A 72,089-nucleotide genomic window follows, 5' to 3' on the forward strand; every position below is an offset into this window, starting at 1 on the left:
GTGTGCGTGAGTGTGTATGTGCTTTTGTGTACAGTCCTATGTGTTTTGGAGTATAAAGTGTATGTTTGTATGTAATATGGAGAGCAATTTTACTGGATATCGCCAAATAAGAAACTGACGCATTCATCTTTATCATGTCGACGTAACCATCGTGACATGAATGCGGTTTCTCTTCAAACTGCAGTAGGCGCTTTTGATAGTTTTCATTCTTGTTATGTTATGTTATGTTATGTTTGTTTTGTTTTGTTTTTATTTGGTAGCAGCAGCTGTTAGATAGGTTCGTCATAAAGAGAAGTAAGTTAAAAATTTATGATTGTATACCTTTGTATTGGTCCTTACAAATTCCTTCCACTGTCCATCAGGTATGTCGGTGAGTTCGATGACTGTATACGTCGCTCTGTCCGTCATGTTGGTCTGCAGCATCAGTGTCATCTTCTATCAACGCCGTCAGAACACCAGACAATAAAGGCTCTAGCGATGAGATGTTTTTAGATATGAATATTGCTTCATTTACAAAAGTAGTACATGATTAGAAAGGGGAATAGAAAGGGATCAGATATCTAGAAACGAAAAGGGGAATATGTTGATTTGAACACAGAAGTTGGTCTGTTTTGAAAAAGAAAAAAATGAACGTGTTATTTTTCCCCATACAGGTAAGAGGTATCGCATGTAGGCACAAGTCTCCTTGATTTCTATAACCATTATCAACGAAGCAGGACTACGCAGTACTGTCACTGTCACTGAGGGAATTTATGTGAAACATATCCCAAGAAAGCACACAAGAACACAACTTGATAATACTGGAATGTATAGCTAATGACGTGTCTAGTGTTATATAAAGACTTTTTGCTTTCTTATTCATATTATAATATTCAGAAGGCTAATAAATGAAAATGTTATATCGATTGACATGAATATGCTTTAAAGGACGAGTTCACCTTCATAGACATGTGGGTTGAGTGAATGCAGCAATATTAGTAGAACACATCAGTGAGAGTTTGAGCAAAATCGGACAATCCGTTAAAAAGTTATGAATTTTTGAAGTTTCTGCTCAGTCACGGCTGGATGAAAAGACTACTATAGCTTGTGATGTCACATGAGTACAACGATATAAAGAAAGAATAAAGAAGATTCAGCATATATCCATTTTTCTAGCATAACAAAAGAACACTCGACTTCTCTCTTTCAGAAGGCAGGGGGAATAATATTACCCTTAACAAACGTCAGTAGCAAGTCGAAGAAATGTGCACTTTATTCAGAAAGTAAAGTTTTGTTAAATTCTCTTTTTAATTTCCTTATATAGCTGTAAGCATGTGACATCATTCACTGTAGTAGTCTTCTCATCCAGCAGTGACTGCGCAGATAATTAAAAGATTCATAACTTTTGAATGGATTGTCTAATTTTCCTCAAACTTTCACTGATGTGCTCTACTATTATTGCTGTATTCTCTCAACCCTTATGTATATAAAGGTCGACTTGCCCTTTAAAAACAAAACTACCCCCACCCCCACCCCCCCCCCCCCCCAAAAAAAAAAAAAGATGCAGCAGAATGACGGTGATTGTACCCATGGATGAGATAAAGTTATATAGTTGGATATGGAGCATGGAAACAGTGGATACAATTTTCTTGGTAAGGATCGTTTTCGATTGTAGCAAGATGTTATTCACTAAATATAATTTTTGTTTTTGATATTTTCCATGGTGAATGAAGTTACTTTTACCAATTTAATGGCGCATATTTTTGTTTGAATAGATACTGTGTCTTTAAACCTTTTAACTGTCGATACTGTAATGCATTTGTTTGCGAAATATATGTATTTAACTTTATGGAAAAATCACACAAAACTAAATAATTAAGTACACCCGATAAAGCAAGTCCGAATGCAAGCGTGTAGATGAGCAAGTCAGGTTAAAACTTACTCTCTAAAAAATCGAGTGAAACTATTCACTCTTAAAGGAGTGAATACAAAAGAAGAGAGTAGGATCGGTAAATATAGATCTTTGTTTACGATGTACCACGGGCTTCCTACAAGTACCAAATAAATTAGTATGAAATATATGAAGAAAAAGAAAGAAAAGAGTGTATTGGTGCTTTCATTGTGTACATCTTGTGTTCATTTAAAGCGTAAAGTAAAAACATCAACACATCTTCGCTTTTGATTTCACAGTGTTACATTTCTATGCATTTCAACGTAACTAACCACCCAGCGAACTCTTTAGAATTCGTATGTAATTCTATCACAAAAATTAGAAAATCCAATACTTAATTGAACTTTATAGCCTGTCTGTTTATATTTTGTCTTACTCTGTTTGTTAGAATTCTCTGTTATATTATTTCCTATACGAAACCATAACGGTGGCATAGAAGTGCAGGTGTAATTATAGTTTTACGATGTGTTTGACTACCTGCATGTCCAGGGTGCTAAACGATGGAAATATCTCCATTTTTCGATATATCTATTCAGCTCTATCTATCTATCTATCTATCTATCTATCTATCAACCCATTGTTCTGTTATATGACCGCGTGTATGTATGTTTGGTAAAGCAATAACTGGTACAATTGTTACTGATAACCCATACTATGCTTTTAATGCTGACATGGCTAGAGTATCAATTTATATCAGACTTCAACTCAAGCACGTAGGCTCTTCATCCTCAACGTAATCATGAAATTGGGTTCCAGAAGATAAACGTGATAATAATGATAATAGTAATAACGACGATAACAATAGTAATGATAATAAAAAACACACAGTGAAAAGAGGCACGTTAAGAGTATCAGGGCACTATCCAAAATTGTGAAAAGATAAAAGAAAAAGAGAAAATGATATTGAATAGCTCAAGCAGTGTTTGCAAGGCTGCAAAGGTGAAATATATGTTATCAGCAACGTGTAGCAGAACTCAGAAAGAACAAGCTCTTCAAGAGGAACCATATAAAGGTAGATATCAGATATCAGGCAGTAGGGATGTTAGAACATCAAGACGAGATCAAGAGTCGGTCAGAAAGTCTGGTGTAAGATTTGGGAGAATCCACTTAAGCGCGACAAAGATGCAAAATGTCTAACAGACGTGGGGAGACAATTCAAGTTGAGGAAGTATGTGGGGAATCAACAATACATCCCCATTGACAGAAGAAACGACTGAGTAAAATGCCGAATTAGATATCACCAAGGCCAAATCCCACAATGATTGGAAAAATCCTCCCCCAGCATTCCCACTGATTTCCACTGATCAGTTACTAGCCATCGCCTTTAAAGGGGGCGAACGCCCCACCCCATTTATTTCTTTTTATTTCTTTTGTTTTAACAAAAGAGGGGGCGCGCCCCCGATGAAACCTTTCTGTGGATCCGCCACTGGATGCAGTGCATGGCTTCTGGCTCAAACATTTCATGACAGTCTAAAATCACAGATTGCCCCGGAGAGAGGAGAGGTTCCCCACTGGCACTCTAACTGGATGACCACATTCGTCATGAAGGACAAATCCAAAGGTAAAGTTACCGCCAACTATCATGACTATCGACCCACAACTTGGTTGAACATGATGGAACTTTAATGACTGATATCTTTGAGATATATAGGAGATCTATGGCTTCATTGAAAGGAAGGATTTGTTCCTTGTTGAACAAGAAGGTGGGAAGTGGGGGCGCAGATGAATTAAATATGAACTACGTATTGACAAAATGGTGTAATTTTTGTATAGCTTTGATTGACTACAAGAAGTCATTTGATATGGTGTATCACTCGTGGATCGTATGACTGATTGCTTACGTACAGGTTATCTGAGTTGCAGATAACATCCGCACTTTACTGGCAAATTCTATGAAGACATGATGTGCAGCCTTCACATCGGAAGGCAAAGATCTTAGTCAAGTGAGAACACAACGAGGAGTATTACAAGGGGACTTCATGACATATCTACCCTTCGTTATATCGATCACTCATCCCACTTGTAATTTTTTAAACATGTTTCGGCCGGTTATGACCACGAGGGAATTCATAGCTCTCTGCATCACCCTCTGTTCATGGACGACGTGACGATAGTTTGTAAAGATGAAAAACTATTTCAAACGGTTCATCTGGTCAGCAAAGGCATCAAACAAGTGTACTACCCTGATTATGATGAGAGGAAGCCATACCATTAAGAGTGAGAAAGTAAAGTTCCTAAATGTCAAGGGGTTCCATACAATGATAATGGGACATTTCCAATTAAAATGAATTAAGTGATCAATGCGCTATACATCAAATTCGTCCCAATGACTGAGTAAAGAAGAACATGAGATCTTTTTCAAATTCTTTTTGAAAATGTATGTATGTGTAAAAATTGTTTTGTTTTGACACTTACCACGAGCAAACTGATTCCTTAGGTTTTCTAAAATTACAAACAACTTATCGCATCGAGATGTGTATATTTTTTATGTTGTCAATTTCATGATAAATTTGATTCCTAGCGAAGAAAAATGTCCAAACAATTGAAAATCGACATGCAGTAAATAATATCAACCCAAAGACGATTAACTACATCGTCATAGCAATGACGACCTATTGAAATATGTCATAGCCCTGTGATGTGTGAAGCAGTTCTTCGAGACAGTTATGATTACGCTTATGCTCCTATACCATGTGTACAGCACAATTATAAGACTTAAGTCTCCCAAAAGATGATGAGAGATTATGAGGGAGAGGGAGAGGGAGAGACAAAAAGGGGGGGGGGTGGAGAAATGGGGATTTTTTTTTCCTTCTTACATCACCAGATTTCCTCACACGTAAAACGACGTCCTGTGACATGCATAAATTATATACATACCTGTCACTGAAATCCCCTTCTCTATTAAAGCAAGTACATGAGGTAGAAGTACAATCAAAAAGTGACGAAATGTGACCCACTTTTTAAAAATATATACATTTATGTAACTTCCATGTAAAACTGAGCTAGATTAGGGTCTGACGAAAACTGAACTTTTATCAGATCACTTTTCAACCTTTCTTAATGCCGCATTTTGTAACTGATTCGCCGAATCATAATCATTTCGTACTTCATATTGTGAACATAAAGTCAGTGACAGCAAGGAACAAGGTGGAATCAATATGAATTTTGCCATGACACTTAAAAGCTCTAATACTATACCTCAAGAACTGAAATAAATTAGTTCATGCCCAAGTCAGCTGGAAGTCTTATATACGACCAACTCCGAAACTTCAGCTGCCAGTAGGTAGGAATTAATGACATTCTACTTCACACATCATATTGATCATTTCTGAACAATTTGCTATAAAACTCTTTTCAAAAAAGTGCTATATTATCAATACTTTAATAGTTTTTGAAGAAAAAGGTTTGCAAAATATGCAAGTAATATGTATCCGAAATAGAGGTGGTGCAGATTACGTTTCACCACCACCATTTCCACCATCACCATCACCACCACAGCAACAATAACGAAAAATGCCGGTATATTAAGCTGCAGTAATCGCTAACATCATTATCAAACATACCCTGTGAAAGCTAGATTTGATTTAAACAGATTTGTTTAAATTTTTCCTCTCATTCACCAAGCTGTCTTGAGCACTCTGCTTCACAAGCAGGAGATAATGGGGTCGTTGGTGAAGTAGCACTACAGTGACTTACCCCCTCAGCCAAATGAAAGAAAAAAGAAAGCTCCCGTTTAGTTTATAAGATGTCTTCTGTTTTGATAAAGATAATCATTAAGATGAATTAAAGAGAAAGTCAGAATGACAATGGGAACTCTTTATTCGGAAAGAAGGGGTGCCCAAACTATTGTTACCAACTGTTGATAAGAGTCTAATGAAACTTTTGTGGCGTATCAAATGCAGAAAATTAAAACTTGTCAGGAATGTTTCTATTGATAGTGACAAATTGTAGACAAATTCATGTTGTGCAACTGTAGCAAACACGTAGGGGTACGAGTAAATGATATATATCATTTGCAGCATTGTCTATTATAGATTGACTTTACACCTTTAATCAATGAGGAAAACGGTGAAATCAATCACGTTGTTTGTTTATCAGTCAAGGGAAGAACATAGAAACTCCATGATACCTTTCCCCGGATTGAATTTTCCTGTAATATAAGGTTTCTTTTCGTTTTCAAACTCTCTCTATCAATGATGTTCGACAAACATCCTTCTTATATAGCCCAAAGTCGAAAGGATAATCCTAGATTCTGTGTCTCCACCACGTGCCACATCCTGCCTCCCTATTTCTACATCCGTCTTAAAACGAAAGGAAATCGTCTCCCACCTCCTGATAGATCCATCCCAGGTACTGCCAGGTGCGCGTACCCACCCTGATACCAAAGCATGGAACGCCGTATGTTTCAAAAGTCACAGACAAACCCTTGATCAGAGGTTTTAAACAAGGCAAACGCCAATCGATGTCTCTCCCGCAAATGGCAATTTTTAATTATAGTGTTTTTCAATAAAATCCAGTGTTCTTTTGACATTTGACCTTCTCCGAATTATAGAATATTTGAACTCTCTTTAGGTGATGCACATGTGGTGTGAGTTTTGTGGTTAAATCTCAAAGATGTGGAAAGTTATTGAGAGCACGCAATATTTTGTGCTTAAATAAAGGAAAGGTCAATGACATTTTCACCTTTGACCCTGTCGGAAATCACCATTATTCGCATTGACTGGCATCATTAGGTGATGTAGGCCTACCTGTGGTGTGAATTTGGTGGTCATAGCTAAAGCTGTGGAAAGTTTCTGAGAGTACACCACAGCACTGGATGTACAGTGCCTAGAACTGTTCTTGACATTTTGACCTTTGACCTTGTCGCACTTCACCGGGATTTGCCTTGCCCAGCGTGAGTTTGGTGGGTTATAGCTCAAATCTGTGGAAAGTTATTGAGAGTGCACCACAATACTACTAGGCCTAGGTGTTACAAAAAACATTTCAACTTTTGATCATTAATAGTTCAAAAAACTATACGCCCTTTATTTTTTGTTGAAACAAAAGAAATAAAAAGAAAAAATTGGGGGGGGGGAGGGGTGCGTGCGCCCCCCCTTTAATTTTGTAAACGCGCCCCCTCTTTACGGAATTCCTGGATCCGCCCCTGGTCATTGATATGAGTAATAGCTGAATAGTGTACAATTTAGTTGGAAGTGATTTGAATATGAGAGCGTAAATCAGTTCCGTTAAATCCATTATTGATTTTAAAGACAAGTTCCAGATTTTGGTCAAATTTGAACCCTCTGTACAAAATTGAACTTTACCCAAGAAGCAATGATGTGTTTGTGAGTGTGTGCTTACAATGACCCTGAACAATAGACATGAATGCCACGAATACCACCTTTTCAGAGCTATGCTGACTAGTCTTCTGGATTCTTGCTCCAAGGAACATGAATGTTTTATTAATATTTCATGATGGATTGCCCGAGTGCACGTCATGAGACCGACACCCACGAGTCATGCAGCCCACAAGTTATACAGCTCACAAGTCCTCCAGCCCACGAGTCATAGAGCCCACAAGTCATACAGCCCACCAGTTATACAGCCCACGAGTTCGACACTGAGTAAATAAAGCCCACGAGTTCGACATCAAGTATAATAAGCCCAGGAATTATACGGCTCACGAGACCGACACTACGCACAGAAGGCTCATGAGACCGACACTAGGCAAACAAAGCCCACGAGACCGACACTACACTTAAAAGGCCCACGAGACCGACATTACGCAAAAGAGGTCCACGAGACCGACACTAAAGGTGCGATCACACATCGCCGGTTTAGATGGCGGTTCATGGCGGTTTTCAAACCGCCGTGAACCGTGTCCCAATGATGGCGGAAAGCACTTTGACTACGTTCTCAACACGATCTGAACATGGAGCAAACGCGGATTGACGCGGTAGTAACACGGATCTCCCCGGAAGGTGGAGGAGTCCATACCAAGCCCGTGTATTTGGATGCAATCAGAGCCCTTTCACTTGTCCTCAATGGGTTTCAACAAGGAGCGTTTTGCTTTGTTAGGTAAACGCAATTTTAAAGAAATTATGAATCGTTGTAGCCCCCTATGTTTTACAGATTGATATTAGTGATGCAACAAGCAATTATCTTCACGTTTCAACGTGCTTTCTCTCTTTCTCTTTTGATTTTTAAAATATCTGTATTAACTGTCATTAAAAGACATACATATCAAAGCAGAATCCAACATAGTTTCCGAAGTTTCCTGTTCATTTGCAGGTTTATTCATCAAGTGACGTACGAGTACTTGCTTGTTTCAACATCTCTCTTTTTCATTTAGTGTGCACATAGTTATTTCGCGTATTGAATTTAAGATCTTGTTGCTTGTTTATCCATGTTTTCACAAAATTGCTCCTTCTTACCTTTCAGTGCTCCTTGTGAAATATGAGCCTATGAGAGTTCCTAAATCGTAAGGGGAATCTGTATGTGATACCCTCGATCCATTACAACAAACTACTATGGCAAACGTAGTTTACGCCGCTCCAGGACCTTGGAACAGCAGTCCAAGAGATAAAACATGCAAGTTCCATCAATAAGTCCAAAATGTTTTTAAAAACCTATCTGTTAAAATAGTAACATAGTGTTTGTAGATGATGATTAGAGGAGCATGTTGCTGTTTCTGGAATTACCTTTTCCTGTTTATCTTTTGTTCCCCCTCTAAAGCGCATAGAGACCTTGCCAAAGGTATATGCGCTTTATTAGAGCGGCAATGATGATAATATAATAATAATAATAATACCTTTAACAACAGTCAATAAAAAGACATTTATGTATATTATACATTATCAAACAAGCATATACAGTATGTGTGCATAGTTTCCTCTTTACTTACAGGTTCACGTAACATAATAATGGTGTCTTTTTTTTTTCAATTTTCAACATTGCATTTCCCTCTACTCTCTTAAGTTTCAACATAATATTTTTATCTGTATCAACATAACATATTTACATAAGTCTTCTGTGTATAACTCATCAGGTTCACGTGGCTGGCCATCTTAAAAGCTGTTAAGCTTAAGTAAAATTATGAAGTTACCAGTTAATGAAAATGATGGTTTTGATGTAAATAAGGTAATTCAACATACCTAACAACTTTTTGAACATTAAACTTTATTTGTTACTGTATATGTGTTAAAGAAGTATAAGGAAACTATAACATTCAATATATTTACCCGATCTTGAATTATGAATTCATCTTTGCTTTTTTCTCCATTCTTATTGCTCTGCCGCAAAGTGTCGCCGGAGCCATTATTCTCTTTTAAGTTCATTGTTTCTTTTCGCTTGAAAATTATGGCGGTGTTAACACGGTATTATCACGGATCTTGAGGTGCAAACACGGAGGATGCCGTTCTTTACACGATGAACGGCGATGTGAACACGGTCCATTTCAAACCGCCAAGACCGCCACGAAAAATTAAACATGTTTAATTTTTCTGGCGGTTCTCGCGGTTCATGGCGGATGAGTGACGGATGACCACGGTTTGTGTACGGTGTAAACACGGTCTTTGGCGGAGCACGGCGATTTGCTGAACCGCCATGAACCGCCGTCTAAACCGGCGATGTGAGATTGCATCTTAAAGGGCAAGTTCACCTTCATAAACATAAGGATTGAGAGAATGTAGCAATATCAGTAGACCACATCATTGAAAGTTTGAGGAAAATCGGACAATCCGTTCAAAAGTTATGAATTTTTGAAGTTTTTGTGCAGTAACCGCTGGATGAGAAGACTACTGCAGTGTACGATGTCACATGCGTACAACAATATAAGGAAAATATAAAGAGAATTTTACAAAATTTCATGTTTTGAAAAAAGGTACACATTCCCCCGACTCGTTACCGACAAATGTTATGGGTAATATTATTCCCCCTGCATTTAGGAAGAGGCAAGTCAAGTGCTCTTTTATTGTGCGAAAAAAGTGAAAAAATGTTGAATTTTCTTTACATTTTCTTTATACTGTTGTACGCATATGACTCACAAGCTGTAGTAGTCTCCTCATCCAGCGGTTCCAACACAAAAATTTTAAAAATTCATAACTTTTGCATCGATTGCCCAATTTTCCTCAAACTTTCACTGATGTGTTATACTAATATTGCTGCATTCTCTCAATCCTTATGTTTATGAAGGCGAACTTGTCCTTTAAGCAAGAAGGCCCACGAGACCGACAGGAGGAACATCGCCACCTATAGACCAATAAATTGTATAGGGTGTCCTGATAATGGCATAAGGAAGATATGAGAGATGGAAAAGAAGAGTTGCCAGGGTGTTACCCCTTCAGTTGCCCCCCCCCCCCCCCCCCCGGAAATGATCAGGATCTTTAATTGTGTTTGCGTGGGTGTGTGTTTGTGAAAAAAGTTAACAAAATTCAGTAAAAGCGTGCAACAGATCTTTCCACATTAACTAAAGATGCCAAGACACCCTCGTTTGCATGTTAACCCTTTGACCTCTTTTATATATTCCTACTCCCAGCCCCCCCCCCCCAAATAAAAGAGAGAAAGAGAGAGAGAAAGAGATCTGCCTTTGGTGATTGTTATTATATTCTAGTGGGAGGCATTTTATAGAGTAAAAATCGGCATGATTCGAGTATCCTTATGATTTGAATAGAGAAAAAACGGCTTGTAAGAAAAATTGTTAGTGCAATTCAATCTAATCTGTATAAACAAAGTGGCTACCAAAATCATTACGTTTTTATTCTTGTAGGTGGTTGCTTGTGGAAAACTCGTCACAGAACTGGCAAATTAACATCACTTGAATTACATGATGAGAAGGTGGAGCTGCAGACAAGAATTTAATACAAGTCAACGAATTAGGAAGAAAATAAAGCATATACATTTTGTTTAATGCAAATACAATACATTGAATTGATGAGAGATAAGTGGTCTTAGCTATACTTCACGGATTTTGGGATCTTATGAGATTCTGTTGTACTATGATGTTAATCTGCATTGGCTCGAAAAATCAGATTATCAAGGAAAAAAATATCACGAAATGTGATGGCAGTAAATGATTAAAAAATGACAATTTCTCTTATAGGTCCTATATAATATATACATATTCGATTCGGATTCGGAAAAAAAAAAGATGCATCCATGAAAACAGCTATTGTATTTCACGAAAAATTTACTGTTTTGGAGGAGAATAACACAAGCCACAAATCGAGGTGACTCCCTGCGATATGAAACGTTTTAATCAGTTGAATTACATACATTATAGTTACAGAAAAAATTACAAATAGATCTTACTCCAAAACGTCTAAGCACGGGGGTAGGATATCTAATATAGCCTAAGAAAATAGTGAATAGAGAAAGAGAAGAGGTAAAAAGTACATCCTGTCCATCTTCTAGCTAAAAACTAGGAAAGCCTATTAAAAGTAGCACGGTGGCATTATCAAAGCTCTAAAATTAATCCATACATCGTTCTTGTCCTCTTTTATCAATTCATTTGACCATGTGTTTTTTGTCTTCCCCTTTTTTTGGGGGGGGGGGGGGGGGCATGAAGAATGCAATTTTATTTTTCTAATTGATAACAATGTCGCTCCCTGACATACCTGCCCCCTGGAAGTATGTTGAAATACATTTGATGTCGTTCATTATGTAGATGGTTACCATCTTTCACTTGATAGCGTGACGAAATTGCATCCGCCAGTATGTTATTTTTCCGTTCATGGAACACCCTGTACAGGTAATTGACATGTAGATGGCGCTGTTTATCTTGTCGGTCTCGTGGGCCTTCTTTGCCTACTGTCGGTCTCGAGGGCTTTCTTTGCTTAGTGTCGGTCTCGTGAGCCTTTTTTGCTTAGTGTCGGTCTCGTGGGCCTTCTTTGCCTACTGTGGCTCTCGTGGGCTTTCTTTGCTTAGTGTCGGTCTCGTGAGCCTTTATTGCTTAGTGTCGGTCTCGTGGGCTGTATGACTCCTGAGCCGTATAACTCATGGGCTGTATGACTCATGGACCTTTTATTGATGTCGGTCTCGTGGACCGTATGACTCGTGGGTGTCGGTCTCGTGGGATGACCCCGATTGCCCGGGGCACTGCTAGTCTGAATTCATGGTGAAAGGTAAAATGCATGCACATGAAAAAATATAAGCACATGTTTTCATGTGCTTGCATACACTCATTATAGGATGAATAAAGACCAGCTATGAAAGTGGAATTTCTCATGAATATGTAATAGACCATTCCAATCCTGGCCATTGTTCAGGACCATTGTCACGGTGTTAACCATACACTCCCATATACACCAATTGACCCGTGTGCAAAATTATAATTTTGTATACAGAGGGTTGAAAAACAGAGCAAAATCTGAAAACTTAGAACTAAATCTTGAATTCAATGAAACTGATTTATGCTATCATATTTTAATTACCGCCAACAAAATTGTACACTATTCAGCTATTGCTCTTATCAATGTCAGTGTTATCTGATATATAGTTTTTGAACTATTAAGGATCAAAAGTGGGAAATGTTTTTTGTAACACCTAGTATGAATACAGTGCTAATCAGGGCAAGTTCATTGATATTTTGACATTTGACCTTGTCCGACCTCTCCCATTTCGAACCTGACCGGGACCTTTAGGTAATTTACATGTGGTGTGAGTTTCATGGTCATAGTAAAAGCCGTGGAAAATTAGAAAGGGTACTCCAAATCATTGACGCCGACGACGACGACGGAAAAGTGATCCTTATGTCTAACTTAAGCTACGCGGGAGAGACTATACTAACTGATCAGAGGCTTTTGCACTTTGCTAGCAAAAGAAAAACTACTGATCAGCGGTTTTCACTTTACAAGAAAAATATAAGAATTTGATCATTGCTTCTAACTTTGCGCGAACAACGCAAAACTACTGAGCAAAGAAGACGCTCTGATCAGTAGTATAAATTATACTTTGCCCGAGCAATAAGAAAAAAAAAACCCAACAACCTCTGAACAGCAATGAAACGGAGTTGAAACTGCTAATCAAAGGTTTCGCGCCGTAGGTGCAGATTAACAAACAAACAAACAAACAAACAAAACCTATTAATCAGAGGTTTTCCTTTACTCGTGCAGAGTGGAGACCTCTTATCAGTAGTTTTCTGTTGTTTGCACAGAGCAAACACCTCGTGATCAGTAGTTTGATATCTCCTACTTTTACAACACATGGCGTTCCATACCTACCCATCCGCACTAAACTCAGAAGCTCTGTGGGATGAGAACCATAAAGACCTGCGCCCTTCGTCAAAAGTAGCAGATTGTCTTTGCACATCTCAACAAGAAGTATCGTCGTTCATCGAGGTCGCCTCCACCAACCTCATTATCAGTTTACAAAATACTGCGAGCAGCAAATCAGTTTATGCGAAGAGACACATCGGTGAACATCGGGATATCTACTGGTCATTTGAAGTTGATAAAATTAACGACTCATCAGTGTTGAGAAGAAGACGGCATAGTTGACATGTTTACACCAGTCTTTGCCACAACTTTCCTCTTTCTACTCCTCCGTAGTCCATGCATTCAAGGTAAGTATCGTGTTACTTTGCTGCAAAAGGCTGTAATCTTTTTAATCAGTATTTCGTACATCAGCGCAAACTGATTAATCGAATCATAAGTTATTATTCTAAGATTCTTAGTTTCTTTTATATACAGTTTATTTGGGAGAAAGAGATGTTAGATACAAATATTATGAGACCTGATATATTTTTATGACTTTGAAACGTTAAACCAGCCGTTCATGTGGCAGTTGTAAGGTTTTTCCTAAAATTGGGTGCTATGAGATAATAATACGTGTATATCGATCATGGATTTATTTTTTTTTACGTGACTAGTTTTATTACTGAGTGTACATCATCCAAGTGCTTGCTGATGTTTTTCCATGCAGACGTGGCAAAATCAATGGAGAGATGAGTGGATACATGATAGATTATTTTTTTGACTCGCGCTTTCCAAAAAAAAAAAAAAAAAAAAATTGGTCCTGTAAAATAGGTTTCAGCGTGTAAGAGGCGTTGTCCGTTTCTTAGCTTTTCTCTCTTTGTTTTCTTAGTTCATGATATCCCTTGACCGGTGAGTATGGGTATCGTGGAGTACTCTGGATGAGATAATTGCCAGTTAGATATTAATATGTCACAAAGAAGAAAAGACGAAAAGACTGATAAAACAGACGTTTAACTGAATCTGTTCAAAGGATTTATCAGGTTTTAAATATTGTCATGAGCTGTAATTCATCCTTTAGGGGCTTCCTAAGGCACCTTACTGATATTATCGTGTCGTAATGTGGTTGTAGGACTCTTCCGATTTGTGTGTGAAGTTCTGTTTTGCCTTTCTTAAAGGAATACATGTAATTCTCCTTTTTACGCCATGTAATAATTTACTCAACGTACGGACAACATGTCCCTGTCGTTCGCACAGTGATTTCTACTTCATGAAGGAAGTCCCATTGAAAGATTAAAGAGGCAACTGTAAATCAAATTTAAGAACCTGTCGACTATTAAGAGAAACCTGCAGGTGATTTATTGTGTTATCAAGCAGTCATTATACTGTTGCTAAAATGCAGGAGAACGTTACTTCCTCAACACGGGTAAATTTCTCATGTAAAGTGCAATGATACCACACAGAGCCTAGTACAAAAGAACAAGTTGTATCACCCCTAAATGTAATATCAACGCTAAATGTAATATCGACCCTAAATGTAATACACCTTAACCCTAAATGTAATAACAACCCTAAATGTAATACATTTTAACGCTAAATGTAATAATCGAGTCAACCCTAAATGTAATACATTTTAACCCTAAATGTAATAACCGGAGACAACCCTAAATGTAATACATGTCAACCCTAAATGTAATATCGACCCTAAATGTAATACATGTCAACCTTAAATGTAATATCGACCCTAAATGTAATACTTTTTAACCCTAAATGTAATATCGACCCTAAATGTAATACATCTTAACCCTAGATGCAATATCGACCCTAAATGTAATACACCTTAACCCTAAATGTAATAACAACCCTAAATGTAATGCATTTTCAACCCTAAATGTAATAACGACCCTAAATGTAATACACCTCAACCCTAAATGTAATAACCCAAAATGTAATACATTTCAACCCTAAATGTAATACCGACCCTAAATGTAATACATCTTAATGCTAAATGTAATACCGACCCTAAATGTAATACATCTTAACGCTAAATGTAATAACAACCCTAAATGTAATACATTTTAACGCTAAATGTAATAACAATCCTTAATGTGATTCATGTCAACCCTATCAAACATAATATATTCAACGCTTAATGTAATTACGACCTTAAATGTATACACCTGATTATAGAGAGGGTAAGCAACGCAGAATATCGGGCAAAATGTCAGGGGGTATACGAAGGAGATATGACGCAACTTTCTCTCGCACTCTTAAAAGAATGATAATAGTTGGTTAGACTTGTTTTTGTTGTTTACCCAGGTAAAAATCACACAGTCTTATTAAATCTATCGTTTGCTGCAAAGTTAATTAGGTCCATGTGACATAGTTCTTAAATCTATTAGCTTTATCATGCTATCACATAAACATTTTGTATTCCAATCTTTATTCAGTGTTCATTATTGCTTAGAGTTTTGTTGAAAAAGAAAAAAAAATGGGCAAAAGTTAAGTCAGTTTGCCTTACTCATACATTCATATATCATAGGAAAGTCATTATATAAATGGTGACTCAAAGATGATAAAAAGGACATTTATTTCTTTTTGCTTTACTGGCATTTTTAAATTTATTTCGTGTACCCTCCCCAAGACCAATTATTGTCCCAGTTTCGTGTAAGTATAGTCGTGATTACCAGGAGTCGTGAACAATGTCATGAGGCTAATATTTCGGACAGTGATTTGCTGCCATGTCAATGTGTGACAGATATTTCGTCATTGAAAACATTACATAGATAATGATGGTTCGTCAAAAAATTTGCGAAATCTTTCTAAATCTTTCTAATTTCTAATTTTCTCAATCTACTCGCTTTATCATCCCGTTTCATCAGTAGGTATATGTTTTTTTTTCTAGCAACATTATTCATGTTCAGAATTTCCTTGCAAAGAATTTTTGCCCATTTTTTTTCTTTTTCATCAAAACTTTAAACAAACGTGAACACTGAATGAAGATTGGAATACAAAATGTTTATGTGATTGTATGATAAAGGTATAGATTAAAAAGAACAACTATGTCGAATATACCTAATTAACTTTGCAGCAAACAAAGGAATTAATAAGACTGCGTGATCTTTACCTGAGTAAACAACAAAAACAAATCTAAGCAGCTATTGCTGCTCTTTCAAGAGTGCTATAAGAAGTTGCGTCATATCCCTTTCATATACCCCCTGACCTTTTGCCCGATATTCTGCGTTGGTTACACTCTCTATAATGAGGTTTTTACATTTAGGGTGGTAATTGCATTAAGCGTCAAGATGTATCATATTAAGAGTTGACATGAATTACATTTAGGATCGTTATTACATTTAGCGTTAAAATGTATTACATTTAGGGTTGTTATTACATTTAGCGTTAAGATGTATTACATTTAGGGTCGATATTACATTTAGCGTTAAGATATAGGCCCCTATTACATTTAGGGTCGATATTACATTTAGGGTTGAAATGTATTTCATTTAGAGTTGTTATCACATTTAGGGTTAAGGTGTATTACATTTAGGGTCGATATTACATTTAGGGTTAAAGGTATTAGCCCACATTTGCAAACCCACGAAAATCAAAACTGCATAAAACAGGTCCAATATGACTTCAAATACAAGTTATAACAGTAACATACCTCACCTGTTGCTCTTTGTCTATACCATTCGATAAAAGAGAGAAAATCATCGTTTTAAAATCAATTTTCAGACCGGGTCAACCCGACCCAAAATCGAATTACGAGCGCGGGCTAGCTACGTACATGTAACTTACACATGTATCGCATGCATGTAGTACGTACGTGGACCGGAGCTAGCGAGCGTTATACGCATGCATACGGTGCATTTTCATTTATTTTTATGAAAGTAATGGACTAATTGGAACGAAATTTTGCACAGGTGTTACTGCAATCATACCCAAACTCCATGCTAACTATGAGACCAATTGCTGCAGGTTTACAAATGTGGGCTAATACCTTTAAGATGTATTACATTTAGGGTCGATATTACATTTAGGGTTAAAAAGTATTACATTTAGGGTTGATATTACATTTAAGGTTGACATGTATTACATTTAGGGTCGATATTACATGTAGGGTTGACATGTATTACATTTAGGGTTGTCTCCAGTTATTATATTTAGGGTTAAAATGTATTACATTTAGGGTTGACTCGATTATTACATTTAGCGTTAAAATGTATTACATTTAGGGTTGTTATTACATTTAGGGTTAAAGTGAAAACTAAGTTTCGGTAAGTGCTTGAGAACCCGTCTCGCACCATTTCATTTTTGCTTGCAATATATCGAAAGAGTCCACTAAGAAACTTACCTGGCTGACGCGGTTTGCCGGAATGATGAGTCGGTTTGGAGTATTTTGAGAAAAATGATAATAGTAGGAAAACCGACTTTTATTCCAGAAGGCTCCAGACTAACTCGGTCTCGGGAAAAATTCGACCCTACTTCAGACAATTCGCACGCAGTAAGTGATCGCCACATTCCACTGGCCACTGCATAATACCAAATGAGGCCTAACTGAATGGACAGGAAAGTGCGTGCTAACGTAATCCTGTACAAAACAAAACAAAAATGACAGCGCGCGCTCCTCAGTTGCTGAGACGCGCGGTCTGTGGAGTTTTTGTTATTGTTTATCAAGCGCCTTTGATTGTTTTAGAGGCGCTTGATAGGCGCACATTTGCATGCGCGCAAAAGAGGTTTTTGATGCGCGCGTTGTAACAACTCGGACCATTACTGCGAGTAGCCAGAACACGAAGCGCTAATTTATACAGGCCGCTCCCATAGGACAACACTGTACAAACAGAGGGACAACCATTACAACTCATCCCACCGTTAAAGCGAAGCCGAGTTATCCCCGAGTCCGAGTTTAGCCTGACCCCATTTGGGTAAAATCTGAGACTGAACCTTTTTGGTTAATATTTCGCATTTTCGTCGTTACCCATCCAATATCTTGTATTATTATCTATACAGAGGATTTTTAGAGCCCAAATACAAGTGTTATTTTGTCGACGCACCTCATAACCTCCAACCTACTTAAAAAGTTTGTTGAACTCGACCAATATTTTTTGCCGAGGCGACCAATATTTAAAATATTGGACGGCAAGAGGGGGATTCCCCAAAGTTTTAATAAACTGCACCGTGATTGGTTGAGATATATACGAGATGACCTGAAATAAGAAGTAAAAACATCTGTGATTGGTCAATCACGAATTAACTAGAATATCGTTTCTTCTAAAATTCTGTGTTTATACAAACACATTTCATATATCAATTAGTTGAAATTGTTTTTCACACAATTTTTCAAAATATCACTTTCATAACAGGAAGTTAAATTTAGGTTTGATGAAAACAAGTTGCATTTTTTTGTGCATGCAGGCGCAAGGCGACGATTGATCTGCAGCTCTGCATGCTCAGCGCTACTGCTAGATAGCCCGCGCGCGATATAATGTAGCCGGCCACCGCCGCTGCGCTTGCATTTGCATGCGCGATGTCATTACAGTTACTGTACATGTACGTACGTGTGTACAATACGTTATATACAGCACAGTAGGACTAGTTGTGGTAGTAGTAGCCTAATTCGATCTTTCACGATCTACGGTATAGATATGACGTGAATTCTTTCTCAGATCTCGGATACAAATACATCTAATTCTGGTCTTAATTAGCTAAACAGTAACATGACGGCTACCTTGGATACATAGATCACTGTTTTATCAGAGACTGAAGTGGATTAACTTGCACTGAAGAGTGTACATGTACCATACCCCATGTCAGGATCACTACACAGTAGGAACAGCACTCGGAGTCGGAGACAGAAAGGGTAGGCCTGAGTGAAAACATTCTTTGCTAAAATCCTCTGTAGGATAATAATGATGATATTGAATGTCCTATTTTCGATTAATACAAGGAAATATTGGACTCGCTAAGCAAAATATTTCCTTGTATTAATCTCAAGGCCATCCAATATTATATAATTAACATCGTTATCCTGCACATTTCCTAAGCATACGTTCACATTTGGGAGCGAAATTTGACAACTTTTGCAGGCGTACCAGAACTTTGTTTGGGCTTTAAGGTGTATTACATTTAGGGTCGATATTACATTTAGCGTTGATATTACATTTAGGGGTGATACACAAGTCTCCTTCTGACGTTCTATGTTCCTCTCTCTCCCTCTCTCCACACGTCTATTCTTTATCTGCACGAAATGACAACCCACCAGGGAACTTGCGATGGAGTTTGGGAGGTAAGATAATCATGTGACCTGAGTACGAATCAAGCACTTGGACATTCTATTTATCCCTCTACACCTCTCCCCCTCTTTATATTTTCTTCCGATTATGGTGGGAGCAAAGCAGCTGGCAATTAACATTAGACCACTATATTTTCTCTTTCATTTCATTTCGTTTATTTCATTTTAAAGAAAAAATGTCATTGCAATAGATCATTTGAATACGTTTAAATGACAAAAAAAAACACAGTATAACGATTGAATCAATTAAATTATTAGGAAATAAACTGAAATAGAATAAATGTTGTGACTTGTATGTCAAATACCGAATCAAAGTTGTTGGAAATGGAGAGGACTAAATAAGCAGAGCTTGTAGATGTAGTCTCCTCATGCCCATCTCTGTTCATGTTTTGTTTGAGTTTTCAACATATTTAGTTTCATGAATTTTCGAGTTCTTCCATTTTTCGTCGTGTCGTGTTCAGAGTGGCACTTTTTTTACACTCAACCAAAAAAGTAAGTTCCCCCAAGCATTTTTGAATATATTTCAAAAAGTATTTTACCGATTTTCATAATTGGAAATTCAAACGGGAATGGATAGGGAATTTTATTACTCATAACATGAATGGCATATCATTGCCACCAGATATCATTATTGATGTGAGAAAAAAAAATGCATTTTATGTCAAAATGCATGCAAAAAAAGTTTCACTTTAGTGATTTGCATTAACTGGTAGAATCAAACAATCAGATCTTTGACCTCTCCAGTTTCCTGAAACTTTGCTCTAAGTTTCCTTATGGCATTGGGCGAATCCCCTAGTCTCCTGGCCACCTCCTTAACCAGAACCCCAGCTCTCCCTCTTTCAAAAAATTGCAGACGCGGCATGATGCAAAATGGCCATAAGCACGTTAATGTGATCAACCCAAGCTGGAATTAAAAAGCACATGGCTTCGACCAACATTTTCATTTGAAAAGACCTATTTTTTTTTATAATAAAAAGCATGCATAACATCTGTTTAATTGGGGAGCACATTGTACCTAAAGAAATTCCTGAGAATTACATTACAATTTAAAAAGGTCATTCGCTAACTTGCATAGGAAATGTACACAATATACTTCATAAGTATAACCTTAAGTGCAACTTTTGTTCCCATGCATTTTGACATAAAACGCATTTTTCACACAATAATGATATATGGTGGCAATGATATGCCAGTCATGTTATGACTAATAAAATTCCCTATCCATTCCCGTTTGAATTATGAAAATCGGTCAAATACTATTTGAGATATATCCAAAAATGCTAGGGGGAACTTACTTTTTTGGTCGAGTATATATCATACATAATACCCGAAATAATGATTGTTATCCCAAGTTTTTTATCGCGTGTATGCATTGCACGTTTGTCTATACAAGGTGCAAATCCAAGCACTTGTTGCTCCCTATCTGCAAAATGATACATGAAATAACTAGAATAACTGTCATTTCCTTCACCTAACATGCTTGCATTCTGTTTCCTCGTCTTTCCTACACTGATCCATCTCACTGATGTGTAGATGAGTTCATGCTGGTAGGGGATTACAGTAGACGAGCAATATACGCCTCTAACATCAGGGACATCTCGTATACCGCACTCCCTCTCTGGAACCCTGGTTACGTGTGGAGTGTGGACTATGACCCTGTTCACCAACTTCTCTTCTGGACGTACGGGGGGAATCCAGGACGAATACAGAGCTCTCGCCTCGACGGATCAGACGCTACTATCATTGTTTCCACAGACATAAGAGGTGACATGGCCACAAAATTCGCCAAACTTTACGTTTCGATTTTGGTGTTATTTTTTTCTCCTTTTTCATTCAAGGGTGCAATAACAAATAGTTTAATAATTGAGTGTACAAATTGTATACTCTTCTGAGAGGTGTGAAAATGTGAAAATCTCCTGCTGTCCAACTTTCTATAGATATCCGGGTGCCTGTCCTTTAATTGAATTAGCATGGGGTGAAATCATCATTAGCAGTTGTGTATGTGATGATGATGATGATGATTGTGTGTGTATTCGTCATTTCTCTTACAAAAATGCGATAAACCATGCCAACATAACAATGCATGAAACGTCTTCATTGTTAAGTTGTTTAAAGATCTATTACTGTTGTCACAGTGGTTGTACTTCATTTTATATGACATAAATCTTGATACTAGTTATAGTTCTGCATAAGTAGATATATAACATGATGATTTTTCTGGATTTTTTTTCAGAACCTTACGGAGTGGCAGTCGACCCCAGCGAGTCCAAAGTATACTGGAGTGATTACTATTCCTCTCTCAGTAAGATAGCCGTGGTGAATTACGATGGATCCGGGAGAAGAACTTTAGTTTCGCTTCCACGTAGGAACCCATACGGAGTTACCATTAATCCTATAAGAAGGTGGGTCCGTAGGACTTTACTCACTGTAGAAGATTTTACTTTATGCTAACAGTATAAAAAAGATAAGTGAATTATTTGATTCATTTAATTGAGGTCATAGCAAGTTTTAACAATGGCATAAAGTTTCACTCCTAAACAGGAAAATATAAAAATCTTATTCTTAAAGGAATAACGTCAATTATGATTTACAACAATAAATTACGAAGGGTAGAATTTTTGGTCTAGTGCCCAGTGGGGTGAAAGAACTTAGCCTCGGAATGTCTTAGCGCTGATGGATAGTGTCCATTTGAGACTCAAATTATTGTGAAAGTGAGTAAGTTTTGGTTTGCTGTCTTCCAGAGAACTTTACTGGGGAGTCCAAAGCCCATCAGGAGCCATTCAAAGGATAAGCATAGACGCCCTCAAACGCTGAAACCCGAGAACGTTTGTCGACACTCGAATCACTTACATTCGTGGCCTCGCTTTTTAACAGCGAAGGTTTTGTACAGCATTGTTTTTTTCTACAATATCAAAACAACTCAATGTCATCCAAGTATTGCATAATGTATTTGCATAAATATGACTTATGATAATTACTGCGGTATGTCATATTTTGCGCGTACACAATCACACACTATCTGTGTGGGACATTGGACATAAAACAGGTCAGGCTCTCAGGCGTATTGCTAAGTTCAGCGACTTCCGTTACCTCTCTCTCCTCCATCTGCAGGTAGCATCCGGGCACTTTGGTGTGACCATAAAAAGTTAATTGAAATGAAATTTCACGCAGATTTTCCTTTTTCTTACCTGTTTGCGCTATGGAGGATAGACCGGAAATATATTGAGATACTAGGCCATGCCCTTATTTTTTTTTAGTGTCTGTCCTATCTTTCTATCTATCTATATAGCGTACTTATCTTTAAGATTTCTCCTCGAATGACATGCCATTTTTTACATTATTGTTACAATAGATACCTATTTTACACACCAGCTTGGCCAGTCAGGAGGGATCAAAGAGGGTAAAAACCACGCTTCCTTATTAGAAGGGAACTGGCTGTGAAACCCTTGGTATCCTGCTTACAATCCAGGGGTCCGTTTTCATGAAGTAATAATAATAAAAAGTATTAAAATAAATCTCCGAATTTCCAAATTCTCTCACATGGGTGATACTTTCAAAATCCATTTCATGAAGTCTCAGTGTGTCTTACGAGCGAAAAGTAATGAAAACGGACCCCCAGATCTGTATCCTCTTCACCGCAGTGTTTCCTATGGTGTTCAGTGCGCAACAAAAGTTGTAGACAGTTTCTTTATGTCTATATATATAATAATATATGAAGAGCTTGCTTCCAAAAGTCGCTAAATCTATCATTTTTCTTTGGATTTAGCGCCTTTTTGGAAGCAAGCTCTTCATATATGATATATATATATTATAGAAAACACACACACACCACACTATATATATATATATATATATATATATATATATATATATACATAAATTATTATTTACTTTAGCAGAAAGATAAGCTAAGAGTACCCCTACCGGTATTTTGTCGTATACAGGATGGTGTCCACTGTAATTTACCTCCTTCTTGTCCGGGCTTACATGTATAGGAAACGAAAAATGTACTGGCATGATGACGGAGCCGACAGGATCGAATCTCTGGATTTATTGAGTGGCGAAAGGGACCCTGTTTACTGACCAGAAGTGGTTTTCTATGGACTCACCTGGCACAATGGAGATATATACTTGACTGAAACATCCCGTGACGTCCATAGCAATCATGAACGAGGACTTCACGAGCAGTCCGGTTTCGTCGGTCCTCGGACATTCTCCAATGCCTATGATATTTTGTGTGGGTCTCGTCTCTAAAAGGTCAGACTTTGTAAAACGGGTTTTTTTATCAACGTATTCGCGCGTTAGTTTTAGAAGGGATCATCTTTAGTTATTGATTATGGGCCCTACTTCAGATTCTCTGACAAGTTTTTTTACGCCTTCTTTGTTGTCATGGATTCCACAATAAGGAATAGCTCGAGTTTAACACCAAAAGCCAATGTAACAGAGATTCTGTTTTTCTGTATGGGCCTGTGAGTGAATGTCCTTCGTGTTGTCAGAATGTTTTTTAGTAAACTCTTCAAAAAAAATAACTGCTTTAATATACATGAGTCCTTTACCGTACAAGAAACAGGATTATATTTTTCACATTTCTCGTCTAGCAATTCATTAGGCAGTCAAAATAATGTCATATGAAGTTTATCAGTGAAAACGACTTCGTCAAGTTTTTGGTTCACTTTATCTCAGCAGGTTTATTATCATTACTTCTTTGGTCCCAACGGCCCCAAAAATGTCTAAAAGCCAACTACATACGTCACGATACTATAACGTTACAAGATCTACACCTTTCCTATGCTGAGTGGACATTATTCTTTTTTCTACAGATCCATCACAATGGGCTTGTGATTTCGACAACTTTGGCTCCAATCTTTGTGGGTGGAGTCAGGCTTTTCAGGACGATTTTTGATTGGCTGAGACTGCCACGTAACGTCCAGTAGACATTCAGAGAATGGTCCCGTCTATTGGTAAGAGGAAAATGCCAAGTTTTATTTCAGCCATCACTGTTTTTTTTGGTTACCGAATAAAACCTACGAAACAATAGTTTGGATGGAGTCAAAAAGGGGGCTGAGCTTTCGATCCTAGCAGAATCTTTGTCAGAGGCAAAAATGACCTTTTTGGTCATTTTTGCCTCTGACGAAGCAGATTCTGCTAGGATCGAAAAGCTCAGGCCCCTTTTGACTCCATTTTTACTCCATTGGCTCGCCTTCATTGGATAAGCAGTTTTTCAGCAGCTTTTTTTTTTTTTTTTTTTTTGCTAAAACAATAGTTTGGGACTTAAATAACATTACCATTGGACACATTGCACCTGAGCAAACAGCTAGTATTCCTGAAGAAAGAATTGCTTTTTTTTTTTCTTTTTCAGAGCGCCAGAGGAATTGATTTTTCTGGTGTTTCCGGAATTTCCAGATTCTGAGCATTCTTTCCCATGAGCCATTGAAAAACCGATTGAATTGTCTTTCTTTTATACTACAAAGAATTTTTAACGAAGGAAAGTGCAGGCCTCTATATCATGTTTTATCGTTTCGCCATCAGAGGACGTGGGAAGGGAGGTATAATCAGTTAGGTTGTGGTTAAGGGTGCATGGTTTTGACTAGCTACCGGATCGAAGAAAACTATCTGCGATTCATAGTCTTCATTAACTCCTTCATTGTACTATCTTTCTCTGCTAGGAGATTACAGTATGTTTCATCAACGGCACAACCACAGGATACTGGTGCTCGAGCTAACTTCACAAGTCCTTATACCAAACACTGTAAGCACAACTGCCACCTGTTTTACGGTTCGCCTTCATCATGCCGGGGGTCTCCAGCCACTCCTTTTCTCAAACTCTACTTCACCAATCAAAGTTTTTTCCAAGCTCATCTGGCTGAAAGCGCGGTGACCAGGGAGCGTTTTTGGAAAACTAGCTAGGGTGGTAACCTCTGGGCTGGGTGAGGGACATTTTCATCTTCGAAGGCGTGGTCGGTACTCCAGAGCGTAGCGTCATAGGAGTGGATGACGTCCATTTCGGACCCTGCGATGGACCAATTTCGAAGGTAATCAGAGAGAACCACTTTGTTATCTTGGTATTCATACACGTCATTACAAATTATCATAAGTAGCACATCAACTTCTTCGTGAAAACATTAATCAGTACTACTAGGTGATTTTTGTTTATGTTTTTGTGAAATATCGTGACTGCTGGATTTTCATGTCATTCTTTGTCCTCTATGTACCATTAATTCTATTTTTTTTCTCTCCCTTCTCACTGGCAGCTCCGAAAGTCCTCGTGTGACAACGGCAGAATGGAAAATACTCCTCAAAAGGGAAAGTTTACCGAATCTCAGCTCCTAGCCAAAATTCGGTTTTTCCGATTCTCGTTTGCTATGGTTTACGCTTTTCAACTCTGACTACGTCACCCTTTCAACATCTTTCGAAGAGTGTGGAAACGCGCATAGCGGTAAAATATGATAAAGTCTGGCAGTAACATGTACCGACGAAAAAAAGTATTTTGACAAGACTCGTGTAGATTATTAATTGACTAAAAATTGTCTATTCCTCAACATTTGTTTCGTTGTTCCTCAACATTCGTTGTTTTTTACATTGTATTCATCTTTGATATTACCCAAATTATGGAATTTTTAGTATGGGGAAAACACCCATCATTTATAATTGGATAGGGTTTCTACTGTTACAAAAAGAAGGCTCTTCGCATTATTTGTAACACCTTTTCCATATTCTCCAACAGATCCTTTGTTTTTTTTGATAATAAGATTCTGAGAATTAAAGATTTGTTTTTTATTTTCAACTAGGGCAATTTTATGTATACTTATGATAATAACTGCCTCCCGTTTATTTTTTAACTCCATATTATGCGTAAACCGGGACATACCATGGATATCCAACCACACAGTCAAATGAATTTCATTTACCTTTATTAAGAACCGTGCTTGCTCATCAGAGTTTTCATTTATGCAGGTCCCAAGGTTATGGAACTCCCTTCCCATGGACCTGAAAAAAATGCACCGTCACTGAATTCTTTTTAAAAGAGATTGAAGATGTTTTCTTTTGAAGTTTTTATAAAGCAACCGAATAAATTTAATGTATTTCGTAAGCATGGCATTATCTCCTCTTCTTCACTATAGGCTGCGTTTCTCTTGGAGAGGCATCGACCATTTTTTACTGCGTATAGTATTTTTTGTATTCCATACGTGTCCCTCACGGTTTAATACAGTCTGTTCCGCTGGAAAGCAGCTCTGTATCATTCTCGAAAAAACGCTTGGCTAATTGTCTCTGTGGGCTTTGACTCTTGGTGTATGCATCAAAATAATTTAGGTTTTTTCTTTTCTGTCTCTCTCTTCCTCTTCTCCCTATTTTTCTGTTCCTTTTTTTTTCACACTTTTTGCTTTCCTTTTTTTTTTCTATTCCCGACTTTCCCAGTCCTCCCGCACTCTTTGTAGTTGTAAGCTTTTTCACCCCCCCCCCTTATTTTCCCCCTTTTCCCTCAGAGGTAACCCACGTGATACAAGCATAGTCTTTTTGAGTTGGTACATCCACTTTTTTTTTTTTCACAGAGTGTTTTAAATAGAGTATGTTTTCTTTTTGTACTTAACATGCAGACAAGAAACACGTTTCTTGTCCCCTGTCTGGCTATGTTTTATTATCAACGACTCGCATGTCAAAATTTATCATATTGTTTTCTTGTACATTCCGTTGAAAAAAAAAAAGGTGAAAATTAAAGTTTGAATTTGAATTTGAATTTGATTATCAGGCATCTCTTTTATTGTAACAAGACAAAAACAAATTCTAGTAATTACTACTTATTCTGCCAAGGTGAAACGTTTTTCATTCATGCTACTCTTCATCTTTAACTGTCTGTCCAAAGAATTGAACCGTCTGGTCTTGAATTAACCCAGTTATAGTGAATCTTCCATGTTATTGTCATTCCATCGCTGCCTGTAATGTGAGATGGAAAACTACCAGACCCCAAAATTACATAAACTGCAGTCGTGGAAATGTAACGTCTTTCCCTGAATTTGTTTCTTGTCAATGCGCTGTGTGTTGAAATGTGAATATCCTAATCATTCAGTGCTGTAAACAAAACAACACATATTCTTATACATTGCAGGAAGGACAACGTGTATAAGAAAAACTCAGATAATCTGTTTTACGATTTCTATAGACAGGGATGGATGTTGACCCCATGTCATTTCATCTGACCTTGATCTGACCTGCAGCATGAATAAAAGAGGGTGACAAGTTATAGACCATTGGTTTCAGGCATGCTCTGTGTATCGATATCACATGCAACCCTTATTTAAGGGGACCTTCATAACCCTGACACAAAATATATTTTTTTGTATTCAGAGTGACGAGGAGAAACTTTTTTCTTCACGAATGAGATTGAGGATGTGAGCGGACTTATGCAGAGCTTCGTTGTCAATTGCACGGTGAGGCGCAGGCAGCTCATCCACATCTCATATATCGCCCAGTCGTCTGTGTCCGTTTTTCACAGAGGCGTTTTGGCCTTGGCAATTTCAGCATTGCCATTCGACAATTCACCAGTCAAAAATTTCGACGTAGTTCTGCCGGAAACATGCTCCCCCACCACAGGTATACTACATCAGCTTGTGCTAATTGCAATCATGAGTAAGTGTCATGATCACAGTGTGTATGGTGATAATGATTTTCACAATACGACTGAGGAAAGACAATGAACATCCAAATTACGTCCTTATGCAGGTGATGATTTGACTGGTTCGGATCAGGAGAACATGATTATTTAAAAGGAAATTTTATTCGAGGAAAAATATTTCATCGTTTGGTAGTAGTTTGTGATGAAGATGGTAAGCTTAGATCATTTACTTTGTAATGACAAATACTTGATGATTTCGAAAACTCACTAGAAAAGCGAGCAGGAAGTTGGGTAGTTTTCTGTGACATGTTTGCTCCCACAATACTCAGTCCTGATATAGTAAAAGATTTGGCACGAGGTACCTTCAGCCTCTTGTAGAGTAAATCGGTAGCGTTTTCATTTTGTTTATCCTTGTGTCCTTGGAATTATCTCGACTGATTTCCAAAATCAATTGTTCAAAAAATCAAAAACTATCAAGGTGTTTGAAGGCGATTACCATCTACCTCGGCACTACAATCGCAATCCATGAGGAAATCTTTACATCCTCAACGAGCGTTTGCTGGGAGGACGCCTTCTCCAGACCCCAGCAGATCGGAGTTACCGAGATCTGATAGAGAGTGGGTAAGTTTTAGGGGAACAGTGACAGCCCTCTTACGCAATACGAGTTTTTATCCCTGTATCCGCCTTGTGTTTGATATCTTTTGGACATCGGTTCCTTCTTGTATGTCAAGATTGCATCCAAAACACTTCGACAACATTGTTACGATTTACTAAGGCTTTGGATTTTGCTCATCTAAATATTTGTATGTTATACACGAATTTGGACACCCTCCGAAAATCTTTGAGGCTGTACATAAAAGTCACTTTTTGGTTGGAATCATATACAAAATGTACTGTAAAAGTGATCAGTCCTTTCCTAAACATCTGTTGATTATGTTTAGATAAAACTATTCAAACCCTACATTTTCAATCGTTTCATCAATAAGCTTTTGATGATGATATTTCAGTTTATTCTGAAATATCTTCTCAAAATTAAGTCAATATAGGTCTTGCAAGCGAAGGCTTTATTATCGTAAAGAAATTTGATGAGGAGAGCGGTTACACATTTCCACGAGTTTTATTAAACCATGAAGCTACTAGAGTATCTCCATGATTAAACCGCTCTGTATAGTAATAAAAACACAGCTCATAATTAATATATTCATCATGAAATGATTACTGTAACACGTTTTCATATCTTAAACTGTACGTATGTCGGACCCAGCCTTGTCATTTTTAATCAAAATTTATTTTGCAGAGTGGCTGTATCGAGAAATGTGGAAATCTTTGATATTAACAACTCGACGGTGAGGGGCGTTTTTCCGTCAGGGCTTTCCAATTCAGTCGCGTTACAGAGTTGGTGAGAATCTTTCAGCACTTATTTCCATTATCAACTTGCTCTGCAACGATGAACTTTTACAGGTGTGTATGGTGGATGTGTGATTGGTCCTGTAGTAAGAGGACATCATCTCCATAGTTGTTAATATGGATGAATAAGATCCAGGAAATGGCAAACTCTTGAGGTTGGTGTCTCAGAGAAAGATTCACACCTTCACGATGGGTCTTTATTTGGTATTGTTTTTCGGCTGTTTCTAGTTAAGATGTTGGTGGAAAAAGATGAACTCCCTATCTGTGTAGTCAAAGATTGTAGTGATTTTGCAGAACGCGAGTTAGTAGAGTCCCCAAGTAACGTTAAACTTGACTGGAGTCGCAAGCAAGCTCCTTCTTCGGTCTACTGGCACATAAAATTGCAAAAGTTTAAGCCAAAGAAATCCTGATATGACAACAGGTTAATGGAACCGTGGTGATATTTTGATTTTTTTTCTGTCTATAAGACTGAATTTTTATATCATTGTGGCTAATAATGGGTCAGTCACGAGTCATTGAGCACAGTATTTTTCATTGGATTATTTGACAGACATACATCCACTGTAACGTCCTGGCATGCCAGCAAAACGATCGACTGGAAAGTTGCCAGACTTCGGACGGTTCTGGCCCACGTGCCAAAAGGTATTCGAATCGGAAACCTGCCAATGCTTACATTCTGTCAAGCGGACCATTCATCGTCCAGAGACACAAAGGTATTATACAGTGCACACCCGTCATAATGAACACGATGGTAACGAAATTCTTATTACAACGAAATGAACATTCAGGTGCAAAAATTACCTACACATCATTGACACTATACTGTTTGGTTATAAGGAAATTTTAGTACAAAGGAAGAAAACCGTCTGTCCTGAGGACTTCGTTACTACTAAATGATGGTAGTACACTGTACTGATATTGAAAGATACCAGGTTGTGGATGGTCCGAAAAAAAAAATGTCCTGCTTTTGTTGTACTGTAGTCGTTTTGTTCCCCCCCCCCCCACAAAAAAAAAAAGAAAAAGAAAAAGAAGAAAGATGTTGCTTTCATGCTTTCAATGAAATCTGCACTTACGGACTCCGGAAAATACTATGCCATGAGCACTGAAAAGTAGACCTGTGCGCTATACAAGTAGCCACTATTATTATTGATATTATTATTACGGACTCCGGAAAATACCACAACAAAAGGAGAGAGAGAGAGAGAGAAAAAAAAAGATAATGAGAGGAGTGGAGACAATTAAGAGGTAGAGAGAGATTAGCAAATGAAACCTTTTACATCAAGTGGTGACCTATATTGGTCCTAGCCCAGGCACTGGGGAGAATAGAGTATAATTATATTTTATTGATAAGCTTGAAACTCTATCTCTCTCTCTGTGGCATCTCTTCTACCCTTCTACCGTACTATTTTCCTTGACTATGCTTGTGTATTTGTTGTATGTGTGTGTGTGTGTGTGTGTTTGCTTGTGTGTTTGCTTGTGTGTTTGCGCATATTTGTGTTGGGGGAATGTATGTATAATAGTTTAAAATGTTGAGAGCGATTTTACTTGATATAGCCGTATATCAGATATTGTCGCGTTCATTTTATTACATTCAATTCAACTCAATTCAATTCATTCGGCACAAAATAAATAAAAAGTACATTATGCACACAATGAAGATAAAAGCAATGTGTATGAACAAACATGCACATATTATGGAAATTAATGGCGGGACCCCTTTGAAGCATCTGGTGCTTCTTGTTGGGGCCCAAAACAAAATTATACAAAATACAGTTGTTAAATAGCATATTGTGCAAAAATGAAAATGAAAAAAAAAGCACAATAACTTATCAGCCCTACACTATGCACACACACCACATTCATATCACACACACAGCGCACACCCAACACACTCTTTCAGTAGCAATGTCAGGATCAAAGAAGTGAACAGTAGAAGAAATTTGGTAGCAAGCAGTCTACTCAGACATGGATAACACTTTCTTAAAAGTATGAATAATGTTCTGAGACGAGAAAGTGTAGTGCTGGACTTGAGATCTGGACTAATTGAATTCCATTCATTTACACCGAATTGAGAATGAGTTCTAACTGTTAATCTGGCTAATGGCATTCTCAGGCTATATCTTTCCCGAGTAGAATAATCATGTAAACACAAATTACATTTAAACATATCACGCAACAAAATTGGGAGAATACCTTTATGATACTTAAACATAAACACTAATATGTTAAATCGAACAAGTTCGTAAATGGGTAGAATTTTTAACTTGATAAAGATTGGTAAACTTGAACTGCGAGAATTGCTCTTAGAAATCAATCTTATCGCACGCCTTTTAACACATATATTTTTTCTCAACATGAGTTTTATATGTCTTACCCCATATTTCATTACAATAATTAAAATGTGGTGATATTATTGCATTGTATATATAGAATACAATTTTTGTAGGTACAAAGTCTACCAATTAAAGGGAAGATAAACCCCAAGAGCAATGTGGATTGAGTGAAAGCAACAACATTAGTCGAACACATCAGTGAAAGTTTGAAGAAAATCGGACAATCGATGCAAAAGTTATGAATTTTTAAAGTTTTGATGTTGGAACCGCTGGATGAGGAGACTACTAGAGGTTATGACGTATGAGTGGACAACAATACCAAGAAAATATAAAGAAAATTCTGCAAAAATCCATTTTTCATGAAAATTACAAATTCCATTAACTTGATGTTGACATATGTTAAGGGTAGCAATTATTCCCCCTGCTTTCTGAAAGCGGTTGGTCCATTGCTCTTTCATAATTCTAGAAAAATGAATTTTTGTTGAATTTCCTTTATATTTTCTTTGTTTTGTTGTCCACTCATACGTCATATCCTCTAGTAGTCTCCTCCTCCAGCGGTTCCAACACCAAAACTTTAAAAATTCATAACTTTTGCATCGATTGTCCGATTTTCCTCAAACTTTCACTGATGTGTTCTACTAATGTTGCTGCTTTCACTCAATCCACATTGTTCTTTGGGTTTACCTTCCCTTTAAGATAGCACTCCAACATATTTTGATATTCTCGAAGATATGTTTTCTAAGTGGCGCTTTCACTCAAGAGATTCATGAATAGAAATACCAAGAAAATTTATAATTTGAGTTCTTTCAATAATTACTTTTCAATCGTAATCAAATCAGAATTTAGAGAAATTTTCTTTCTTTTAGAGTGAAATAAAACATTTTGTTTTTGTGAAATTAAAAAATAACTTATTGCACTTAAACCATTCATTCAGCAATTGTAATTCATTATTCAGGGTAAATATAAGTGTGTTTACATTTCTGTGAGAATATGATACTACAGTGTCATCAGCAAAAAGAAAAAATTTCAATATATCTGAACAATTTACAATATCATTAACATATTCTAAAAATAGCAGTGGCCCCAGCACAGAGCCCTGAGGTACACCGATGTTTACCTCTCCTTGCATGGATTCGACACCATAAACCACCACATATTGTTTTCTATTTAACAAGTAATTAGAAAACCATTGTAGGGGTAAACCCCTTATTCTATATGAACATAGCTTTGTTAAAAGGATATGGTGGTTGATGGTGTCGAAAGCTTTTGTGAGATCCATGAACACTCCACAACAAATATTACCTTTATCAATTTCTTGTAAAATATATCATATTCAATGAGGTGGAATGATTTTTCCGAAAACCAAACTTTTCAGGAATTAAAATATTCTCCTTGGTAAGATAATCATAAAGCCTATTTAAGTAGTTTAGCAAAAATAGAGAGGAGAGCAACAGATCTATAATTTCAATTTTCTGTGGATTATCTTTTTTAAACAAAGGAACTATTTTGGCAAGTTTAAATTCATTTGGCACAACACAAGTGCTCAATGACATATTTAAAATATTACGTAATGGATCAGCAATATACTGAATGCAATCTTTAATGACTCGAGGAGATATATCATCGGCCCACTGGCTTTTGATGTCTGAATTAAAGAAGATATTTTCATAATTTCATGAGGAGATGATGGTTCTACAAAAAAAGAAGATTTAGCAGTTTGACATGACATAAACTCTTGAAATGAATGAGATGCGCAGGGGAAGAAATCGACTATGACAGTCATTCGCCAATATTAATAAAATAAGAACTAAATTGATCTGCTATATCATGTTTTGAAGAAAACCTTGAATTTTCGAAGCACATACTTTTGGGCATCACATTGAGTTTTTTTCTACCTAAGATTTCATTAATTTGTCTCCATGTTTTTTTGAGATCACTCTGCGTTGACAAAACATTTTATTGTCATACTTATATTTTGAACAATTAATAATATTTGTGAGTTTATTTTTATACTTCTTATTACTAGATATATGTTTAGCATCAGGATTATTCTTAAATTTTATAGATTTGAGTAGAACTTGAGTAATCCAAGGTTTCCTTAATTTGTTTCTCTTTTCACAAATAATCTTTGAAGGAAAAAATTCACAATATATCATATCGAAATTTTCAATAAACTTACTATAACTGTCATTTACATCTGAACACTCATTAACAAAACACCAATCAATACACTTTAATTTATTCGTAAACAATGACAAATTTTCTCCATTGATGATTCTTTTCTTCACACATTTTTTTTAATGATTTATAATTACATTTTCCACCTTTCAATATGACATATATTTGAAAGTGATCAGAAAGATCGTCATATATAATTCCATTAGAAATATTCTTATTGATAGTGTTAGTGTAAATGTTGTCAATTAAGGGAGCTCTGGTTGATGAAATACGAGTCGGTCTTGATATCAAAGGAAACACATTAAAGAAATAAAACATATCCAAAAAGTTGTTTGTTTTACTATGACTTCCATAATTCAATAAATCAATATTAAAGTCGCCCATCAAATAAAATTCCTTCTTTTCATTTTCCAATTTTTCTACAATATCATTAAATTTAGAAGTGAAATCCATAATATCGGTACTTGTAGAACGATGAATACATGCTACAATAAAGGCGTTATTTTTTTGAGTAAGTTCAATATAAAGCATTTCATAATTGTCTGTAATACATGACAAATCATTTCGTATAACATATTGATATTCATCTTTTAAATACAAAGCAACTCCACCACCAACATTACCTAGAGGTCTACATATATAAACAACAGAATAATTATCGATATCATACTAGATTATAGGTTTTTTTTAGAAAACTAGGTTTCAGATACTGCCATAATGCTAAAACTGAAGTCTAGTGTAGCAAGTAGGGTATTAAATTATCAGAGTTTTTATGCAGACTTCTTGCATTGATATGAAAAAAAGACAGGTCAGAGTTAATACGTGCATGGTTGGCATGAAAATCCTCACTGAGAATATACTTACAATCAACATCAGGAAAATTGGAAATATTTTCTTGACTTTCACCAATACTGAGTGATTGATGATTCATTGAATTCATATTGAAAGGATTGATCTTTAATGATTCAATTTTATTTATGTTAATTTCTTTCGTTAAATTGAAATAAGCACAGATTGTCAAAAGAAATTCATTATTCGTCAGAAATGTGATTAAATGGCAGTGCATCTGAAGCACAGTTTACACAAAGCCATGACTGAGTAGAAGAAGAAACATTGCTACTTTCACACTCACACATTCACATACACAGACACAGTTACTATTCAAAAGTTGACGGAACCATTGATGTTAGTGCTGTTACTCTTCATTTTGCCGTATTCACTTTTCCTTTTTATGATTGTACCATACTGCATTATTGGTCCTTGTATAATTGCTCTCACTATTCATCAGGTATGTCGGTGAGTTCGGTGACTGTATACGTCGCTCTGTCATGTCTGTCCGCCATGTTGGTCTGCAGCATCGGTGTGATCCTCTATCAACGCCGTCAGAACACCAGAAACTAAAGACTCTAGCGAAAAAGTGCTTTCAGATATAAATATAGTTTCCTTTACAAAAGTTATACATGATCTAGAAAGGGAGATTGGAATGCGCTAGTATAACGCAGAAGTTGGTCTGCTGTGAAAAAAAAGATAGTAAAATCCACGATAAGCTTTGCCCAGACAGGTAATAAAAAGGTATCGCAGGCCCAAGTCTTCTTTACTTCTCTGACCATTATCAACAAAGTAAGACTGCGCAGTACTGTCACTGTCACTGTCACTGTGGGACTTTAAGTGATACATATCCCAAGAAAACACGCAAGAACATAATTTGATAATACTGGAATGTATAGTTTATACCTAGTTTAACATAAAGACCTTATGTTTACTTATTCATTATTATATTCAGAAGGCTGACATATAGATAGATGGAAATGAAATATCGATTGACATGGCTGTGCTTTTAAAAAAAATACTGCAGAAGAACGGCGATTGTACCATTAGATGAGATATACTTGGTTATTATTGGTTATAGTGCATGGAAACAGTGGATGCAATTTTTTTTTTAAGATTGTTTTCGATTGTAATGCCAAGATTTCTGACTTTTTTAAAATATTTTCCATGGTGAATGGAGTTACTTTTACATTTATTGTACATATTGCAAGCCTCTTTTTTGTGTGTGTTTTTGGTTGAATAGATACTAGTGTCTTGTCTTTAAACCTTTAATCTGTCGATACTGTAATGCAATCGTTTACGAAATATATGTATTTACAAAGTACCTTTAATGGAAAATCACGCAAAAATAAATAATGTAATAAACCTTTAAAAAAAACAGTCCGAATGCAAGCGTGTTGGTGAGCAAGTCAGGTTAAAACAAAGGATCGGTAAATATAGATCTTTATTTACGATGTACCACGGGCAGCCGGGCAAGTACCAAATAAAATAGTATGAAATGTACGTAGAAAGAGAAAGAGAAAGAGAAGAGTGTATTGTTGTTTTCATTGTGTACATCTTGTGTTTATTAAGCGTAAAGTAAAAAAAAACATCAACACATCTTCGCATTTGATTTCACAGTACATGTATTAGATTTATATGCAATCAACATAACAATCCAACCAGCGAACTCGCTAATATTCACATGTAATTCTACTCTCGAAAAAAAGAAAATCCAACACTCAATGAACCTTACAGCCTGTCTTTATATATATATTTTTCTTACTATGTTTGTTAGAATTCCCCGTTACCTTATATCCTATATGATTTGTAGAAAACCGTGGCGGTGGCATAGAAGTGCAGGTGCATAATAGTTTTACTACGGGTATGTTCACCTGCATGTCCAGCGTGCTGAACGATGGAAATATCTCCACTTCGATAGATCCATTCAGCTCTATCTATCTATCTATCTATCTATCTATCTATCTATCTATTTGTCTATCTATCTATCTATCTATCTGTTTATCAACCCATCTTTCTGTTGTATGAACGCGTGTATGTCTGGTAAGATAATAACTGGTATAATTGTTACTGATTACCCATACTATACTTTTAATGCTGACATGGCTAAAGTATCAATTTATATCAGAGTTCAAGTCAAGCACGTAGGCTCTTCATCCTCAACGTAATCATGAAATTGCTTTCAGAAGCTAAACGTGATAATAATGATAATTGTAATGATGATGATAACAATAATAATCATAACAAATAAAACACATACAGTTAAAAGAGGATAAGAGAATCAGGGCACTACCCAAAATTGTGTAAAGGTACAAGTTAAAAGAAAAAGAGAAAATGTTATTGAAGAGCTCAAGCAATATGAATATATATATATATATATATATATATATATATATATATATACATATATATGTGTGTGTGTGTGTGTGTATGTGTGTGTGTGTATGTGTGTGACGGAAGGAAAACTTGCAGTATAGACGTTGCAGTGATGTTCAGTCTTGCCTTTATTCCCCAAGCTTTCGACTATTTCACCAGCCTTTCTCAAGGGCTTGATGAGACATAAACATAAAAGCAAAATAGCAACCAATTTGCATGCATTTGAACAGAAATAGTAATAACAAGAAGCTAATCAAACGGAATGTAGACAGTAACATCAATTTGCATACATATCAACAGAATAAGGCAAACAACAAAACAAAAACAAAAACAAGGCAAAAGAAAATCGAACAAACATGGACAGCAATAGAACTAACTCCTTCCCAACCCAGTGTACAAATTGTAAATCTTTCTGATTACAACCTCTCTCACTCTGAAGTCACACTTTTGTCCAAAGGGTTGAATTTCTGTCCCACCGGTCCCCTCCCCTTATCGACACTCTTCACTTACAAGCAGATGTAAATGAACTCAAAAGGAAAATGAGTCTGAAAGCATACTATGCTGGAAAAAATCAAACTGGTCAAAACACGCCTGATGCCGAAAGTCGGCACAGGCCCCATTCTGAAACAGATAGACTTAAATCGCTAATCAAAAAGAAAAGTCTCTTGACCCCACACACCGAAAACCCACGCCTGGGTCTGTTCTTTGAAAACGTAGAGAGAGATATTTTGGACTCCGCCCGAAAACATGAATCACGTAGGTGTTCGGACAATCTGACCAAAGGTAAACGGAAGGCTTTAAGAGCTCTGAGAAACAATGATCAAATTGTCATCAAGCCAGCCGACAAAGGCTCGGCAGTAGTAGTTATGTCATCCGAAAACTATGTCGACGAAGGTCTCCGACAGCTGTCGGACACGGGGACTTACAAAGAGCTCGACCACGATCCAACACAAAACAATCTCCTCAGAGTAAAAGATGCAGTGCAATGTTTGGACGAAGAAAAACGTATAAAAAAGCTCTGATACCCCAAAACTGCTCTAGTCCCAATCTGTATCTTCTGCCTAAACTACACAAAGAAAACAACCCGGGAAGACCGATTGTCTCCGGTTGTGCTTGTCCCATGTATGCAGTACAGATCTCCAAATACCTAGACTTCCATTTGCGACCCCTGGTTGAAAAAATCCCGTCATATCTCAGAGACACTACTCATTTTCTACAACATATTGAAAAGCTCAATGCTGAGTCTGCCCCATTTTCATCACGCACTATTTTAGTTACAGCCGATGTGTCATCACTCTATACTAACCAACGGCGTAGCCAGGATTTCATCTTAGGGGGGGCGGTTAGTCTGCGAGGGAGCGAAGCGACCGAGCCCGAGCGAGCGGAGCGAGCGAGGGGGGAGGGTGTGGGAGGGGGGTGTCCCCCCTCCCACGGTAAGAACTTTTTGCATTTTGATGTTGTAAATGGTGCAATTTGATGCATGTTTTTGCGCGTTTTATCGACGTGAAACAGTCCCACTTGTTTAAGGTAGCAGTATATTTTAGTGTAGATTGTTATTGAACAATTTGCCTATAAAATGGTATCATTTGAATACACTTCTTGTATTAATTCTTTTCACTGAATATCACGAACGCGACTGAACCCGAGCGAGCGGAGCGAGCGAAGGGGGAGGGGAGGGTGTGGGAGGGGGTGTCCCCCCTCCCACGGTAAGAACTTTTTGCATTTTGATGTTGCAAATGGTGCAATTTCATGCATGTTTTTGCGTGTTTTAACGAGTTGAAACAGTCCCACTTGTTTATGGTTGCAGTATATCTTGATGTAGATTATCATTGAACAATTTGCCTGTAATATGGCATGATTTAAATACACTTCTTGTATTAACTTTTTTCTCTGAATATCATGAACGCGACTGAACCCGAGCGAGCGGAGCGAGCGAGGGGGGAGAAGAAGGTGTGGGAGAACATTTTGCATTTTGATGTTGCAAATGGTGCAATTTGATGCATGTTTTTGCGTGTTTTAACGAGTTGAAACAGTCCCACTTGTTTAAGGTTGCAGTATATTTTAGTGTAGATTATTATTGAACAATTTGCCTATAAAATGGTATCATAATCTTCTTGTATTAATTCTTTTCACTGAATATCATGAACGCGACTGAACCCGAACAAGCGGAGCGAGCGAAGGGGGAGGGGAGGGTGTGGGAGGGGGGTATTCCCCCCTCCCACGGTGAGAACTTTTTGCATTTTGATGTTGCAAATGGTGCAATTTGATGCATGTTTTTGCGTGTTTTAACGAGTTGAAACAGTTCCACTTGTTTAAGGTAGCAGTATATTTTGGTGTAGATTATTATTGAACAATTTTGCCATAAAATGGTATCATTTAAATACACTTCTAGTATTAATTCTTTTCACTGAATATCCTGATTGCGACTGAACCCGAGCGAGCGGAGCGAGCGAAGGGGGAGGGGAGGGTGTGGGAGGGGGGTGTTCCCCCCTCCCACGGTGAGAACTTTTTGCATTTTGATGTTTCAAATGGTGCAATTTCATGCATGTTTTTGCGTGTTTTAACGAGTTGAAACGATCCCACTTGTTTAAGGTTGCAGTATATCTTGATGTAGATTATCATTGAACAATTTGCCTGTAATATGGCATGATTTAAATACACTTCTTGTATTACTTCTTTTCACTGAATATCATGAACGCGACTGAACCCGAGCGAGCGGAGCGAGCGAGGGTTGAGGGGAAGGTGTGGGAGAACATTTTGCATTTTGATGTTGCAAATGGTGCAATTTGATGCATGTTTTTGCGTGTTTTAACGAGTTGAAACAGTCCCACTTGTTTAAGGTTGCAGTATATTTTAGTGTAGATTATTATTGAACAATTTGCCTATAAAATGGTATCATAATCTTCTTGTATTAATTCTTTTCACTGAATATCATGAACGCGACTGAACCCGAACAAGCGGAGCGAGCGAAGGGGGAGGGGAGGGTGTGGGAGGGGGGTATTCCCCCCTCCCACGGTGAGAACTTTTTGCATTTTGATGTTGCAAATGGTGCAATTTGATGCATGTTTTTGCGTGTTTTAACGAGTTGAAACAGTTCCACTTGTTTAAGGTAGCAGTATATTTTGGTGTAGATTATTATTGAACAATTTTGCCATAAAATGGTATCATTTAAATACACTTCTAGTATTAATTCTTTTCACTGAATATCCTGATTGCGACTGAACCCGAGCGAGCGGAGCGAGCGAAGGGGGAGGGGAGGGTGTGGGAGGGGGGTGTTCCCCCCTCCCACGGTGAGAACTTTTTGCATTTTGATGTTTCAAATGGTGCAATTTCATGCATGTTTTTGCGTGTTTTAACGAGTTGAAACGATCCCACTTGTTTAAGGTTGCAGTATATCTTGATGTAGATTATCATTGAACAATTTGCCTGTAATATGGCATGATTTAAATACACTTCTTGTATTACTTCTTTTCACTGAATATCATGAACGCGACTGAACCCGAGCGAGCGGAGCGAGCGAGGGTTGAGGGGAAGGTGTGGGAGAACATTTTGCATTTTGATGTTGCAAATGGTGCAATTTGATGCATGTTTTTGCGCGTTTTATCGACGTGAAACAGTAACACTTGTTTGGTAGCAGTATATTTTGATGTAGATTATTATTGAACAATTTGCCTATAAAATGGTATCATTATCTTCTTGTATTAATTCTTTTCACTGAATATCATGAACGCGACTGAACCCGAACAAGCGGAGCGAGCGAAGGGGGAGGGGAGGGTGTGGGAGAACATTTTGCATTTTGATGTTGCAAATGGTGCAATTTGATGCATGTTTTTGCGCGTTTTATCGACGTGAAACAGTAACACTTGTTTGGTAGCAGTATATTTTGATGTAGATTATTATTGAACAATTTGCCTATAAAATGGTATCATTATCTTCTTGTATTAATTCTTTTCACTGAATATCATGAACGCGACTGAACCCGAACAAGCGGAGCGAGCGAAGGGGGAGGGGAGGGTGTGGGAGGGGGGTGTTCCCCCCTCCCACGGTGAGAACTTTTTGCATTTTGATGTTTCAAATGGTGCAATTTCATGCATGTTTTTGCGTGTTTTAACGAGTTGAAACAGTCCCACTTGTTTAAGGTTGCAGTATATTTTAGTGTAGATTATAATTGAACAATATGCCTATAAAATGGTATCATTTAAATAATCTTCTTGTATTAATTCTTACACTGAATATCATGAACGCTGTCTGTTCAGCAATCAAACAGAAAAAGCATGCATACGAGGGTGTAGATATAGAGGCATATCCCCTCCCACACGAACGTGATTTTGCGTTTTCAGACCTGAAATTCAGCGATCTGGTGCAAATTTTTGGTGCAATACTTTTTCATCGAAGTGTTAAAATCACGGAATTTAGCTCATATTCTGAATGTGCACCATCTGTGTGTATGTATAAAGTCTAGTGAGGTAGAGCTTAGGGGAAGGGGGATTTCCCCTCCCGCTCGCGGAGCTTTTGCGTTTTTAGAATTGAAAGAAAGCGATCTGGGTATAGCCACAGTCTACTTCTATGCATGGCGGAAGGGGGGGGGGGGCGGGCGAGCAGGGAGAAGGCGTGGGCCAGTGTTATCTCCACCCTTCCCTTCCGATGGAGCTTTTGCCTTTTTAAGGTTGAAATTTAGATATCTCGTATACGCATATTTGATGGAATCAACATTTGGGAAATCACAAAAAAACCCCACAAAACAACTGATGGGGGGGGACTGAGGGAGGAAAGGGTCGATTAAAAGGGGAAACTCCCCTTATACATGAGGGAACCTTGAGTTTTCGGAATATAAGTGTTAAGTCTTGTGCACTCAGAATTATTCATAATTTTTGTGCAAATCTAAAAAGTGTACTAAGCTAGGGAAAGAGGCACAGAGGGGGAAGGTTTGGGAGGGGGTATCCCCCTCCCAAGCACGAGAGATTTTGCATATTTTGAATTGAAATTCAACGATCTGGTGCACACTTTGAGTGAAATATTCAAAAAAATATCTTATTTGATGAAAGGTTGCAAAGGAGACCCGCTTCATGTGCATGCATTATACAGTATACACGCATTTTTTTCCGCCCCCCCAAATCCCCGGTCCAAATCTTAGGGGGGGCGACCGCCCCCATCGCCCCCCCCCCCCCCCCCCTGGCTACGCCAGTGATACTAACATACCCCATGCTGAAGGTCTAAAAATCAATACAAAACGCCCTCTCGCGGCGAGAGCACCCCAACCGCCAACACCACAACTGATGCGCCTACTGGAGCTGGTTCTGACCCTTAACAATTTTCAGTTCCAGGGCACCAACTACCTTCAAATCCAGGGTACAGCTATGGGCACTCCTGCAGCCCCCTCTTACGCTAATCTCTTCATGGCAGAAAAAGAAGAGGAAATCCTCAAATCGATGCACATGCCTATGCTGAAAAAATCATGGCGGCGTTATACAGATGATATTCAATTCATCTGGATTGGTTCCCCACGTAGCCTGTCAAAATTTCAAAATAACATGAATCAAAAACATGCAACCATCAAATACACGTTTGACTCATCCGAAACAAACATCAATTTCTTGGATGTCACCCTCTATCTTGAAGAAGGCACCTTACAAACACAACTCCACACCAAACCCACCAACACGCACGCCTACCTACTCCCCTCATCCTGTCTTCAACAGCATCCCATATAGTCAAGCAACACGCATTCGCCGCATCTGTTCAGACCCTGACAAGACCTCTCACCACCTAGAACAACTAAAAATGCACCTCAAAGACAGAAATTACAATACCAAAATGGTAAACAAACAAATCTCCCGAGCATCACAAATCACTAGGGAAAATCTCCTCTCATACAAGGAACGAACCACAAGAAACAACATACACTTCCCTATCACATACACACCCGCCACAGCCAACGTCTCACGCATCATCCACAAACATTTCTCCATCATCAGCGAGTGCGATACCCTACGAAATATCTTCCCAAGGCCACCCATCACATCCTTCCGACGTAGTAGAACGCTACGGGACATGCTGGTGAATGCCAAATCACCCAAACAACACACTCTAGCCACAGATCATGAAGAACATACACAAACACAAACAATATCCATGCTTGTAGACGCAATTAACGAAGACGCCCTACAGAGCTCTGAATCCACAACAAACACTAACTCACACAATTCTCCAAGCCCTCCCCACCCAACCCCTCTATACAGTTCCACAGCACGCCTACAGACACCAGCTCTTCAACGCCTGGTTTCTACCAATGCAAGTCAAAAAAAAAAATGCATCCTGCACCAGCACATCCAAGACACACACACATTCACAAGCTCATCAACAAAGAAAACCTACTTCATCACAGACTATATAAACCGCAAATCATCTTGGGTAATATACCTCATCACATGCTGTCAATGTGGCCTACAGTATGTCGGTAAAACTCAAACGTCCCTGTACACCCGCCTGAACAACACACGTTCTGAGATTATCAACCACAACACCTCCAGCCGCAAATTCCTCCCCTACACCTTACATTTTAATCTACCAAATCACTCAGTTCAGGATGTACAAATCACAGGCATCGAACTCATCAAAAAGAAGGAAAGCCACATCATACTCAAACCAGAATAGTACTGGATATCTAAACTACGCACCTTACGTCCACATGGAATTAATGCCGATCCTTAATTTTTCATAGGTCCTGTTTTAATCTCTATCCAGAACCTATACGAGAAGTTTTGAAGTTTATTGAGTACCTACTTAGTGTCAAGAATATAGGTGCACTTCATTCACTATAAAGACCTTGTACTTATATCACATAAGTGTTTACGGCCCGAATGACTTTCAAAGGCATGTACCCATATTGTGCCTCGCCTGTCTATTTTACTGTGTCATCGTCCCAAATACCCCCAAGCCACATCACCCCTCACACTTCACTACCCCGCATTAATGTACGAACCCCTCACACTCATCCTCCTGACACCACACCACACACAAGCAAATCCCCACGCCTTAAAAGGTAACTAATGTGCTTTAATTTATGTTGGTTTCTGCATTACCGGTGCTATTACCAATAATAAACTACTACTACAATTTCATTTTTTTTTTTCACTGCAAGGGTATGTGATAATACTGCCTTTCCGTTGGAGCGAATGTAATATTGCTGTCCATGTTTGTTCGATTTTCTTTTGCCTTGTTTTTTTTTTTTTTTTTTACTGTCTACATTCCGTTTGATTGGTTTCTTGTTATTACTATTTATATTTCTGTTCAAATGCATGCAAATTGGTTGCTATTTTGCTTTTAATGTTTATGTCTCATCAAGCCCTTGAGAAAGGCTGGTGAAACAGCCGAAAGCTTGGGGAATAAAGGCAAGACTGAACATCACTGCAACGTCCATACTGCAAGTTTTCCTTCCGCCACACATATACCAATGATGCAGTACCCACCACGTACGAGGCCAAGCCCGCTTCACGTTATATATATATATATATATATATATATATATATATATATATATATATATATATATATATATATATAGTTGAAAGAAATTGAACTGAGGCGGGACGTTGCTCTCGATCTTAGTCTCCCTTTTATTTGTCAAGCTTTCGGCCCGTCATTGGGCCTTCGTCAGGACCTACCAACAGAACGATTATTATATGAATAACCTGATGTGTCATATAATATATAATGCAATTTCACATATTACCAATCTTTTAAATCATTTCCTTTATATACACAAACCAATCATTCAATTCAATACAAATATCCAATCTAACCTCAAATCATCATCAGAATAACATCATATGTCCAAAAATATATATAAATAAATTCTTATATCATAATGCTTCCATATAATAATCATATTGTCTTAGCATGATAATCACAAACAGAGTCATTATACATATATATCATATTCATATGTTTATTTGCGTTGTGTATATGTATACATCCGCATACGCACACATAAATAAATTCTTATCATAATGCTGCCATATAATAATCATATTGTCTTATAATTCTTAGCATGATGATCACAAACAGAATCATTATACATATATATCATATTCATATGTCTATTTGCATTGCGTATATGTATACATCCGCATACGCACACACACACACCCACATACATACGCACATATATACATATTCACATACACACACACAAGCAAACACGCACACACTCACATACGCACACACACACACAACTCCAGTTGATATAATACTATCTAAATCAACATATGTTATTTTATTTCGTATATTACCGAAATATAATAGTGTCAACCCTGCCAAAAATATATCAACTCTTAGATCAAATGTGTAAACAACAACAATTTATGTAAATTACCTGCGTGGGACTCGTGTGGTTATCGTGCATCCCAGCACCGTGTGCTCATATTCTGTTCAAAAATACAATAATTACCATTCAATCATTCATAATGCCTCTTATTTTGTAGATATAATCAAACATAATCATATTAAAACATCACAAGATCATATTCACAAATCCATCATACATTTTTTTCCATATCATTCTTATCTATGCAGTCAGATCAACTCGTGACGCTCAACAGTAATCATGAATCGTGTGATCATACAATAAATATCAACAGAATTTCACAATAATAGTATTCAATCATGATATCTGTTATGTTACATATAAAAGTACAGTCAAAAATAATCATATCAGAAATCACAGATTCATACATTTTCCAAAATGCATCATTGTACACCATTATACATTTCATTCATATCAAATCACATGAACTTATTACACTCAACTTTATTCATACATCTTGTGATCATACAATATATCAGTACATATACAAATGAAATCTCAATAATCACAATATATCTAACCTGAAATTTATTAGGGTGTTTTACCTGTATGTTGGGCTGTATTTTGTCCTGCCTGGTCATGGCCAAGTTTTCTGCTACGGGTGTCCTAGACCCCGTTTACAGTGCGAGGCTCGGCCGCGGCTCGGCCGCGGCCGAGCCCACCTTCATTTCAGTGTAAACGCGCAAAAGGCCAAATGCGAGGCCAAAATTGGCCTCGCATTTGGCCTCGCTCTGGAGGTGGTCTCGGCCGCGGCCGAGCCCGGCCTTTTCTTGGTGTAAACGCAAACTGGGCCAAATGCGCGGCCAATTGCGCGGCCAATTTTAGTCTGGCTTCCAAACCCTCTGCCTGTATCTTTCGTTATTTAGGATATTAACCCCCTCAACTACGAAAGCTAGTATAGTTTAAGGTGGTTTTGTCCTGCAAAGGATTATTTCCTTCGGCAAAGGCCTTTGCCCGAACGGCGACTTCGTCGCCACGGAATTCATTTGGCAAAGGGTCTGAAAACCAGACAATACCAAATTGCGTATGTTTACAAGCAGAGCACCACTACGACAAAATATTGAAAGGTTTGAATCAAAAGCGCGGCCGAGCCCAGCAGTGTAAACGGACAAAATTGCGGGGCTCGGCCGCGCAATTGAGGCCGGGCTCGGCCGCGGCCGAGCCGCGGCCGTGCCAGGCCCCGCACTGTAAACGGGGTCTTACTGTGAGTCTGAAGTTAGAGTGAGGGGGTTCGGGATAAGAGCTATGTAGGGTTCATTGGTCAACGTTAATGCCATCGGGGGTCAGTGTTTTCAATTTCTTTATCCAGAAGGATTCTCTATGGAGGATTGCTTGGCGGGATTTTGTTCGAATTGTTTCGATGCCTGTGATCTTTACATTGTCAATTGAGTGGTCGGGCTGGTTAAAGTGTGTTGTGTAGGGGAGGGTTTTTCGCTTGTTGGGTGTGTTGTAGTTCAGTATTTCCGATTTAGTGTTGCTGAATCTGGTGTACAAGGATGTTTCTGTCTTTCCCACGTATTGTTTGTTACATTTCGTGCACGATATCAAATAAATGAGCCAGTCTGACTTGCATTGTATTTTGGATGTGATTGGGAATTCTTCCCCCGTGACATTACTTTTGAACTTGTTGCCCTCTTTAACAAAGTTGTGAAGCATGCACCGTTTGGCTTCGCATTTGGCAAAGCCGTTTGTGTTGTTCTCATTCAGCTGGTCATTTTTGGGGTCGCCAGAGTATGTTAGTAGGTCGCGGAGGGTGCGGGGGCGTCGGTATGCAACCAACGGGGGATCCGAGAGTATCTCTGAGAGTGAAGCTGATTCATCTAGGGTTTTTTGTTCCTTTTTGAGAATTTTGTGTAGTTTGGCGGTGGCGGGACTGTATGTTAAGACGAAAGAGGTTCTTTCTAAGGGGGGCCGTTCTTTTTTGTCAAATAATTCTGCGCGGGGGATGGAGCGAGCTCTGTTGATTTGTAGTTTAGTTTGTTGGGGAGGGTAATCACACTTGTCGAGATAGTGTTGGAGATTTTCGAGGTGTTTGTCTGTGCTTTCTGGCTGAGAGCAGTTACGTTTGATTCTAAGGGCCTGGCTGTATGGTATGCTTTTGAACACATGTCGGGGGTGGCATGAGGAGGGAGGGAGGAATGTGTGAGAGTCTGTAGGCTTGGAGTATAACTCTGTCTGGAGAGTTCCGTCGTCTGAGAGGACCTTTAGGTCAAGAAAGTTGACACAGTCGGGGGATGACTCAAACGTGAATTTGATTCGGGGATGGAGGGCATTCACTGTGTTTTGGAATTGTGCTAATGATTGGGGGCATTGTGTCCAGATGAATATGATGTCATCAATGTATCGTTTCCACGATCTCGGGAAGATTGCGTTTGTGAGTTCTAATAGCTCTGCCTCTATCTCCCCCATGAAAATGTTGGCATACGATGGGGCAACAGGGGTGCCCATAGCGGTACCCTCTATTTGCAAATAGTTCTTGCCGTTGAACTGGAAATTGTTCAATGTCAGTACCAGTTCAAGAAGACGAATGAGCTGGTCGGTTGGAGGGGAGGGGTTCATTCGGGCGTTGAGGGCGTTTCGACATGCTTTGATGCCCTCATTGTGGGGGATGTTCGTGTACAACGAAGTTACATCGGCTGTCACTAGTATGCTTTCTGGGGGGAGGGGGTTCTGGGTCAGATTCAGGTCATTTATGTGGTTGAGAAAATCAGTAGTGTCCTTTTAGACCAGGAGCTGGCTGCTGGTCAATTTACCCCATCAAGCCCAAAAGGTTTGACCCCTCAAAGTTACTGGGGCCACCCCCCTCATTACAAAACTGGGCGTCAGCCTGATACCTGAGGGCGGGGTCGTCCCCCAGGGACCCCCTCAAAATGGCCCCCGGCGGGTGTAATTTACCCCATGGAGCCCATGGACCAAACCTGGTCTAAAAGAATGGCCTAGGGGTGTACATAATAAAAATATAAAAACTGACAAAATATCTGGTCGGGAAAGGGGTTGCCAGACCGTCCCCCCCTGGGCCCCCCCTGGCGGGTGTAATTTACCCCACGCAGCCCATGCACCAAACTTGGTGCAATGAAAGTACTATGGGTGTACATAATGAAAATATAAAAACTGACACGATATCTGGTTGGGAAAGGGGTTGCCAGATCCCCTCACCCCCCCCCCCCCCCCCACCACCGCCCATTACGCCCCTTCGTGGGTTTAATTTAGCCAACAGCACCCATGGATCAAATTTGGCTGGGGGAAAGTAGGCCCCACTATGGGTGTGCAAAAAATAAAGATAAAAGCTGACAAAATATCTCACTTACAAAGAGTAATCAAACATATCCCCTACCTTTGCTACCCCCCCCCCCTCCCATTTTTTAGTGTGAAGGGCCTATACGGTTTGGAGAGGTATGAATGAGCGTGTCATAAAAAGTAATAAATGGAACTTCTTGAATTAAGATGAAGTTATGACAACAGAAGCATTGTGTGTGTACATATATCCACATGCCCCATCCCACTCCCTCCCCCAAAAGAATGGAGTTATCGATATCTACACTAGAAACATACTCGGACAGTGCAGACCTTTGCCAAGCAGCTCATTTCCACCCATCCACACATGCTAAAAACTGCCAAATTTCCCATATAAAAGCCTTTTGCTTTTAAATGCCATCAACTTCCAGCTGTGTGGTAGTGCATTATACCTTGAGCACATGCCTTTACCTTTAGTGCGCATGTATGCAAACCTCAAATTCATGCAGCTTGAACTCCCAATTCCATTGATCTCATCTGCCATAAGATAAAAATCATCAAAATTTCATAAAGATTCCCGGATCACTACCAAAATTTATATTTATCATCTGTTTTTAAAATGTAATTGTGTTATTATCATTCTTTCATACAAGTTTCATCCAAATTCTCAACCTTTCAAGTTGTTTTGCATACAAACAATAATGCAGACAATATATAAGTAACATAAAACCTCAAGTGGCAGAAATAATTACAACTGTATCCAACATCCTACAGTTCAACTGTGTTACCATGCATGTGGAGCAAGCTCATGTACAACAGTACAAGAAACTGTATACCTGTGATACAAAATTGTACATGCAGTGGGTGCATAGGCCATAGTGTGGTTAATTGCATGCATATATTTGTATGTTGTATACATTTTACTTGTTGCATGCAATTATACATTTCGAAGATCGGCAACACGTGTATCATCAGTCTGCAAACAATAAAAAGGCGGTGTTTTCCTGACCTTGGTAAGTGAACTGGGCTTTCCTATTGCAGGTACTATACTGGTAGGCCCCTATGACAGTAGTACATGTATTTCATCACTGGATGACAATTGGTGTCAGTAACAGAGCAAACAAAGAAAGGTCAAGAGTCTAGATCTTGGACTAGATCTAAGTCTCAAATATGCTATATATTGATATGGCTAGATATCTAACGTTAGACCTATATTTCCTATACGTGCTATAGCTTGTAGAGTACCTAGTACTATTTGGGGAAACCAAATGAACTGGAACAGGGGATGGATTATCAGCGAGATGTACTGTATCATGAGTCATAACTGAGAAACCAATAAATAGAACATCAATGTTCTCAGCCTATATAGGTTTAAGTGTCAAAGGTGTGCATTGCTTTAAATTCGCATAGAACACTTACATTGTAAACCCTGAATTTGTTAAAGTCATTGCACTTCCTATCATTCATAGCTAGAGTCAAAAAGGCAGAATTATACTACATTTCAATTTCTCTATCTAATAGACAACTTTGACTTTAGGATTAGAAATAGCCTTATTAATAGCTATATGTATCATAAGTGTTGAAGATGCAGATGTTCCAGTGAATGAATACTTGCACAATTGGGTATGAAGATTAGGCAAATAATCTGAAACTCTCTTTAAATATAGCAAAAGAAATAACAAACTGTCCCTGTGTTGTAGCCTCTCCCAGGAGAGGCTGCAGTGCCAGTGTGGTGCATGTAGTAGTCTTTGTGCAGACTCATTGACAACCAACAAAGGTTTGTACCTGTAAACTATGAGAGCTGCACAAGGTATACAAAACAAACAACTGAAGTGAAAACAAGCTTATGTGTACTCTCGCCTCATACATCAGTGTAAACAAACTCAGAGTTGAGCATAAATACTGTAGCAATGCACAATTATAGCTTTGGCTCTAACAGAGGTGTAAGTGAATGACCTTTGGTACAGATTCCTATATTTTTGCAGGTATTTAAAATATTATCTTACTACCAATGGTTTTGATTTGCAATTTAAGCAATTTGAGGCTTCATTTGGTCACAGCTCTTCAATCTTAAGGCTCTCTGTCCATGTTTCTGGCATGGTAGACATGCTGCATGTACTGTAGCTTGTTAAGACATCGGTATCACAATATTTGCAACTTTAATCAGGCTGTTTGTTATTTCTTTTGCTGTATTTAAAGAGAGTTTCAGATTATTTGCCTAATCTTCATACCCAATTCTGCAAGTATTCATTCACTGGAACATCTGCATCTTCAACACTTATGATACATATAGCTATTAATAAGGCTATTTCTAATCCTAAAGTCAAAGTTGTCTATTAGATAGAGAAATTGAAATGTACGGTAGTATAATTCTGCCTTTTTGACTCTAGCTATGAATGATAGGAAGTGCAGTGACTTTAACAAATTCAGGGTTTAAGTGTTCTATGCAAATTTAAAGCAATGCACACCTTTGACACTTAAACCTATATAGGCTGAGAACATTGATGTTCTATTTATTGGTTTTTCAGTTATGACTCATAATACACTACATCTCGCTGATAATCCATCCCCTGTTCCAGTTCATTTGGTTTCGCCAAATAGTACTAGGTACTCTACAAGTTATAGCATGTATAGGAAATATAGGTCTAACGTTAGATATCTAGCCATATCATAGCATATTTGAGACTTAGATCTAGTCCAAGATCTAGACTCTTGACCTTTCTTTGTTTGCTCTGTTACTGACACCAATTGTCATCCAGTGATGAAATACATGTACTACTGTCATAGGGGCCTACCAGTATAGTACCTACAATAGGAAAGCCCAGTTCACTTACCAAGGTCAGGAAAACACCGCCTTTTTATTGTTTGCAGACTGATGATACACGTGTTGCCGATCTTCGAAATGTATAATTGCATGCAACAAGTAAAATGTATACAACATACAAATATATGCATGCAATTAACCACACTATGGCCTATGCACCCACTGCATGTACAATTTTGTATCACAGGTATACAGTTTCTTGTACTGTTGTACATGAGCTTGCTCCACATGCATGGTAACACAGTTGAACTGTAGGATGTTGGATACAGTTGTAATTATTTCTGCCACTTGAGGTTTTATGTTACTTATATATTGTCTGCATTATTGTTTGTATGCAAAACAACTTGAAAGGTTGAGAATTTGGATGAAACTTGTATGAAAAGATGATAATAACACAATTACATTTTAAAAATAGATGATAAATATAAATTTTGGTAGTGATCCGGGAATCTTTATGAAATTTTGATGATTTTTATCTTATGGCAGATGAGATCAATGGAATTGGGAGTTCAAGCTGCATGAATTTGAGGTTTGCATACATGCGCACTAAAGGTAAAGGCATGTGCTCAAGGTATAATGCACTACCACACAGCTGGAAGTTGATGGCATTTAAAAGCAAAAGGCTTTTATATGGGAAATTTGGCAGTTTTTAGCATGTGTGGATGGGTGGAAATGAGCTGCTTGGCAAAGGTCTGCACTGTCCGAGTATGTTTCTAGTGTAGATATCGATAACTCCATTCTTTTGGGGGAGGGAGTGGGATGGGGCATGTGGATATATGTACACACACAATGCTTCTGTTGTCATAACTTCATCTTAATTCAAGAAGTTCCATTTATTACTTTTTATGACACGCTCATTCATACCTCTCCAAACCGTATAGGCCCTTCACAGTAAAAAATGGGGGGGGGGTAGCAAAGGTAGGGGATATGTTTGATTACTCTTTGTAAGTGAGATATTTTGTCAGCTTTTATCTTTATTTTTTGCACACCCATAGTGGGGCCTACTTTCCCCCAGCCAAATTTGATCCATGGGTGCTGTTGGCTAAATTAAACCCACGAAGGGGCGTAATGGGCGGTGGTGGGGGGGGGGGGGGGGTGAGGGGATCTGGCAACCCCTTTCCCAACCAGATATCGTGTCAGTTTTTATATTTTCATTATGTACACCCATAGTACTTTCATTGCACCAAGTTTGGTGCATGGGCTGCGTGGGGTAAATTACACCCGCCAGGGGGGGCCCAGGGGGGGACGGTCTGGCAACCCCTTTCCCGACCAGATATTTTGTCAGTTTTTATATTTTTATTATGTACACCCCTAGGCCATTCTTTTAGACCAGGTTTGGTCCATGGGCTCCATGGGGTAAATTACACCCGCCGGGGGCCATTTTGAGGGGGTCCCTGGGGGACGACCCCGCCCTCAGGTATCAGGCTGACGCCCAGTTTTGTAATGAAGGGGGTGGCCCCAGTAACTTTGAGGGGTCAAACCTTTTGGGCTTGATGGGGTAAATTGACCAGCAGCCAGCTCCTGGTCTATTTAGGTGAGAGGGTAATTTTTCAACCAGGGGGCGGAGGTGGAAGTCAAGGAATCTTGAAATTTGCACAGTGGGGCACGCGAATCCTGAAACAATAGGGCGTCCCGGGTTGTTGGGCTTGTGGATTTTGGGGAGGAAGTACATGTTTGGGCGACGTGGATCCTTTGGAATTAGTTTTTTCTTTAAGTCTGAGTTCACGTCAAGGCTTCCCACAGCTGTTTTTACCTTTTGTAGGTGCTGAGGGGTGGGGTCATGATCTAGGGCCTTGTATGTCTTTGTATCTGTTAGTTGTCGTAGACCTTCGTTGATGTATGTGTCTGTTGACATGACAACCGTACACGATCCCTTGTCAGCTGGTTTTATGATTATATCTTTGTTGCGTTTGAGACTGTAGAGGGCCTTTCTCTCTGATTTGGTTAGATTGTCACATCTTTTGTTTCTTTTACGTTCGTGAGTACTGACCATGTTGAATGTCGCGGTTTCTACTTGCTCTAAGTACTTGTGCAAGCTGGGCTCCTTGACGAAAGGAGTCCACGCGCTTTTTGTTCTTAGCTGTTCTGGCAGCTGAGTCTGATCATTTTCTTTAGCCGGCCGATTATTGTTAAGGTCAGATTCTTTTTTTCTGCTTCAGCGCGAAGTGTGTTGTTAGCGTCACTCTGCGTTTAAATGCATCTATGTCTGCTTTTAGTTGTAGTTCGTCCATATGGGGTGGGGTGGGGCAGAATTTTAGTCCTTTCGATAGGAGGCTGTGTTCTGCCTCAGAAAGTCGGTAGTTAGATAAATTCACTACTGCGTTATTGGAGTTTGGTGGATTTCGTTGTTTTGTGATTTCTTTCTCCTGAGTTTGGTGGTGGATTTTCCGCCGTTTTGTATAGTTTTGTTTCCTGAAATGGCGGTTTTTGTGCGTTTGGCTCGTTTTTTGTCTTACCGGGCAACTTTCAGAGTTGTGAATTCTATTTTTACAAAGTTCGATGTCGCGACGGAGTTTTGATTCTTTGCTGGCTCTTATTTGTGTAATCTCCCTACTAATAGATTTCTCTATTGAATTCAAAGATTTGTGATACGTTTCGGGCGTGGTTCCGTTCCAGAGCTCTTGTTTCTTTTCTTTCAGTGAGGCGTCAATCGAGTCAAGTTTCAATTCTACCAAGTCGATTGTTTTGTCGCGTAGAGAGCAAGAAGCGTCCCAAAGGATTGATTCCCATTCCTCATTTTCTGGGGCGAGGCAGCATCGAACTTTGTAAAAATAGAATTCACAACTCTGAAAGTTGCCCGGTAAGACAAAAAACGAGCCAAACGCACAAAAACCGCCATTTCAGGAAACGAAACTATACAAAACGGCGGAAAATCCACCACCAAACTCAGAAGAAAGAAATCACAAAACAACGAAATCCCCCAAACTCCAATAACGCAGTAGTGAATTTATCTAACTACCGACTTTCTGAGGCAGAACACAGCCTCCTATCGAAAGGACTAAAATTCTGCCCCACCCCACCCCATATGGACGAACTACAACTAAAAGCAGACATAGATGCATTTAAACGCAGAGTGACGCTAACAACACACTTCGCGCTGAAGCAGAAAAAAGAATCTGACCTTAACAATAATCGGCCGGCTAAAGAAAATGATCAGACTCAGCTGCCAGAACAGCTAAGAACAAAAAGCGCGTGGACTCCTTTCGTCAAGGAGCCCAGCTTGCACAAGTAATTAGAGCAAGTAGAAACCGCGACATTCAACATGGTCAGTACTCACGAACGTAAAAGAAACAAAAGATGTGACAATCTAACCAAATCAGAGAGAAAGGCCCTCTACAGTCTCAAACGCAACAAAGATATAATCATAAAACCAGCTGACAAGGGATCGTGTACGGTTGTCATGTCAACAGACACATACATCAACGAAGGTCTACGACAACTAACAGATACAAAGACATACAAGGCCCTAGATCATGACCCCACCCCTCAGCACCTACAAAAGGTAAAAACAGCTGTGGGAAGCCTTGACGTGAACTCAGACTTAAAGAAAAAACTAATTCCAAAGGATCCACGTCGCCCAAACATGTACTTCCTCCCCAAAATCCACAAGCCCAACAACCCGCGGGACGCCCTATTGTTTCAGGATTCGCGTGCCCCACTGTGCAAATTTCAAGATTCCTTGACTTCCACCTCCGCCCCCTGGTTGAAAAATTACCCTCTCACCTAAAGGACACTACCGATTTTCTCAACCACATAAATGACCTGAATCTGACCCAGAACCCCCTCCCCCCAGAAAGCATACTAGTGACAGCCGATGTAACTTCGTTGTACACGAACATCCCCCACAATGAGGGCATCAAAGCATGTCGAAACGCCCTCAACGCCCGAATGAACCCCTCCCCTCCAACCGACCAGCTCATTCGTCTTCTTGAACTGGTACTGACATTGAACAATTTCCAGTTCAACGGCAAGAACTATTTGCAAATAGAGGGTACCGCTATGGGCACCCCTGTTGCCCCATCGTATGCCAACATTTTCATGGGGGAGATAGAGGCAGAGCTATTAGAACTCACAAACGCAATCTTCCCGAGATCGTGGAAACGATACATTGATGACATCATATTCATCTGGACACAATGCCCCCAATCATTAGCACAATTCCAAAACACAGTGAATGCCCTCCATCCCCGAATCAAATTCACGTTTGAGTCATCCCCCGACTGTGTCAACTTTCTTGACCTAAAGGTCCTCTCAGACGACGGAACTCTCCAGACAGAGTTATACTCCAAGCCTACAGACTCTCACACATTCCTCCCTCCCTCCTCATGCCACCCCCGACATGTGTTCAAAAGCATACCATACAGCCAGGCCCTTAGAATCAAACGTAACTGCTCTCAGCCAGAAAGCACAGACAAACATCTTGAAAATCCCCAACACTATCTCGACAAGTGTGATTACCCTCCCCAACAAACTAAACTACAAATCAACAGAGCTCGCTCCATCCCCCGCGCGGAATTATTTGACAAAAAAAGAACGGCTCCCCTTAGAAAGAACCCCTTTCGTCTTAACATACAGTCCCGCCACCGCCAAACTGCACAAAATTCTCAAAAAGGAACAAAAAACCCTAGATGAATCAGCTTCAGATACTTTCGGATCCCCCGTTGGTTGCATACCGACGCCCCCGCACCCTCCGCGACCTACTAACATACTCTGGCGACCCCAAAAATGGCCAGCTGAATGAGAACAACACAAACAGCTTTGCCAAATGCGAAACCAAACGGTGCATGCTTCACAACTTTGTCAAAGAGGGCAAAAAGTTCAAAAGTAATGTCACGGGGGAAGAATTCCCAATCACATCCAAAATACAATGCAAGTCAGACTGGCTCATTTATTTGATATCGTGCACGAAATGTAACAAACAATACGTGGGAAAGACAGAAACATCCTTGTACACCAGATTCAGCAACACTAAATCGGAAATACTGAACTGCAATACACCCAACAAGCGAAAAACCCTCCCCTACACAACACACTTTAACCAGCCCGACCACTCAATTGACAATGTAAAGATCACAGGCATCGAAACAATCCGAACAAAATCCCGCCAAGTAATCCTCCATAGAGAATCCTTCTGGATAAAGAAATTGAAAACACTGACCCCCGATGGCATTAACGTTGACCAATGAACCCTACATAGCTCTTATCCCAAACCCCCTCACTCTAACTGCAGACTCACAGTAAGACACCCGTAGCAGAAAACTTGACCATGACCAGACAGGACAAAATACAGCCCAACATACAGGTAAAACACCCTAATAAATTTCAGGTTAGGTATATTGTGATTATTGAGATTTCATTTGTATATGTACTGATATATTGTATGATCACAAGATGTAGGAATAAAGTTGAGTGTAAGTTTTTGTGATTTGATATGAATGAAATGTATAATGGTGTACAATGATGAATTTGGGAAAATGTATGAATCTGTGATTTTTGATATGATTATTTCTGACTGTATCTTTATATGTAACATAATAGATATTATGATTGAATATTATAATTGTGAAATCCTGTTGATATTTATTGTATGATCACACGATTCATGATTACTGTTGAGCGTAACGAGTGGTATTTATTGTATTTTTTAACAGAATATGAGCACACGGTGCTGGGATGCACGATAACCATACGAGTCACACGCAGGTAATTTACAGAAATTGTTGTTATTTACACATTTGATCTAAGAGTTGATATATTTTTGGCAGGGTTGACACTATTATATTTCGGAAATATACGAAATATGCAGGATATGCTGATTTAGATAGTATTATATCAACCGGAGTTGTGTGTGTGTGTGTGCATATGTGAGTGTGTATGTGTTTGCTTGTGTGTGTATATGTGAATATGTATATAAATTATGTGCGTATGTATGTGGGTGTGTGTGTGTGCATATGCGGATGTATACATATACGCAATGCAAATAGACATATGAATATGATATATTTGTATAATGATTCTGTTTGTGATCATCACGCTAAGAATTATAAGACAATATGATTATTATATGGTAGCATTATGATATAAGAATTTATTTATGTATTTTCTGGACATATGATGTTATTTTGATGATGATTTGAGGTTAGATTGGATATTTGTATTGAATTGAATGATTGATTTGTGTATATAAAGGAAATGACTTAGAAGATTGGTAATATGTGAAATTGCATTATATATAATATGACACATCAGGTTATTCATTTAATAATCTTGACAAATAAAAGGGAGACTAAGATCGAGAGCAACGTCCCGCCTCAGTCCAATTTCTTTCAATTATATGCAACCAACAATGCGGCACCGCGCACGTTCGGGACCCAGGGAACTATCTCTCACATTTATATATATATATATATATATATATATATATATATATATATATATATATATATATATACCCTTCCTTGTATAACTGAGCTAGATTCAACAGAAGGGTCTGACGAAAACTGAACTTTTATCAGATCACGTGTATACCTTTCTTAATGTCGCATTTTGTAACTGTGAGTCGCCGAATCATAATCACTTCGTATTGTGAACATAAAGTCAGTGACAGCTAGGAACAAGATGGAACCAACATGAATTTTGTCATGCCACTTTGTCATGGGCAAGTCTTATGTACGACCAACTCCGAAACTTTAGCTGCCAGTAGATAGGAATTAATGACATTCTACTTCACGCATTATATTGATCATTTCTGAACAATTTGCTATAAAACTCTTTTCAATGAAAGTGCGATTTTATCAATACTTTAATTGTTTTTGAAGAAAAAGGTATGTAAAATAATATGTATCCGAAATAGAGGTCGTGCAGATTACGTTTCACCACCACCATCACCACCATCACCATCACCACCACAACAACAACAATAACGAAAAATGCCTTTATATCAAGCTGCAGTGATTGCTAACATCATTATTGAATATACTCTGTGCCGGAAAGCTAGATTTGATTTATACAGATTTGCTTCAATTTTCCTCTAAAGTAATTGTTTCCTTGTTCACCAAGCTGTCTTGAGCACTCTGCTTCACAGGTAGCAGATGATGGGGTCGTTGATGAAGTAGCACTACAGTGACCCCCCTCAGCCAAATGAAAAAAAAAAGAAGGAAGCTCCCGTTTAGTTTAAGATGTTTTTTTATTCTCTCCTTTTCTCATGCATCTATTTTGATGAAGAGAAATCATTAAAAATGAATTAAAGTGAAAGTCAGAATGATAATGGGAACACTTTATTGGGAGGGAAGTGGTGCTCAAACTAATATGTTACCAACTGTCAATGTAAGGCTATTGAATCTTTTGTCGCGTAAACATAATTGCTGAAATGCAGTAAATTAAAACTTGTCTGGAATGTTTCTATTGATTGACAAATTGTAGGCAAATTCATGTTGTGCAACTGTAGCAAACACGTAGGTGTACGAGTAAATAATATAAATTATTCGCAGCATTAGATTGACTTTACACCTTCAATCATGGAGGGAAACGGTGACATCAATCACATTATTTGTTTATCAGTCACGGGAAGATCATGTGAAGACTTCATGGTACCTTTCCCGTATTAAATTTCCATGTAATATAAGGTTGCTTATCATCTTCAGACTCTCTCTATCAATGATGACTTGACAAACATCCTTCTTAGCCCAAGGTCGAGAGGATGAACCTAGATCTGTGTCTCTACCACGTTCCACATCCTGCCTTCATATTTGTACATCCTCCTTAAATAGAAATTAAATAGTCTCCCTTCTCCCCATTCTAAAGTGCAATACCATAGACCCATTTTCCCAGGTGCGCGTACCCGCAGGATACCATAGCATGGAACGCCACATGTTTCAAAAGTCACAGACAAACCCTTGATCAGAGGTTTTAAACAACGCAGACGCCAAGCGATGTCTCGCCCGAATATGGCAATTCATAATAATAATAGTGTCTTTCAATGCAAGTCCAGTGTCCTTTTGACCTTTGACCTTATACGACTTATCCGATATTTGAACTACCTTCAGGTGGTGTACATGTGGTCTGAGTTGTGTGGTCATAGCTCCAAGCAGGGAGGGTTCCCACCTCCCTGCCCCAAGCTGTGGAGAGTTATTAAGAGCACACAATATTTTGGTGCTTATATAAGGGAAAGGTCATTGACATTTTAACCTTTGACCCTGACGGAATTAACCAATATTCGAATTGACCGGTATCTTTATAGGTGATGTGCCTGTGTATGAATTTGGTGGTCATAGCTCAAAGCAATGAAAGTTGTTGTTGTTGTTTTTTTAGTGAGAGAGAGGGAGTAGATCACAAACACTAGATGTGCAGTCCCTATTTAGTTAAAGTTCATTGACAATTTTAACCTTTGACTTTGTCGAATTTCACCCGTATTCGAGTTTGGCCGGCGTGACAGAGTTTGGTGGTTATAGTTCAAATATGTAGAAAGTAATTGAGGGTACACCAAAATAATATGAGTACAGTGCTCATCAGGCAAGTTCACTTACATTTTGACCTTTGATCTTGTCTTACCTCTCCTTTATTCGAACCCACCCGAGCAAAGAAACACCTCTGAACAGCAATGAAAGGGAGTTAAAACTGCTAATCAGAGGTTTCGCGATGTACTTGCCGATAAAACAAAAACAAAACAAAACAAGACACTGCTGATCAGAGGTTTTCCTTTGCTCGTGCAGAGTAGAAACCTCTGACGAAGTGTCTGATCACTGATGAGTAGTTTTTATGTTGTTTGCACAATGATCTGCGGTTTGATATCTCCTATTTTTTACAACACATGGCGTTCCATACCTATCAATCCGCACTTTTTTTTCTAACTCAGAAGCTCCGTGGGATGAAAACCATAAAGACGGCATGACCTGAGCAATTCGCCGACAGTAGCAGATTGTCTTTGCACATCTCAACAAGAAGTATCGTCGTTATTTGAGGTCGCATGCACCAGCCTCATTATCAGTTTACAAAATACTGCGAGCAGCAAATCAGTTTATGCGAAGAGACACATCGGTGCAGATTGGGATATCTACTGGTCATTTAAAGTTGATAAAATTAACTACTCATCCGTGTTGAGAAGAAAACGGCATAGTTGACATGTTAACAACAGTCTTTGCCACAACTTTCCTCTTCCTACTCCTCCGTAGTCCATGTATTCAAGGTAAGTATCGTGTTACTTTGCTGCAACTATCATCTTTTAAATCAGTATTCCGTATACATCATCGATTTTGATTTGATTTGATTTATTTATTTCAACACGGTAAAAAGCTGCTTTTCAGCAAAGCCGTACATAAAAATTTACAAAACTTAATCAAAAACAGAGGAACAGGTACAAGAATAATAATAAGAAAAACAAACTGACAAAACACAACATAAATAGCATACAGTGAACAGAACTCAAACTGGAATGAATATAATTACAAGTATAAAATGACTGACATAAATTTATGTCGAGTACATTTCGATAACAAAATCAAACTGTGACGAAAATTATATGTGTAATAAAAAAAAACAACAAATATAACACAAGGATTTGTTTCAAATGAGTGGCAAGAAAATTAATATGATATCTGAAAATTTACTTTCTGAATTGCTTGTGCAATAGAGCTTAAATGATCAATATTTCGAATATTTTGGGGTAAACTATGAAATAATCTAGATGCATTATAAAACGGACTTCGCTTTAAATAATTAGTCCTTGGTATGGGTAAAAATACAATTTTATTATTATTACGTACATTAAAATAATATTCTCTTAATGTGATACGTGAGCATGAACTCTGTGGTAATAAATTATGAATGGCTTTATATACTTGAGTTACTGCGTGCTTTTTTCCAGTGTTCCTTTAAACAATCAATTTTCAGGGTGTTATATAGTGTCTCCCTGCTAAACCGAGCATCTGCGCCTAGCACAATGAGTAAAGCTCTATTCTGTGGAGTCTGGGGCCTTTGCAGGTCGCGCACATTTCCATTCATCCACGTGAGGGAACAATAGAGTGTGGTTGTATGATCGTTTTGTACAATAAGAGCTGACTTTTCGTCTACAAAACTTCTATGATTGTTTCAACAATTGAAGACTCCTTATACATGTACTCTTATGTTTGACCTGATTAATGTGAGCCTTCCAAGAAAGGTTTCCATCAAGTGTCACCCCAGTTTAAGGTATTTGCATTCTGTTACTCTTCGTAATTTGGTGCCATTCACGTTTATGTCAACATATTCAAAATGACGCAACTTTGCCTTTGTTCCAATTAACATAAAATTACACTTATTTACATTGAGAAGCAAATGGTTATGAAAAAAACAGTTACTAAGTAAAGACAGTTCGGCATTTATTGTTACTTCTAGAATTGTTGGATCCTTAGCAGAAAAATACAAACACGTGTCGTCTGCATACACAGAAACTTACATTGTTTGATAGCCTGTGGGTGATCATTGAGTGTTAAGATAAACAGTAATGGCCCCAGAATACTAGTACTCCCTTGCGGAACACCACTTTCCACTGCAGTCATTGGCGAACTACGTGTATTTGAGTGTTTCCGCATTCCGAAATATTGTCTAAACCACTCAGTTGCCAAATCATCAAATCCCAGGTATTGCCATGATTGCAAACTGATCAACCGAATGGGGAGACATTATTGTAAGATTCTTACTTGCATTGCAAATTGGTATTTGTTTTTGTTTTTTTCATTGCTCTTATATACCGTTTATTTGGAAGAAAGTATGTTTGCTAGAAATGAAATGAGATCGGATATAGTTTATGACTTTGAAACGTTAAACCAGCAGTTCATGTGCCAGTTGTAAGGTTTTCCCTAAAATTGGATACCATTAAATATTCGTGTCTATTCTATCATGATTTTTTTTTCTATGTCACTAGTTTTACAACTGATATGCATATCTTCCAAGTGGTTGCTAATGTTTTTCCCATGTAGAAGTGATAAAATCAATGGAAAGATGAATGTATGCATGATATATTTTCTTGACTCGCGCTTTCAAAAAAAATATATATATAAAGATAAAAAATCTGGCCATATGAAATTGGTTTTAGCAAGCAAGACGCGTTGTCCGTTTCTTGGATATTCTGTCTTTGTTTTCTCAGTCCATGACTTCCCTTGAACCGTGAATGCGGGAATCTTGTAGTACTCTGGATGAAATAATTGCTAGTTAGATATCAATATGTCACAAAGGAGAAAAAAAAAACCCAAAACGGCTGATAAAACAGACGTTTAACTAATTGTTTGTTTGTTTGTTTGCTTTTATTTCTGCATTCAATCAGATGCAATTTGAATGCAAACTTCAAAAAGTACAAAGACAAAGAATAACAAGTGCAGTGAAATAAATCGATAACAGTACATAAATAGATACACATAGGTGAATTCTGTTAAAAGGGTTTATCAAGTTTTGAATATTTGTCATGAGCAGTGAGTCATGCTATAGGGGTTTCCTTATTGACACCTTAATAAGTATTTTGCCGTAATGTGGTTGAAGGAATCTTCCGATTTGTGTGTGAAGTACCGTTTTGCCTTTCGTAAAGGAATAATTCTCATTTTTACGCCATGCACTGATCATGCTGATTACTCAATAGACGGACAATATTGTATCCCTGTCGTTCACATACTGATAATTTACTTTATAAAGGAAGTACCATTAAAAGATTAAAGAGGCAAGTGTAAATCAATTTTAAGAACCTGTCGACTATTAAGAGAAACATATAGGTGATTTATTGTAAGTGTTTCCATTCGCATATTATCATGTTGCTATACGCAGGCAAAAAATTACTCCCTCAGTATGGTTAATTTTTTAATGTAAAGGAAAACAGGGAAAGGATACCATGTCTAGCCTACGAAGAAAAAAAAAGGTCTCCTGAAGTTAATGATTTTTTTTTCTCTCTCTCTCTGCACACGTCTATTATTCTTCTGCACGGAATGGCACCCCACAAGGGAACTTGCGATTGAGTTTGGGAGGTAAGAGAATCATGAGACATGATTACGAAACATTCTATTTATCCCTCTACAGATCCCCCGCCCCCCCCCCCCCCATATATGTTCTTCCGATTAGGGTGGGAGCAAAGCAGCTGGCAATTAACATGACATCGGTTCATTATTTCTTTTTCCCTATTTCATTTCGTTTATTTTATTTCCAACAAAACTTTAATTGCAATAAACGTTTGAATACATAAGATGGCACAAAAACAGTTAATGTAATCAAGGAAATTATTGTGAACTAAAATACACTAAATGTTATCACCTGAATGTCAAATACTGAATCAAAGTTTTTGGAAATGGAGTACGTGGACTGCTAAAAAGTATGAGGTGGTATTCTGAGACTGTTTTATCTCTGTTGTAAGTCAGTTTTAACAAATCGGTATTCTGTTTTCGGTACACCGTTTTATCTCTGTTGTAACGTCTGTTGTAACTTCTGTTGCAACTTGTGTTTTATCTAGCGCACTCTTTGCCTGCGCATACCATTAGCCATGTCTACACCTATCCAAAAACTTGTAGTTATACTAACTACGAGCGCAAAAATTCCTTCCCCTAACCACGACAAAACTTCGATGCCGTTCACACCTACATGCAGTTAGCAAAACCTCGAGGTAAAGCTCACTGGCGTAGCCAGGGGGGGGGGGGGGGGGGGCCAATGGGGGCGGTCGCCCCCCCCCCCCCTCTAAGATTTGGACCGGGGATTTGGGAGGCGGAAAAAAATGCGTGTATACGTGTGCATGCACATGAAGCGGGTCTCCTTTGCAACCTTTCATCAAATAAGATATTTTTTTTTGAATATTTCACTCACAGTGTGCACCAGATCGTTGAATTTCAATTCAAAATATGCAAAATCTCTCGTGCTTGGGAGGGGGTATCCCCCTCCCAAACCCTCCCCCTCTGTGCCTCTTTCCCTAGCTAAGTACACTTTTTAGATTTACAAAAAAATTATGAATAATTCTGAGTGCACAAGACTTATCACTTATACCCCGAAAACTCAAGGTTCCCTCATGTATCAGGGTAATTTCCCCTTTTAATCGACCCTTTCCTCCCTCAGCCCCCCCCCCATCAGGTTTTTTTTTTTTTTTTTTTGGTGATTTCCCAAATGTTGATTCCTTCAAATATTCGTATACGAGATATCTCAATTTCAACCTTAAAAAGGCAAAAGCTCCATCGGAAGGGAAGGGTGGAGATAACACTCGCCCACGCCTTCTCCCTGCTCGCCCCCCCCCCCCCCGCCATGCATAGAAGTAGACTGTGGCTATACCCAGATCGCTTTATTTCAATTCTAAAAACGCAAAAGCTCCACGAGCGGGAGGGGGAATCCCCCTTCCCCTAAGCTCTACCTCACTAGACTTTATACATACACACAGATGGTGCACATTCGGAATAAGAGCTAAATTCTGTGATTATAACACTTCGATGAAAAAGTATTGCACCAAAAATTTGCACCAGATCGCTGAATTTCAGGTCTGAAAACGCAAAATCACCTTCGTGTGGCAGGGGATATGCCCCTATCTACACCCTCGTGTGCATGCTTTTTCTGTTTGATTGCTGAACAGACAGCGTTCATAATATTCAGTGTAAGAATTAATACAAAAAGACTAGTGTATCTAAATTATACCATTTTATAGGCAAATTGTTCAATAATAATCTACACTAAAATATACTGCAACCTTAAACAAGTGGGACTGTTTCAACTCGTTAAAACACGCAAAAACATGCATCAAATTGCACCATTTGCAACATCAAAATCCAAAAAGTTCTCACCGTCGGAGGGGGGACACCCCCCGTCCCCCCTCCCACACCCTCCCCTCCCCCTCGCTCGCTCCACTCGCTCGGGTTCAGTCGCGTTCATGATATTCAGTGAAAAGAATTAATACAAGAAGTGTATTCTAATCATATCATTTTATAGGCAAATTATTCAATAAATTAATAATCTACACTAAAATATACTGCAACCTTAAACAAGTGGCACTGTTTCAACTCGTTAAAATACGCAAAAACATGCATCAAATTGCACCATTTGCAACATCAAAATCCAAAAAGTTCTCACGTGGGAGGGGGGACACCCCCCTCCCACACCCTCCCCTACCCCCTCGCTCGCTCCGCTCGCTCGGGTTCAGTCGCGTTCATGATATTCAGTGAAAAGAATTGATACAAGAAATGTATCTAAATTATACCATTTTATAGGCAAATTGTTCAATAATAACCTACATTAAAATAAACTGCTACCATAAACAAGTGGGACTGTTTCACGTCGATAAAACGCGCAAAAAACATGCATCAAATTGCACCATTTACAACATCAAAATGCAAAAAGTTCTTACCGTGGGAGGGGGGACACCCTCCCCCCCCCCCCCCCCCCAAGATGAAATCCTGGCTACGCCGTTGGTAAAGCTAACTACGATAGAAAATAAAGGGCGCCTAGTTAGCACGTAGGGTTGCGCACTATTGTAGAAAAAACTGAGCGTCGTGGTTAACAAAACTCCGTTCACATCTCTACGCGCTTAAACCACGACAACACCCTAAGAAATCTTGTGGTGTTGTCGTGGTGTCTTCGCCTTAAGGTTTTGTCGTGGTTTTCTAAACTACATGCGTCTACATCTACGCTAACTTGGAGTTTAGTGCCTCGTAGTTTACAAAACCTCGAGGTTTAGGAAACCTTAAGGTAAAGGGACCTAGGTGTGAACCTCACTATTGTCTTAGGGTATGCTCACGCGCGTAACAGTGGGCGCAAACCTGAACACACATTAGATTACACGGTATTCTGAAAACTGTTTTATATTCTGTTGTAAGTCATGCCCCGTGCAAATTTATGCTTCTGAGATAAAACAGGGTGGAAGGTGTTTTAACTACGTTGTAACATTCGCTTTAACTTAAAGGGATAGTACAGTATTGGTGGAGATGAGAATTGGGCTTTTAACTTTTTGCGAGATACCAAGAAAACATTTATGATATAGTACAGAGCATACCATTTTAAGAGGAATTCAAAGTTTATTTGATGAAAATCGGGTTTGGAATGACTGAAACATCCAAAAACAAAGTAAAACAAAGCAATCGTAGTAAAGTGTGGGTCCCACACTTTATTAGAATTGCTCTTTTTTGGATATCTCAGCCATTTGAAAACCATTTTTCATCAAATGTTGAATACTTCTTGAAATTACATGCTCTTTCATATTTCATAAGAGGTTTCTCATTATCTCACTTAGGAATGTTCAAAACATGAACTCCCTCCTCAACCAGTACTGTACAGTCCCTTTAAGTTAGATAGTGAGATAATTCATTAACTCAATATTGTGGTATGTGAGTTCAAAATAAAGAAGATATACAAAAAAATAAAAACAATGCATCTACAGAAAGGCAAAAGATATAGCAGTTTGACAAAATGTAAAGTCATTCCACATTACAAAATTTGGTAACAATAACACTGCAAGTACAAATGCGTAGCATAATTATGCACGTAATTATAAAAACACAAACACATGAACAGAAAGGTAACCGGCACCGTCGGCAGTTTGTTCTAAGCACTATTCATTTCAAAAATATATTTCAAAATATTAGACATCTTTTTGTATGATTTCACTATCTTCACCAATAAGAATTCATTATCAGCACCTTTGGGTGTTTCAAAAATATTTATTGCTGGGGATGGTGCGAATCCTGAGAAAAGTAATGGAAGTCTAAGGTTGCATGGTGGAACTTGACGTGATATTGATCTCCAAGAAATATCTTGTGCAGATAGTGACAACAACAACAACAATAATAATAATAATAATAATAATAATAATAATAATGATAATAATAACATGGCATTGCAAGAGCTTAACTTATTTAGAAGCGTCTAGTTCGCCATAAACTATGAAATCTGGGTTCCTCTTATGAACGCCAGATATCTTCTTATTTTTTAAACAAAATTTCAAATAAAAAGACTCAATCTGAGATAGCTTTGCGAATCCCCTACTGCACCAACTATACGTCAAAACCGGTAAGAAGGCATAATAATCAAGCTTCTGTTGTATCTTTATTAGCCGGGTTCACACGTACACCAATTAGCGGGATACAAATCTCGAGATTTGCATCGCGATCGTCATCCCGAGTTTTTTTGCACGTGTAGACAGAAAAAACCCGAAAATTAGCGGGATAAGCATCGCGATGCTAATCCCATGAAATCATGCGCTGGTTCGTTAATTAGCGGGATAATTGGCCCCACGCTGGTACGTGTGAACGGTCGGGATTAGAATCTTGAGTTTTTATATTCCATCATGCAATGCGCACATCACAACACTGGGGCCTCTGCGAAGAGGTCCTTCACCTCTTTGGAGAACATAAGCCGGGTTCACACGTACAAAATAGCGGGATGACGATCGCGATGCACATCCCGAGTTTTTTTGCGAGCGTCCACACGTACCAAATTAGCGGGATAGCGATCACGATCGGTATCCCGCTAATTTGGCGAGCGTCCACACGTACCGAATTATCCCGCTAATTGCCGATAGAGATAACAGCAAAGCCTGCAAACTGGGTCACGCAGCGCACTTCTCTATCACTGCCTGCGCGCACCTTTGTCCATTGTCTTTTACGCGTCAGTGGTGTGGTTCGCGCGCTGTTGTTGTTGTGCTCCAAAGATGTGAAGGACCTCTTCGCAGACGCCTCGCTGTTGTGATGTGCGCATTGCATGATGGGATATAAAAACTCTAGATTCCAATCCCGACCGTTCACACGTACCAGCGCGGGGCCAATTATCCCGCTAATTGACGAACCAGCGCAAGATTTCTTGGGATTAGCATCGCGATGCTTATCCCGCTAATTTTCGGGTTTTTTCTGTCCACACGTGCAAAAAACTCGGGATGACGATCGCGATGCAAATCTCGAGATTTGTATCCCGCTAATTGGTGTATGTGTGAACCCGGCTAATAGGGAGCTTTAGATTTTCGACGCGCGGACATTCAAAGGAAAAAAAAAATGCTCTGAGCTTGCGCAGTAGCGCGCGTAAAGTCAATCTATTTTTAGCTTGCGTCGCCTGTGTTGTTTACTACGCGTACTGGGCTATTTTCACGTCCGCACAGTTTGCGACGTAGAGAGCTCCTTCATGCACTGATCATATGGGGGCGCGATTTTCTTTTTTATACGTTGCGTCCTAGCGTAATCTAAAGCTACTTTTCCACACGACGCAGGGAGAGGAGAACGTCCAGCGCAAGCGTCGGCTCAAACGTCCGCGCGTCAAAATCTAAAGCTCCCTAATAACAGCGCGCGAACCACACCACTGACGCGTAAAAGACAATGGACAAAGGTAAGTGCGCGCAGGCAGTGATAAAGAAGGGCGCTGTGTGACCCAGTTTGCAGGCTTTGCTGTTATCTCTGTCGGCAATTAGCGGGATAATTCAGTACGTGTGGACGCTCGCCAAATTAGCGGGATACCGATCGCGATCGCTATCCCGCTAATTTGGTACGTGTGGACGCTCGCAAAATAACTCGAGATGTGGATCGCGATCGTCATCCCGCTAATTTGTACGTGTGAACCCGGCTATTGTCCTATTTGTGCGCACGCCAGAGAATGAGCGCTTGTTAAAACGCGCAGAGTTAAACAAGGTGCATTTGCCCAAGGGAGCAATCTTATTGGTTGATTTTGCGTGCCTAGAATCACTGTTTTGAAACATTGTTTCAAATCACAGTTTCGTCAGGAGAGCGTTTATAAGATTTTTTCTCCGAGCGTGTTGGGGCTCTTGCTCAGACTGTGCCATTGCGCAACTCACTCTGCGCAGTTTTTCCTCGGCAAAAGATCAAACAGGGTGCGCGCAAGGCATTGTGACGTCACATAAACAGTGTTTGCGATCGCGGTTGCGTTTATAAGATTTTTGAAACACTGATTCTACAGAAACACTGTTTGTAAACGCACTATTTTGTGCGTTTACAAACACTGTTTCAAAACACTGTTTCAAATCACGGCGAGCGTTTATAAGAATTTTTTTTTCGAGCTAGAATCACTGTTTGGCCATAAACAGTGTTTCAAAACACTGTTTCTGGCCAGCAGAAAAATCTTATAAACGCACCCTTAGGCCGCGTTTATAAGATTTTGCGTGCCCAGAATCACTGTTTTGAAACACTGTTTTGAAACACTGTTTCAAATCACAGTTTCGTCAGGAGAGCGTTTATAAGATTTTTTCTCCGAGCGTGTTGGGGCTCTCGCTCAGACTGTGCCATTGCTCAACTCACTCTGCGCAGTTTTTCCTCGGCAATAGGTCAAACAGGGTGCGCGCAAGGCACTGTGACGTCACATAAACAGTGTTTGAGATCGCGGTTGCGTTTGTAAGATTTTTGAAACACTATTTTTACAGAAACACTGTTTGTAAACGCACTATTTTGTGCGTTTACAAACAGTGTTTCAAATCACGGTTAGCGTTTATAAGATTTTTTTTTCTTGCTAGAAACACTTTTTGGCCATAAACAGTGTTTCAAAACACTGTTTCTGGCCAAAAGAAAAATCTTATAAACGCACCCTATGATGCTACTTCTAATAATATTAATTTTCCTATCGCATAATTATGATTATTGCGATGGGCGTGGTTATCATGACTTACAACACCGTTAAAGGTAAGGGATACCTTTTACAGACCTCCCAAAATGCAGCAAAACATTAAATATGAACCTCAGGGGACTTGTTTAGGCCACTGCTGAGAAATTTGGAAGTCAACAGTTATCTACAATTTGAATAATGCACAAAACTCAACTACTCAGTAGTTCTGTGTGTCAGCCACACTTAAGCCTTTTTGTTGCAGTCTCCTGTATTCAACGGCGTAAATCCGTACTGAGGAGTGGGGGGGGGGGGGGGATGGTCACCATCACCACGATTACAAGCCCATAACCGGACCGGCGCAGCCTCGGGGGGGGGGGGGGGGGGGGGGGGAGCTTGGTGCCCCCCCCCCCCCACACACACACACACACGCACACACTTTACAGGGATCGGATGTCCCACTCTTTTGCATGAAATATAAAGTGGGAGGAAAGTGGCAGCAAAAATATGAAGACTTTTTGTTCTTGTTGCTTTTTTTTTTTTGCTTGTCAGATGACTTTCGGAGGAAAATCAGACCTTAAAAGTATGAAAACATTTTTTTTTTTTGTTGTTGAAATACCTGTGAGAGGGAGCGGAACGACCGAACGGGGGGAGGGTATGGGGGGGGGGGGGGGGTATCCCTCTCCCACACGTGGAAGATTTTGCATTTTCAGACCTGAAATTCAGCGATCTGGTGCACACTTTTGGTGAAAATTTTGTTTTCTTTTCTTTAAAAAAAAATAAGAAAATGAAATATTCACAATATATTATTGAATGACTAAATCGTTGTATTTCAGCTCTTGCTCCGCCTGTGCGACATCACTGTGAAGGCCTACTAAATGATGGGGCCTATCACCGGCGTAGACAGGATTTGATCTTAGGAGGAGCGGTTATGTGAGGGAGCGAAGCAAGCGAGGGGGGGGGGGAGGGTATGGTAGGGGGATTTCCCCCTCCCACGGTGAAATCTTTTTGCATTGAAAATTTTGACATTTTACAGTCCCAAAACTGCCGTTTGTAACTATATTCTTCGCTTTGGAAATTAAGGGGGCGGGGGCGCACCGGGCGAAAACTGCTGGCAATTACTGGCAGCAACATCAGGAGAATGGCATAGCGATTAAATGCGAGCGAGCGAAGCGAGCGAGCTTGAAAATTTTGATATTTTACAGTCCCAAAACTGCCGTTTGTAGCTATATTTTTCGCTTTGGAAATTAAGGGGGGCGCACCGGGCGAAAACTGCTGGCAATTACTGGCAGCAACATCAGGAGAATGGAATAATGATTAAATGCGAGCGAGCGAAGCGAGCGAGCTTGAAAATGTTGACATTTTACAGTCCCAAAACTGCCGATTGAAGCTATATTTTTCGCTTTGGAAACTAAGGGGGGCGCACCGGGCGAAAACTGCTGGCAATTACTGGCAGCAACATCAGGAGAATGGAATAATGATTAAATGCGAGCGAGCGAAGAGAGCGAGTTTGAAAATTTTGACATTTTACAGTCCAAAAACTGCCGTTTGTAGCTATATTTTTCGCTTTGGCAATTAAGGGGGCGCATCGGGCGAAAACTGCTGGCAATTACTGGCAGCAACGTCAGGAGAATGGAATAATAATTAAATGCGAGCGAGCGAAGCGAGCGAGCTAGAAAATTTTGACATTTAACAGTCCCCAAACTGCCGTTTGTAGCTATATTTTTCGCTTTGGAAATTAAGGGGGGCGCACCGGGGGAAAACTGCTGGCAATTACTGGCAGCAACATCAGGAGAATGGAATAATGAGAAAATGCGAGCGAGCTTGAAAATTTTGATATTTTACAGTCCCAAAACTGCCGTTTGTAGCTATATTTTTCGCTTTGGAAATTAAGGGGGGCGCACCGGGCGAAAACTGCTGGCAATTACTGGCAGCAACATCAGGAGAATGGAATAATGATTAAATGCGAGCGAGCGAAGCGAGCGAGCTTGAAAATCTTGACATTTTACAGTCCCAAAACTGCC

At 38.9% G+C, this 72,089-nt stretch overlaps 1 protein-coding gene and 1 long non-coding RNA gene across 2 annotated transcripts; both read left to right on the forward strand.

The window, feature by feature from the left end:
- The first annotated feature begins 13,292 nt into the window (after positions 1-13,292).
- LOC139744214 (low-density lipoprotein receptor-related protein 1B-like) lies at positions 13,293-22,207 on the forward strand. Its single transcript, XM_071654662.1, has 5 exons — positions 13,293-13,469; positions 19,364-19,387; positions 20,927-21,157; positions 21,627-21,795; positions 22,135-22,207. Exons 1-5 carry the CDS (start codon positions 13,406-13,408, stop codon positions 22,205-22,207), a joined length of 561 nt encoding a protein of 186 aa, XP_071510763.1. The 5' UTR covers positions 13,293-13,405.
- Positions 22,208-28,606: 6,399 nt separating this feature from the next.
- Positions 28,607-30,110, forward strand: LOC139744217 (uncharacterized). The gene is made up of 3 exons (XR_011711814.1): positions 28,607-28,625; positions 29,302-29,403; positions 29,962-30,110. It is a non-coding gene; the product is annotated as an uncharacterized lncRNA (long non-coding RNA).
- Positions 30,111-72,089: the final 41,979 nt, after the last annotated feature.

The sequence above is a fragment of the Diadema antillarum genome, unplaced genomic scaffold, assembly GCF_040938485.1.
Source record: "Diadema antillarum isolate AM-2024a unplaced genomic scaffold, OU_Dant_1.0 seq00001147_RagTag, whole genome shotgun sequence".
Taxonomy (NCBI): Eukaryota; Metazoa; Echinodermata; class Echinoidea; order Diadematoida; family Diadematidae; genus Diadema; species Diadema antillarum.

Coding starts and splice junctions, on each gene's coding strand:
- LOC139744214 (XM_071654662.1), top strand. CDS start 13,406: ATGTTTACACCAGTCTTTGCCACAACTTTCCTCTTTCTACTCCTCCGT. Junction 13,470..19,363: donor CCGTAGTCCATGCATTCAAG/GTAAGTATCGTG, acceptor ACAACCCACCAG/GGAACTTGCGATGGAGTTTG. Junction 21,158..21,626: donor TGTTTCCACAGACATAAGAG/GTGACATGGCCA, acceptor ATTTTTTTTCAG/AACCTTACGGAGTGGCAGTC.